This window comes from Pseudorca crassidens, unplaced genomic scaffold (assembly GCF_039906515.1).
Source record: "Pseudorca crassidens isolate mPseCra1 unplaced genomic scaffold, mPseCra1.hap1 Scaffold_265, whole genome shotgun sequence".
Taxonomy (NCBI): domain Eukaryota; kingdom Metazoa; phylum Chordata; class Mammalia; order Artiodactyla; family Delphinidae; genus Pseudorca; species Pseudorca crassidens.
The window spans coordinates 8142-80230 of record NW_027136192.1 but is presented as its reverse complement, the minus strand read 5'-3'; the positions used below and the strand labels follow the sequence as shown (position 1 = coordinate 80230).

At 42.8% G+C, this 72089-nt stretch overlaps 3 long non-coding RNA genes and 2 pseudogenes across 3 annotated transcripts; 3 read left to right on the top strand and 2 right to left on the bottom strand.

Annotated features, from left to right (window-relative positions):
* The first annotated feature begins 19328 nt into the window (after positions 1–19328).
* On the top strand, positions 19329–21504 carry LOC137218174 (uncharacterized). The gene is made up of 2 exons (XR_010940508.1): positions 19329–19467; positions 21271–21504. It is a non-coding gene; the product is annotated as an uncharacterized lncRNA (long non-coding RNA).
* A 1165-nt stretch (positions 21505–22669) lies between these two features.
* Positions 22670–24621, bottom strand: LOC137218169 (metabotropic glutamate receptor 7 pseudogene; annotated as a pseudogene).
* Positions 24622–24757: 136 nt separating this feature from the next.
* On the top strand, positions 24758–32876 carry LOC137218170 (uncharacterized). Its single transcript, XR_010940506.1, has 3 exons — positions 24758–25369; positions 28692–28782; positions 32385–32876. It is a non-coding gene; the product is annotated as an uncharacterized lncRNA (long non-coding RNA).
* Positions 32877–47923: 15047 nt separating this feature from the next.
* On the top strand, positions 47924–49875 carry LOC137218168 (metabotropic glutamate receptor 7 pseudogene; annotated as a pseudogene).
* Positions 49876–51040: 1165 nt separating this feature from the next.
* On the bottom strand, positions 51041–53216 carry LOC137218172 (uncharacterized). Its single transcript, XR_010940507.1, has 2 exons — positions 53078–53216; positions 51041–51274 (listed from the first exon to the last, which is right to left on the bottom strand). It is a non-coding gene; the product is annotated as an uncharacterized lncRNA (long non-coding RNA).
* Positions 53217–72089: the final 18873 nt, after the last annotated feature.

Below are 72089 nucleotides of genomic sequence, written 5' to 3'. Positions count from 1 at the left end.
AACTACACTCTTAACCATTACAATATAGTATCCATCCATATGTTGTAACTGTAAAATGCTTAACACAAAGGAAACGTTAAATAAATGGTATTTATTCTAACTCTCATGCTTACTAGATATTAGTTATGTGGTATGCTTTACATCTAACTACAAGGGTATAAGGTGCGAATTCTTGCTACAGAACATAAAAGCCCCTGTGGTACCCTGTAGGATAAACACAGTACCTGTAAATCTCTCATCTCTCAACCCAGAGTCTCCTCAAGTTGGAGGTCTTTACCCCCTTTATAATGTGGGAATAATGCCTTTCCCACATTTGCACTGGGCATGAAAATCCATACTTCCAGGTGTATACTGAACCTCCACTTAGCTCCTCGTCACCTTGGAATCACCAGACCAAAGATCATTTATTCCATTAATATAAATGATGTAGGGATAGAAGTACAGAATATACAGAGAGTGTTGGAGGGATCCAAACAACAAGTCCTCCACTCTCAAAACAAATTTTAGAGTTCCAAAAGTAAAGAGCAATGTTTGGAAATAAAACTAAAAATGAAACTAACATCTACAATTAGCCAAGTATTTGTTATGGGCCAGGCTACTTACTAGGCACTTGATAAACATTACAGCTCATCTTCCTGCAGTCCTTCAAAGTATATAATATTGTTTCTATTTCATAGAGAAGAAAATTGTATCTAAGCAGGTTAGTGATTAGCCCAAGACCACAGGGCTAGGCTGTAAGAAAAGAAGGCCAAGTTTCAGTGGTCAAAATGGTGATGGATGTTATAACTAGAAGATAACGGCTAATCAAATAAAAATATTCAGAACGGTCCTAATGTATTATTAGGATTTCTTTAGAATAACTTGGGTGCCTTAGTGAATACAGTAGTGGTAGGCACTACAGTCTCTTTAATTTGCTAATCATACAAATCTACTTTAACATTCTTGGTGACAAGGAGCTAACTACCGATAAGACAGCTTCTTCAGTTTTGGCGCTACTCCAGGGTGAAATGCCGGAACGTCTTACTGCCTGCAATGTTACCTAGTTCTACCAGGGGGAATAAAGCAGAACAAGTAGCCACTGTTCTTGACAAATGGATACAGTTTCAGTTTTTCAAAATATGAGTGTCAGATTCATTCATTGTATCAGATAGATCTGTCAAATGGCTTTGCCCATTTACTAATGGATGGCACACTGCAGACACACGTTGGGTCAAAGGACTCAATGTCACCTCATTGATACTGTCATCAATATAATTTGTATTGGCATTTTGTCTCACCCTGACTTTAAGGACTATGTGAGGAGATCCAAGTCTCCAGACCATGGACTGATCACCTCTGCTTGACACAGTATTCTCTGCTCATTTCCAGAGGGGACCAAGGATGAGCTCTTGTACTTCTGAGTCTATTCACCCTACCTGGCAACACATACTACCTGGGCTGATTGGATCAAGCAGGAGCCCCAGAGTTTAAATTTCCAGCTGCATTGGAGGAAACAGAGGCTATGCCCCAATCCCATAACCCCTCACTTCTTACTGCTAGCCTATCCTAGGCTGTTCTTGCTGATAGGAGTACTTCATGCTAAAAATTAATTTTGCTTACCTGATGGCAGTCACACAACCTCAAATGCCATTTTTATAAATAAGGCAACCACCAATGGAGTGTGATTTAGGGTTTTTTCTTCTGTAGACCCTGCCTACCCTATAAAATCTCCCATTACTGCATCATGGAGACTATAATCCCTTTCCGAGGGAATAGATTCTTTCCAACCATAAGATGAAATAAGAACTTACATTTCTGTACTGTCCAAAAGGAAATAAATTGATTACAAAATGCAGGAGAATGACTGATTTTCCACATTTGTTGTGTTCATTAAAGGGTTTTTGAATAGACTTGACAGTATTAAAGAAGTTCAACACACACAAAATAAAAATTAATAAATGAAGAGAAAAAATTGCATTTACAACAAACAAAATAAACACATTGATATATAAAAGGCTGTTATACATCGATGAAAAATGGATGTCATAAAGTCACAAACTAAAAAGTATGAACAGCCAATAAAGATATGAAAATATGTTCAACCTTGCTATTATTAATCAAAGAAATACAAATAAAATAATTCAGGTGTCATATTTTACTGACTAGAATGACAAAGTTTTAAAAAACTTGATAATACCGGTATTGATATTGATAATACTGGTACTGATGAGTGTGTGTAAGAAACCACACTGGATGTTAAATTCTTGGTAGAAATAAAAAGCACGGTAACCTTTCTGGAAGACAATATGTCAGTATGTACCAGAACTGACAACCAGCCATTCAAGTTCTAGAAGTCCATTCTAAGGAAATAAACAAATGCTCAAAGACATGAACAAGGATGCTTGTCTCATTGCTTAGCAAAGCAAAACAGGAATAATCTAAATGTTGAACAGTAGGACTGGTTAAATAAATAATAGAATGCTGTTCAACCATTAAAAATGATGCTGCAGATTTTTATTAGGTGATGAGTAATCATACTTATATTACTAAATAAAAATGTTATAGAACTGTTTTGTAGTTTGATATAATAATTAAAGGTATTTTACACTTGCATTGTATTTATATGCACCCCGTCACAAAAAAGTTTCCAAAGATACCCTCAAAAATGTTACAGAGATGATTTATCAGAAATGGGATTTTGAGTTATTCTTCCTTTTTTCTTTAAATCCTTTCAATTTTGGAGTTTCTGCAATGAGCCTGTATTATTTTTACAATTAAAAATATTTAAATTTACAACAAAAGGATCTAAATTCCTCCACTTTTCCATTTATTTTCCACCCTGACTCAGGGCATTTGTGTAATAAAAAAAAATCAGCTTATTTTCTCTTTTGTATCAATCTAAATTTACTTTTCATAAGTTAACTATTTTAGTCTGGCAAAAGTTTCACACAGGAAAATTGTTAAGGTCTGAGTATTCTATTACCTTTAAAAGCACTGGAAACTTTGAAATTCTTTCTTTCAGAATTTTCATATAATACTGAAAGGCGGGGGGGAGGTAGCAAAATGAAGGGAAATAGATAGTAGTAGTCAACTTCAATTAAGAAAAAGCAACAAGAGGCAGTTTGTACTCTTTTGATACGGCAGAAGCCCCATGTGTCAACTCATGCTAAAAAATGTATATATACACACACATATATATGTTTGTGTGTATTATATGTATATGTGACACACACACATAATTAATCCACAGTCTTAGGCTAATCACTCATTGTGGCAGAAACAACGAGCTGTTGACTACACTTTAATTAGCTCCTCCAGCCTGTAGAGGCATCACTAGGACCAAGATAGGAACAACATTCTCCATCTCTGCTTGCATCTGGGTATGGTTCTATCCCAAAGAACGTGACCAGAGGTGACCTGAAGAGTTTATGTCTGAAGGATAACGAGTTGATAATTGTAGCTCGCAGCTTCCTCTCTCCTTTCCTTTTTAGGACAAACGTAGAGCCACTTGATGAAGGTGGTGGGTCCCTGAATAACTGAGCAGAAAACTGACCCTCAGACCACCAAAGCCCATACTACACTCCTGAGTGAGTGAGAAATGAACTGTCCATGTGTTGCTCCACTGAGGTTTAAGGTTTATTATTTAGTGTTTAACTAACGCATTTTTTCTTTAAACCTCAGTTGCCTTCTCTGTAAAATAAAGTCTTTGAAAAGGATCCACTGGAAGTTTTTTCCATTGCTTATGTTTTTATCTTAGTTTTTAATTCTCAGAAACATTGCGCGCATTTTACCTTTTAAGTTAGTAAGTCTACTTTTTTTCCCACAAAGACGGGTTCTTCAAGTGATGGAGAAGTCATAGCAGACTGTTGCTTCAGTTTAAGATACGCATTCACATATGAGATGAGAAGGGTGAGGACCCAGAGAAACGCCTTTGACAGAGGGGAGTGAGAGCATACTGAAGAATGTTTAGTAATAAAGAATTCAGATGGGAGAAACGGATGGGTTACATCTAACAGATTTGCTCAAAGGAATTCTGGAAAGGCATATATGTGAAAATGTATAGCAAAGACATGAAATGCCTTTTGGTCCCTAAATGGATTTCATTTCAAAGACGTGCATATTGCAAATACATGTACCATAACACTTCTCTGTCCACTTCTAGAATTTTCTAAAGCCTGACAGAACATCTGCAGAGAGAGGATGTCATTCCAAGATGATCGACTGCGAGTTACTAAATTAAGATAAAAATGTCCTTAACCTTGAACAGTTTTTAAAGAGATTTTAGAAGAAAGGAGCCCTCCAGGGGGTTGTATAACTATATAATTGTACCCTTTCTAAAAGGCTATTTACAGATACATAATGTTTCCCCTCCATTCTTTAAAGTAAAATATAGGATAAAAAAAAAATAGTTTGGGGATAATATTTGTTTGGGACAGCAGGCACTGCTAATCAGTACCACTCTCTCCTTATTCCTTACTATCAGAGCCCTGGTTTAGGAGACCCCATTATCCTTAAGGCTAAGGTGGCCAGTTTAAAATCCGAGCTGATGAGATCTAAGTGCAAGTCTGCTGACCATCTGTGGTAAAAAATTTGCTCTCTGAGTTAGACACTGCCTTTTTTTTCTTACTTAATTTCTTTTTTTTTTTCCTTTTCTTTCTTCCTGCCCAAATTGTTGGAACACTATTGGAGATTCTGGGGTCACTTTGAAGCTATGTGGACGTGCTAGAGATGTGGAAGCTGGAAGAGCGAAGCAACCCAGTCCCCTGGTGATGCCCTTCAGCAGCTGGACTAACGCTAGAGGGACTATCTCCAAACTTCCTGCTACCCGTGGAAAGTAAGGTAAATCACTCATTCACTTTCTGTTACCTACTAACTGATCCAGAACTCTAACCTCAGGGTTCTAGAACCCTTCTCAGTATCCCATAGTCATACTCATGTTCCGGACTCCTGATCATCAGACTTGCTTATAGCAGATGTATGGGGAGGGTGGGCTCTTCTTGAAGCCCTCATACTTCCTCCCCTACCCCCACCACACACAAATAATGATCTTTATGTCCACTCATCCTTCTATCTACACTCAGAGGCCAGGGCCCCCAGGAAGGCTTCACTGACAACCCTTTACTCCTCTCTACATGCAGAAAGGGTAGAGGTGTGGGCTCTGGAATCAGACTTCCTAGACCTGAATTCTTAATCTGTTACTTACCAGTTTAGGACATGGGCAAAGTGGTTACCTTCTCTGGACACCCCTGTAAAAGAGGAACACTAAGTAGCACCTATGTACCTTACTGAAAGGATTAAATGAGCAAATGCAGGTAAAGTTCTTGTAATTTTTTCTTGGGTCAATCAATTCTAGCTGCTATTGTTACCTTTGACTAATTTAGGGCAGAGTCCCTTTGCCCTCCTTTGGTTCTCTGGGCCCGTCTCATTCACAACACACACAACCGCATACTGCAGAGTTTTGAAAGGTGGTTCTCAAAATGTGGTCCCTGGGCCAGCAATATCAGCCACACCTGGGAACTGGTTAGAACCCTGGCACTGGAGCCCAGCAATCTGTGTTTTAACAATATTCTCAGGCAAATCTGATGCACACTAAAGGTTGACGACAACTGAGAACATCTGTCTCAGACTCTCCTGGAGGCATTCACCAAAAATAGTGTTACAGGACCTTACACCTGACCAGCTGGAGAAGGGGTCTAGTAATTGCCCTGGTTATCATGCTTGTCATGATTTTTCGGCACATAAATGTTTGAGAATCACTGCCATTTTGAATGTGTGTTTCACTTGTCTGTTTTTCCAGTGGACTTTACTTCCTTACAAGGAAGGTTTGTGAAGATTTGTTGCTGTTGTTTGCATTATTAGTTTTATTATGCTAATTCTAGAATCTCTGGTGCATAGTGCAATCTCAGGCAGGAAGTAGTGGCTCATTAAAACAGGTATCCCAAAAGTCTTAGTAGAACTTCAAGATTAATTCCTTCAGGAAGAGGTAAAATTGTCATTAGATGCAGATGATATGATACTATATATAGAAAACCCTAAAGACTCTACATGAAAACTACTACAACTGATAAACGAATTCAGCAAGGTAGCAGAATACAAGATTAACATACAGAAATTGGTTGCATTTCTTTATACCAACAATGAAATATCAGAAAGGGAATGTAAAAAAACAATGCCTTTTAAAATCACAACCCCAAAAATAAAATACTTAGGAATAAACCTCACCAAGAAGGCAAAAGACTTATACGCTGAGAACTGTAAGACATTAATAAAGGAAAGTGAAGATGATTCAAAGAAATGGAAAGACATCTCATGTTCTTGGGTTGGAGGAATTAACATTGTTAAAATGCTCATACTACCCAAAGCAATCTACAGATTTAATGCGATCCCTATCAAATTATCCATGACATTTTTCACGCAATTAGAACAAATAATCCTAAAATTCATACAGAACCATAAAAGACCCAGAATTGCCAAAGCAATCCTGAAGAAAAAGAACAACGTTGGAGGCATAGCCACCCCAGACTCAGACAGTACTCCAAAGTCACATAATCAAAACAGCATGGTATTGGCACAAAAACAGACATATGGATCAATGGAACAGAACACAGAGCCCAGAAATAAACCCACACACCTCAGTTAATCTTTGACAATTAATCTTTGACAAAGGAGGCAAGAATATATAATGGGAAAGAGACAGGCTCTTCCGCAAGTGGTGTTGGTAAAGTTGGACAGCCTTATATAAACCAGTGAAGTTAGAACACATCCTTTCACCATACACAAAAATAAACTCAAAATGTCTTAAAGACTTAAACATAAGACATGACACCATAAAACGTCTAGAAGAGAACAGAGGCAAAATATTCTCTGACATAAATCATACCAATGTTTTCTTAGGTCAGTCTCTCAAGACAATAGAAATAAAAATGAAAATAAACAAAGGGAACCGAATCAAACTTACAAGCTTTTGCACAGCAAAAGAAACCATAAACAAAATGAAAAGACAACCTACAGAATGGGAGAAAATATTTGCAAATGATGCGACCAGCAAGGGCTTAATTTCCAAAATATACAAACAGCTCATACAACTTGATGACAATAAAAGCAAACAACCCAATCAAAAAAAAATAGGCAGAAGACTTAAAGAGACATTTCTCCAAAGAAGAAATACAGATGGCCAATAGGCACATGAAAAGATGCTCAACACTGCCAATTATTAAAGAAATGTAAATCAAAACTACCATGAGGTACCACCTCACACCAGTCAGAATGGCCATCATTAAAAAGTCTACAAATAACATATGCTGGAGAGGGTGTGGAGAAAAGGGAACCCTCCTACAACACTGTTGGTGGGAATGTAAGTTGGTGCAGCCACTGTGGAAAACAGTATGGAGGTTCCTCAGAAAACTAAAAATAGACCTACCATATGATCCAGCAATCCCACTCCTGGGCGTATATCCAGACCAAACTATAATTCAAAAAGACACATTCACCCTGATCTTCACAGCAGCAATATTCACAATAGCCAAGACATGGAAACAACCTAAATGTCCATCAACAGATGAATGGATAAAGACGAGGTGGTACATATATACAATGAAATACTACTCAGCCATAAAAAAGAATGAAATAATGCCATTTGCAGCAGCAACATGGATGCAACTAGAGATTATCATACTAAGCAAAGTAAGTCAGAAAGAGAAAGACAAATACCATGATACCACTTATATGTGGAATCTAAAATATGACACAAATGAACCTATCTATGAAACAGAAACAGAATCAGAGACATAGAGAATAGACTGGTGGCTGCCAAGGGGGAAGCAGGTGGGAGAGGGATGAACTGGGAGTTTGGGATTAGCAGATGCAAACTGGTATATATAGATTGGCTAAACAACAAGGTCCTACTATATAGCACAGGGAACTACATTCAATATCCTGTGATAAACCATAATGGAAAAGAATATGAAAAAGAATGTATATACATATGTATAACAGAGTCACTTTGCTGTACAGCAGTAATTAACACAACGCTGTAAACCAAGTATACTTCAATAAAAAATAAGTTAATTAAATTTTTAAAGAGATTACTTCCTTCAGAAGAACAAGTACTACACATTCACAAAAAAAGTACCCTTTGAAAGTTTAAATTTTTGAATTTCTTTGCCACTTCCTTAGTTTTGATCATCTTGGACAATATATTTTTAATATTGACTTTTAAAAAGAATTGTGTTTCAGTGTTTGCTATCCCTTAGAGAGACAGAAACAGATAAGTACAACTAAATACTTATTTTTCAAAAGTCTCAAAAGTATAAGGGAAATGAAAGTAATTATATCTTCAAATGATTTTGGGGTATGTTTCTAATCTCATACTTCTGATGCGATTAAAGATTAAAACTGTATTAAGACATTTGAGACATGCCGCATTGGTATTAAATGAATTTAATTTTGTGTAAAGTGGTAGAAATATTTTCTTCAGCAAACATACCTGCAGATATAAAATCACAACCATAAATCTACAAAAAAGCAAGCTATTGAATGAAATCTGATTGGTTATTTCCCTGCAGTATGGATCTGCTAATAATTTAATTTACTACTTGCTAACAGAAGCCAAAATTTAAATATACATATATATGTGTGTGTGTGTATATATATATCTTCAATTTTAAATCATTCATATATATGAACAAGGATACATACACATATATAACAATTGTTTATATATATATACACACACAATTTAAATTAAAGAAAGTACATCCGGTGGCCTATTTTTTCCCCCCGATTTCTAAAGAACACCATATTCTATTCTAGGCAGTGGAATGTCAATCCACCTTAAGGGTTGTTCAATGAGCATATCTGAGAAACCACTGGTTTAGCCAATGATGTACTTATTGAGGGAGGCCCTAGTGCCACTGTCAAGAGCTTATCCACAGGAGAGATAAGAAGGTACTTGTTTGGTTTGTGAAAAGAAGGAGTAGTGAGGAATGGCAGGTAGCTGCAGGTTGATGACACGTGATGTCCATATATATGTAGAACCAACACACCCATAATTGCACCCATTTTCCATACCCAAATCCAAATCCTTTATATCATTAATCCCAGGCAAAAATGGTAAGATTCATGTGTGTTACTATCCCACGGCTTCAGGATGCCTATAAACTCATATGAGTATGTCTTAGTTTTATCAGTGGAGGACAAACCAGGCTTCTATCACCAAGCCCCATTCCATAACAGGCAAACCAGTCCAAGACTTCTCTGAGTGTTGCAGGAGAGTCTATGGAAGGGGCGCTCACTCCACTGTGATGCCTAAAATGCCTTTGCACAGAGCAAACATTCAATACATGCTGAGTGAATGAATGAGTGAGCTGGTGTCATAAAACAGGCTTATTTCAGGGAAATTCCATTCAACAGGCTGGCATTCCTTCCTACCCATCTTAACTGTTAAGCTTGCCATCAGACAAAAATTTAATTATAAAACGTTAGAGCTGAGGAAATTTTAGAAACTATCTACTCTCCAGAGGTATACAACTTTAATTTAGTGGTAAAAATCACTAGGAGTGATTTAGGAGTCTATCAGACCTGAGTCCAAATTCCACATCTACCATATTTTCGTGAGCAAATAACTACTTCTGAGGCTCTGTTCCATGTATGCATTATGGGATATCATAATAATACATACATTAATTGTATGACTATCAGGGGATGAAATGACACAATCCATTTGCCATGGTCGGCTAAGTAATTTGCACCAAGTAAGCACTCAAGACATTAGCCAATATTAATAGCGGAGAGATGAAAACAAAACTCTGGGACTGATGCCTACCCTAGTGGCCCCAGTGGTCATAATGACTTTCTTCCATTCAGCCTGCTCTCTTCTCACTACGACTAAGGAAGAGAAGATGAACACATTAGGAATAACAATTTGAAAATGGTTTTATACTCCCTGAATGAATGGAATTATAATAAAATGATTCATGAGTTCTGCAGAAATATGATGAGACTTTAGATCTTTATGTTAGTTCTCTACAAAACCAATTTATGGCCCTAAGATGTACCTTCCCACCCAGCCCCATCCTTACCAGGATCAAATATCATTGTAAATGGAAAAGTCAACAACACATAATCAACAAGCTAAGTTACAAGCCAGTGAAGTCTCGGAGGTTTGATAGAGAAAATTCAGATTTATCATTATATGTAAAAATAAGATGATATGAAGAACTCAATCTAAAAAGTATTACCTGGAGATCTATAATCTCTACAATAGTGCTATAAAAAGTAAAGAGCTAGAAATCTATTTAGATGGTTTTCCTTATAAGAAAGCACTTTCTGTATAACTTTTAATGTACTATTGATGAGAACAATTCAACAAAATTCAAATAAATACCTGCAGATGTCCTACAAGAAGAAAAGAACAGAGTTAGATGTGACAGGGGATAACTGGACTTCAGGATGAGTAAGACCCTATACTTGACCTCAATAAATTAACGTGAAATACAGTGGATGAGCCATGCACAGAATGTCAGAATTCTAAAAGGCCAAGCTAAGTACCAAAAGGAACATGTGGGAACTCTTAAGAAGGAAATAAAATATTGGTTAGTTGATTCCGAAAAGGCAGAAGGGAGTAGGTTCCCTTTGGCTGCTCTTTGAAGAGATCACTTCCTTTCCCCCCTAGTCCTGAGGCTAGGGTGGCATGGGCAATAGAGGAATGTGGGGACTGAGAATCATTTCTACTCTCACCAGAGTGGCTGGAAGCAGATTTTCTTACCAGGATGTAGTAGTATGCTAATATTTAAGGGTTCTTGAGGTCAGAGAGAAGGGTTTGAATACTCCGGCTCCATCTCTTGCTGTGGGTCAAGTTTCTTACCTTTCCAACACCTTGGCGTCTTTATCTGAAAATTGGGGATGATGATAATGTCTCCCACCTGAGTGTGAGAACTATATGCTATAGTGCATACGCAGGGCTAAATTTGGTGCCTGGCAAACAGAAAGTGCTCAGTACGGCAGGCCAGTGTAGTGACAATAAGGCAAAGATGATGGGGGTAGTGCCGGTGTTGCTTCTGCCCCCAGAACAGGCTCTGACTGGGAGAGAGTTAAAGCACCTTTGGGTTCATGGGGGTTTATATATAAGCAACGGTTGATCAATGTGAGCTGGTTGTCCAAATGATTATGTGCAATCTAAGAAAAAAATGGGCCTCGGATCTGCTCAGCTACTTAATAATATTAGCAGCGGTAGTAGTCAAAGAAGCTAAATTTTATTAAGTGTTTATATGCCAAACAACGTGCTGAACGTTTTAAAAGGATTTACTCACTTATTACAACGAGGCTATACGCTAGGTCCTGATAATGTTATTCGTCTCTTTCAGATGTTGACTGAGCCTCAGACGGGTTACAAAAGCACCTAAGATCCCGTTGTCAGTACATGACGGAAATGAGTTCAAATCCAGCCTGTCTGACTTGTTCTTAATCACTAAGGTATGAAATTAAGCATGTTGCCCTTTGCCTGATTCTCCTTCTGAGGGCTGAATATTTCACTTAGCTCTCTGAGTGCAGAAGAGAGAAAATTCTCTCTCCTTGACCCAACTTGGCATCAATATCCAACTCCCCTTCTCAAAATGGGTTGCTTCAATGAGCAGCAATGAATGCCGGGTCGTGGACCAGTCACCTTGATGACTAAGAGTCAGACACTAGGGAAAGAAAATGCTCTGTGACAAACCTACCCTTGTAGGTTTGTCACAAGACAGAAATGGGGGGACAGGGCAGAAGATAATGGAATAAGGCATAGGAAAAATAGCACCTGGCATCGTGATAGTAATAATAATAATAGTAGTAGTAGTAGTAATAGTAATAATAATAGACTTTACTATGCTCTAGGCATTGTATTAAGTGCTTGGTGTAAGTGACTTCATTTTAACATTGAAAACAAGTCTATGGGGATGAAATATTATTAACATCATTTTATAGGCAGGAGTATTGAGGTTCAGGTAATCAGGTAAATTGCCCAAGCTCATATGGTTAGCAAGTGGAAAGCAGAGATTTGAACCAGCACCTACACTCCTAACCATTATGCTATAACCATTATGCTGAAGACATAAGAATTCCAATGGTCTTTCCCCATAACCCACTCCTGCACTCCAGACTTAAATAGTCCAAGATCAAGAGAGAGCAAGCTTGGAGTTGCCACTCTTCAGTGAGTGTCAATCATTTCAAAACAGTGTATTTGCTAACAAGATGCAGGTCCTGTGATAATCTTCTCAACCAGGTATCAAGAAACAGGAAGCAAAGATTCAAGTAACAGTACGTTCCTACTTACGAGGAAGGTGGGACAGCATAGTTGACACTGGGCTTAACTGTTCTGGAAAACGTGGTCCCAGTAGGCATACACGCTGGTACATTTTCCCCACCTACCAAATACAAAAGAAGTATTTCATTTCCATGTTGCTCTTCAAAGTTCCACCTCATTCGTGCCTGTCATTCATCCTCTGGCCTCTTCCTGTCTCCATTTCTGTACAGAAAGGTGCTGAGTCTCTGCTCTCGGATACGAAAAGGGTGTGTTAGGAGAGGGAGCCATGGTACCTCAATGTCTTTTTTTTTTTCATCTTAATTCTATTATGCCAACTCCACTGAACTTAATTAGAGTGAATACAGAATTACACAATTACCCTCTGTTCTATTCTTCAGATGTTATATTTTGATAACATTTACGAGATGCTGCTCTCCCCCTGAACACCAGATGAACACTAGAAATGGATGTGTGTTGACATAAACTCTGTTATAATTACAATTAAAGTATAGCTTACATAATGATAGTGTTAACATAAAATTATAGATGTGTAGAGACAACGTGGTCATGCATTTTTTAGTATAAGTACATGCTTAGACCAATATCTGTTAGCGGAATGAAGATGGAAGAGAATTTTGGTTAAGCCACAAAGGCTGTTTAAGGACTTGCAGATAGCTAAGGGGAACTCAAAGACCAGTAAGATAATATTTCCCCTGCCATGTTTTCGATTGCAAAGTGAAGGGAAGATGTGAAAGTAAGTACCCCTATGGAAATTACAAGGCAAGTACATTTTTTTCCTTGAATACCTGGGTAAATGCTTAAATTCTAATGTATATCAGTGATGCAAATTTTCAACTGAGTTTGATAAATCATAAAATAATAATTATACATATATGTATATAAAACTGCATGGAACTAGACAGTTCAGAATTACTTCTAATTAAAGAAGTACCCTATGACAACTAACTTAAACCTTACAAAATATGGTTCCAAGTACCCTATCAGAGTGAAAAGTAGGAGACTGAAAGGTTTATTGTAAATGTTTGTAGTCATGGTGTCTTAACTAAAACTACTGTGTCACAAATACTACTAAAATAATTGTGACATTTTATTCACTTTTACTGCAAACAACAAAACAAACTATAGGTATTTTTTCATTTCAGGTAATTATTTTAGCTAACAGTTATTAAATGTTTTGAGAAGACAGAGTGCTAATTGCATTACTTCATTTTATCTTTAAAATAGCGCTTCCATGTAATTATTCTTAATATCTCCATTGTATTAAAGTGTATCTCTAGTTTAGACCTTTCTTCAGAACTGCAGACTTGTGTATCCAACTGTGTACTCAGCATCTCTACTTGGACGTCACGAAAACATCTCAAATCTTATACCTCCAAAACTGGTCTTTAATCCCCCAAACATGCTCTACCCCAAACTTTTTCCATCTTAGGTGACAGTAACCACACCTTTCCAGTTCCCCAGACCCTAAATCTCGAATTCACCCTTGACCCCCTCTTCCTTTCCATTCTGGCATTCAATCTACCACGAAATGCTGTCACAACCTTCCCAATGTGCCACTTCTGAGAATTACCAGCCGCTAGCAGCCTGGTGCAGGCCACCAACATAGACCCCGAGGATCCGGTAGTCGCCTCCCGAGATTCTCCCTGACTCCACTCTCTCCCCACATCCTCAAGGCCACAGATAGAGTTGTGCTTTTCAAACAAGAGACAGTTCATGCCACACCTCGGCTAAAATCCTGCCCCTGGCTGCCTACATTTAGAGTAAAAGACACAATGCATGTGATGGCCTCCCAGGACTTACCCAATCCATCCCATCACATATCCGACCTCCAGCCCTCCTGCTGTCTCTTCCTCCCCACTGACTAAGTCAGCCAGGGTGGCCTCCTTGATATTCCTCCAAGCTGCCCGGCATATTTCTGCCTTAGAGTTTTGGCAGAAAACTCTGGCAGAGATGGAGGATTCTGGTTATTCTTGCTCCCAGCGAGTGGTCTCCCCATCATACATTCTGACAACTCCCTCACTTCAAGTCTTTGCTCAAATGTCAACTTATAAAATCCACCCTGACTACCCTATTTAAAATCAGAACCTACCTGTACACTCCTCCAGCACTCCCAACCCAAGCCTCTTCAGTGAGCTTCACATCCTTTTCCTTATCCCGTAGCGTCCATCAACTTGTGACAAAGCATAGAATTTATTTATAACATCCGTTTCCACACGAGAGTGTAAGGAGGGAGAAAGCGTGCAAGAAGGAGCAAGCAGGCAAAGGCTCTTGTCTGATTTATTCATTGATACGTCCAAGCATAGAGAACAGGAAGATCCTTGATAAATAGTCCTGAAAAAGATACAGATGAGGAAACTAGTAGTAAAGCTCAGAAAGTTTAAGTAACTTCCTCAAGGTTCTAGAGCTAGAAGAGGGTCACAGTAGAATTCACACTTGGGGATGTCTAACTTCAAATCTCTTAGCCTCTCTGCTATCTTTTTTTCCTTCTTTGCGGTACGCGGGCCTCTCACTATTGCAGCCTCTCCCGTTGCGGAGCACAGGCTCCGGATGCGCAGGCTCCGCAGCATGTGGGATCTTCCCGGATCGGGTCACGAACTCGCAACCACTGCGCCACCAGGGAAGCCCCTCTCTGCTATCTTAAGTCCATGCAATTCAGGATTTGTTTTAATCAGGGCCATGGAAATTCTCACTCCACTGAATAGGATCACCAAAGTGTTCTCTGTCTAGATTTATATATATATTTTCCATTTAAACAAAGGAAACAGAAGAGGGCAATTCATCATGGGTTATTGCGGTAGTTTTACAGCAATTTTAGCAATAATGACATTTAAGTAATAGTGATATTTAATGATAGCATAATAATAATAAAATAATAGCTCTTAAATGTATTGAAGACGAATCGCATGCTAAACTCGGTGCTAAAATATTTCCATGTATATTTTGTGCAAAATCCTTATGAATATTCTATCAGATGAGCTTTATGTGTAACTCCACCAGGCATACTTCTCTTATTCCGCTTTCAAAGATAAGGAAATTGATGAGAAGTGTGGTAACCATTTAATCAAGATGAGACTGGTAATAAGTTGTGAGTATGAATTTAAATTCAGGTCTAACTCCAGAATTTGATTCTCAATCCATACATGAAAATTCTGATAATTCCTTTGATAAGGGTATGGTCTATGTTCTCTCCTGGAAAACATCCCCCATTATGTCTGCCTGTGCTCATACCTTCAGAACACAGTCAAGTTTGAAACATGATAAAAATGTTTAAATAGTGTGCTTTAATAAATGGAAATAGCTTCATCTAAACAATAACACAAAAAGGCAGGCTGAGCCCTTTGAAGTGGCTTCGTTGCTATCTTCCATCCAGAACAAGAGAAAGAATCAACAGCTGCAGAGTAAAGAAAGCATGAAACCCAGAGATGGAGGATTCTGTAAATGACCAATTACAAGGCTATTAAGCCACACTTTCATAGCAAGAGGCAAAATATTCCATTAAACTGAAAATTCTTCTACCCCTCACTCCAAGGCCCACACAAACATTAATGTTGCATTTATTAGGATGTATTTCCTGTGCTCTATCAACTTGACTTTCAGCAACTGTATTAATACAGTCCTTTCGCTCTGCACATGTATCTGAATGATGGATTCCATTACTGGAGTTTTGTAGAAAGAGTGGAGTGAATGAAGTAAAGTTTGGGAAGAGCCATCATAATCCATAATGATGGGCACTGAATCAGGACAAGAAGAAACCTCTCTTCTCATTTATTTGAATGAAAATTCTACTATATATTTATTGCCTCTGTACAGGGCCATCTGTTGAATAGTGGAAAACAAGCATCTTTCATTTGGAGGTAGGATTTGTGTGCTCAAGTTTCTATGGGCCTGCAGAATTAATCTTGTTTGAGAAATGAAATAAAATGTAATTTCTTACTGTAAGTAGATGTGGTTAAGCAACTGGCAACTTTGATGTCTTTAAATCACTGCAGTTTCAGGGTAGGCAAATCTATAATTATTTCAAGCACTTCTTTATTGGTGCAACAATTGAGCAGTGTACATAGTGGTCAACAACCTGGGCATTGTCAGACGACTCCAAGTTTGAATCTAGACTTTGCCACTCACCAGCTATGTGACTTTCAGCTATGAGAATCACTTTCTTCAGCTTTACAGTGTGGATTATTATATGCCCTTTGCAGAACTACGGTAAGAACTAAATGTATATGGGCACAGTGGCTCATAGTAAGGGCTCAAATTAGTACTGTGGTCACTACTAGTAGCATTGAAAAGAAATTAGAACTTCTATTCTCATAAAGTGGGATATGTGTCCCTTTTCATTGTAATTTCATATCATTTTACTTTTGACCTTATAATTTAATAGCTCGATCCAAGAAACATTTAGCAGTAAATATAATTGAAAGAAGATTACCTGTCAAACATGAAATACTGTAGCATCAAGTGTGCTGGCACAATACTCTTCTCAGATAATTAACCTGTAAAAATATGTTATTGTCTTCTTTTTAATTAAGCACATTGAACATATATATTTACTGTGCCAATTGGCGAAAGGTCCATTAATTAATCAGTCTAACTATATGCTGCATAAACGTCTTCTAAACATAATCGTATATGTATTTTATTTGTTGGGAAAATGTGTTTGAGATTGTTCTTTTCTGCCTATTTAAAGTAAAAGAGGGTGAGAAGTAGAGTTAGGCTTAATGTACTTTGTACTCCATTATGCCATGAAAATGCTTCTGTGCCCTGGAGACAACAACAAAAGATTTGCTTTAATGACAAGAATCAAGTATGTTCTAAAGCTTCCAGGTAGGAGGCATATAGGTTGCAGTTTGTATCAGAAGTCTTTGCTCTCTCTCTCAACTGCGTCTAGATGGGAAAGATGTGGTCACAAATGCTTCAAGGTGACATAGTAAATGTTGGAAAAGAGGGGGGTAGGAGGCAGAGTTTTGAATATCTCAAACCTGAGCTAGAAGGATTTTATTTAAAGAAAATAGCGGATATTATTTTTCACTTAAGGAATGCCACTCAGCAAACCTGACATTAATGTAGGAAATTAGCTCTTTTAGCTACGATGCTTTCAAATGCACATGGCTGAAAACAAATTCAAAATAGTCAAAGGAAATTTAAAAACAAAAACCAAACAACGACAACAACCTCAACAAACAAGTACTAGAAATTCAGGGATGCAGCCATATTCAGATACAGTTGGATCTGGAAGTTCCAGAGTATCAGCAGGGTTCCAGCTCTCTCTCCATCGCTCAGCCCTGCTTACCTCTGCAAGACTTTATTTTACAGAAAGTCTCTTCTTGTGCTGGATGGTAACTGGGAGTCCCAGAGTCATATCTCCCCAGCTTAGAAATTCCAGAGAGAAAAGACAATTCTTCCACGTTTCTCTGAGAGAAAAGTCCTGGGGAGGAGTCTGATAGACTTAGCCGAGGTCAGATGCCTACCCATGAGCCAATCACCTGCTTTACTGGAGTTCAGTCCCTGGGCGACTCATCCCCGGGGCCCGTGAGGAGGCAGGATGGCATTATCTGGCAGTTCTCCAAGAAAAGCCTGCTGTTTTTGTAAGATGAAAGGGGAGAGGACATGGATAATGAAACCTGTATCTGCTTCTGTAAAATCCACAGAATCTTACTCCCTGCCCTGTGTCGATGACCATGCAGTAAGCTGACCCAGGAGGTCATTTTTCCCACAACAGTCTTTATATCTATGACTAAGGAACACACTGGTAAAAGAATATGGGAGAAAGTCTGAGTATGACAAGTCAGCTAGACTGATATTAACTAAAAAAGCTGTGTGAAAATATCCTTAAAAAGTTGCCCCCAACTCACTCAAAGTCCAAAGCTGGAGCTGGAAATACAATGTCATGGAGTTTGGATAAGAACAGGTTTTCTCCAAGCTGAACTATGACACAGAGATTAGAGGCTTCTAGAAACTATACTTTTTCAAAGAAAAAACATCACATGAGAAAAATGAGGCCTAGAAAAATTAAATGACTTAAAGTAACATAGCTAATTAATGGCAGGACTGAGACTAGAGTATACTTTGTGTAATTGGCTATGGTCTTTTTTGTTTGCTTTTGTTATCACTTCAAAACGAGACAAACTTAAAGAAAGGAAACACAACCAAGGCTCAGTGGTTGGAAAAGAGATGGATGTGAACGCCCACTTGTTTCTTACGTATAAAGTTACCCCTCGCAGTGTTTTGGAGGAGAAAACGCTGGCTCTTCCCAACGTTGGTTACATACACAAAGATTCCAAAGACAAGACAAGTGCTTTGCAAACAAAGTAACTAGAACCAGCTCAGGCTTCCCCGCGCCGGGTCCTACGTTCCACGGTCAGAACCACCAACTGTATCCCCCCCGGGTAACAAAGTGATTCAGAAAAGCTAGCGTCTTCAGAGAAGGGAGAAAACTTAGCCGGGAAGAGAGTCAGGAGAAAACTTGCTCAGCTTCTTGCTGGGGTCTGAAACGATCCCAACAGAGTCCTTAAACCCCTCAAGTTTCCCCAATCAAGCACCCTCACCTCCAACCTGGGCCACCCCAGATCTGACTATCAGAGGAAAGAAGTCTGCGGACGCACGGAGAGCTGACCACCCCACGAGAAGGACCTACGCGCGGCCGCACCCACTCACCCGCCGCTCCCCGGGAGACTGGAGACCAGCGCGGGGTCCAGGTCCTGGGCGTGGCAGACTCGTCCCTCTCCGGGCCCAGCTCCAGCTCACCTCGGCGCGGCCCGCCTGGGCGCCGCCATCTTGACCGGAAAGGGGGCCTCGCGCCGGAGGCCCCTGAGCGGGCGCCCTGAGCGGAGCCGGAGCGCCGGGGAACCCCAGGTCGGCGCCCTACGTCCCCCGCGCGCTCGCGCCCCGTCCACGAGCGACGAGAGTCCCGCACGCAGCGCCCTACCCAGGCTTCCGCGGAACCGACGCCCCGCGCAGCCCGCACCACGGCTCAGGCGGCGCCGAGGGCGGCCCGGGCGGAAGAGCGGGCGCGGGGCACGCGCTCGGTAACCGGGCAACGCGGAGCAACCCGGCGTCTCCGGCGAACCCCAGCCCTCCACCACGAGGAAGCACGGACCGCCGCACCCGCCGCCCAGCCCGCGCCGCCCCTCGGTCGTTCCGCCCGCCGCTGCCCGCTGGCTATGGTCTTTTAAATCCATGATACAACGTCTGTATGTAACAAATCTGTTAAACCCTAAATGTTTATGATATTCAAGTAATCCATTATCTGAATTATTCTTGAAGATAAAACATCCAAAGACTTCTTAATTGTATGGGTATACATACATAAAATACACGTGGAGGTAACTTCAAATATAGTATGTGCCTGTCTCTAATTCCTTCCCTCTCCGCTCTTGTAAAAAAATGCCCCTTTAAAAATTGCCCACTCACCATCTGTTAGGTAAATTTGCTGAAACACAGTAAATGTGGAGACAGAAATTGTTATAGAGACTATTCCAAATGGCACCGACACCTGTATTTATGAAATTTTTAAAAGGGTAAGTTAGAGTTGATTTAAAAAAAAAAAAAAAATCCCACTATAGTAACACCACATCATCCTAGGTGCCCAGTTCTATCCAATTACATAAGATGGAGAAAGAGAGAGAGAGAGAGAGAAAGAGAGAGAGAGAGAGAGAAACAGAGAGAGAGAGGAGAAAGAGAAAGAAGAAAGGAAGAAAACCAAGTACTTATGTATAAAATGTTGCTCCCAAAGTTTGAGATTATACTCAAGCATCAATGAACAGAAGGAAAACACTTACAAATTTACAAATGTATTTCATTTATGGTATGAGGGACACAGGTTTAGATTTGCAACACGCTCCCACAAGGGTCAAATTGACCACTTTTTTCTATCTAGTTGCTCTTGAGAGAACAAAACAATTGAAACAGATGCCATTCAATTCCAAGTCTATAGCTTAGACCATGTCACTGCACATGAAATATTGTTCATTCAGAGTCAGCACATAGCAAGAGTAATTTATACTCTCAGAGTGTTTGCTCTCAAGTCAATAGCAGAGAAGCCTTGACTAAAAACGTTCCCATTAATTTCCATTGTAATATATCTTACTTATAGCCCATGAAACAGTGGTCAGGGGAGATTTATTCTTTGGACACCATATTATATAATCTCTCCACTTTAAGCCATCCCCCACTCGGCGATTATTTTTTAAATATGTTACTCGTAGTCAATATTAATTTACATTTAATCTTTCTTAGCATTAGGAGAGTATTATTTTGTACAGGCTCAGAAACAAATCTCCCGAAATTCCTCCCTGATGCTCCCTTCAGGCTGAAAATGCATTGCAGGGTGGCTGCAGTGACTTACTTCTAGTTGGCAGAGCCCTGGCCACACACTAATTTCATTAGCCTCAAACTCCTGGATTTGAAAGATCCACTGAATATGATTCCTGTCCTCTGACATGTCACTTACTAACCAATTCAGTGTGCATACAGAGGAGAGAAAGGACTTGCTCAGCTCTGGCCCACCGGCAGGCAGATGAGAATTCCCAGTCAGAGACACTGTTTACATCTGAGTGGTCATTCTTGCCCGGGTCCTCATTTTCAGGAAGGAACTTCAATCCAGGCTTTGCTGGCAGCTGCAGCATTTGTTACATCCATTACTAGCTCCTTGTTCCTTCTTGCCCCTCAGTGCTTAGCATCCCCCATTTCAGTCACTAAGTCTTCCTTCCCCCAGCCTAGAAGCTTACCTCACCATAAATTTTTATCTCAAATGATAGGTTTGGCACATTCCCCACAGCAACCCACAGGGACTGGGGAAAAGAAAACTCAGATCTCTGGAGAGCTAAGAATTCAACCATTTAGAGGAGTTTCTTTTATACAGGACAGTCTTCATTGAGCTGAACCCTGCAATCCCAGAGAAGATTCACCTACCCGTTCTTTTCTTCTTTCCCTAAAGTGACTGTGTCTTTGAACAATGGGTCTGTGTTCCACTATTCTCTCTATTCATTTTGCAGGTTTACAGAGGCTGGGAAACTGGGGACTGGACTTACATGCCAGGAGCTTCTAAGATCACACGCAAAAATAAGGCTACGGGAAGAGATTGTTGGAATCTATCTCTGTATATTTGAACATGGGCAGTGGTTAACCAGGATGCTCACACCAAGCTTATATCCAGCTTGCAGCACAAGCTACAAGTTGGTGCATTCCCTCCTACTACCAGCCTCTTCTCAATAAATGCAGGTGAAAACTGGGGGCTCTTTTCCCTCAGCTGTTCAATCCAACATGAATAGCTGCAGTTTGCAAATTAGAGGAAAATGACAGTGTTTTCTCTGAATGGTTTTGGTCCCAACCCACACTGCTAATGTTGGCATTCAGTTCCTTTCCTTCCCAGCCCAGGGAACGGGGGAACTAAGCATAAGGCAAGCGTTCTCTTTTCTTGCAAGTGCCTCAGATCCACACACCAGAGAAGGAATCAGCTCCCCCTGGAATCTTTTTCAGCAAACACAATCCTTCAGCCTAGTCGGCAAGCTCTCTCTTGACTTTAAGATTTCACTCTTTTTTCGACAGGCAGGCCCATCTGCAGTACTGCCCAAGCTCCAAGTGAAGGCACCAAAATAATTTTAAAAATGTCAAACAGCAAATGTGCCTTCAACCCCCAGAGCTCCAGTAAAACTACTGTGAGTTGCCCCTGTGGTTCTCAGGTGACCTCTGGCCTCATCCTCCCTGCAGCGCTGCCTCCTCAGGTTCTCTAGTTTAAGCTCAGAGGTAAAGGAAGTGCTTCCGGGTTTTGCTTACAACAACCCAGGCTCTTCCTGAAAGCATTACCTCAAAGTGAAGGCTGCCCAGAAGCACTTTTGGCCTTGCAAACATCTAGAGATCTCCATGGTGGCATACTCAAGAGGTGCTAGAGATGCTCAGAGGCTCAGAGGGGCCATACCAGGCTGCAGCTTTAGACAGGCACCCCTCCTTCTGGCACAAACACAAGCTTCACACTCCTGGGTGCTGATGTAGTGACAGCTTGAATCACAAGGAGTCCCCTCCAGAAACCCAACATGCTTCAGGAAAGGCACTTGAGAGGGAGCCAACTTTTTAGCTACGGGGAGCATAAGGGTCAGCCAGAACATCTGGAGAAGGGACTAACTGAGCTTGGGTCCTACCAGGCAGGGAGAGAGCTATGCATTAGGAAAGGATCACTTCAAGACAGAGATGAACAAAAAACTTGGATATAGGGGTAGAGAAGGAAAAGAGAGGCAGAAATTGAAAGGGAGAACGTAAAAGCAGAGAGACAAAAAAAAAAAAAAAAAAAAAACAGCAGGGAGAAAGAGACACAAGGAGAGAGACACACAGGAAGAAAGACAGAGAAACAAAGAGAATCCATAGTCACGCAGACCCTGAAACTCAATTTCTTCATCCAGAAGCCATCCATCTATACCCAGGGCGGCACAGGAGCCGTGGGGCCGAGGCTGCGGGAGCAGGCGGTGAGAGAGCACTGCAGCACCGCCCACGGCTCAGCTGGCCCGATCCGCCGTCCTCGCATCTTCCGCCGTTGCCCGCCTGCACCCGGAGCTAGAGGACCGCCCGGCCTTGCTCAGCGCACCCTACTGCCTCCCTCCAGGCGCCTTCTTGTCTGGCTCTGAGAATCGTCCTCAAAACCCAGGACTGGGGTTGGGGGCTGCGTTAGGGAGGTCGTGGGAAAGGATGGGCACAGGGTGGGTGCAGAGAAAGCGATTGTGCTTCGCAGTTAGCAGGAGTAGAAAGCTGATCGCCCGGCTCCTGCCAGTGGCCAGATCGCAAAGGCAGTTTAGACGGTGCAAACAACTGCCCAGAGCAAATCACCTGGGGGCACGTCTGCGGGTGGCTTCTCCCCGCTTGAGGACAGTCCCCACGCCTTCCGCCCCATGCCCTCGCAGAGACAGGTTACAGGTCGGGAAATCCAACCCGAGCGAAATGGGCAATTCACGTCCAAATGTAGGTGAAGACCTAGCCTTCGGTTTAAGAACTGCCTCCCTAAGCTCTTCTCGAAATTTTCCAAGGCAGCTGCAGCTTGTCGGGCGGCTTGGGGCAGGGAAGCTGGGGAGTTGAGAAATGCCTAGTTTCTAGGCGTCTTCTCATCTTTCCTATTCCTTGCGCCTAGGTGGCTCTCACAGGAGCCCGGCACTTTTACAAGCCTGTTTTGGAACCATATTTCACTCGAATGCAAACCCATTTAAATCATCGCCTTGTTTTTCGGAGACTGTTTCTTCTAAATGGGGCCATAAATCCAGAATGTCAAGCCGGATGGAGTGGAGCGCGGACAGGGGAGAGATGGAAGGGAAATGAATCAAGCAGGGAAAGTACCTCCTCGGGTGAGGTGGGAGGGATTCGGCAGGATCTCCAGGGTGGAAATGAGCGAAGGCTGACCAGACCCCGCACCCCTGGAGTCCAAGCCAGCCTTCAGGATAAAGAGCGCGGGGAGCTACGGCGCGCTCTGCCCCGGAGGGAGCGCCCCCCTACCTGGAAAAGCCTCAGGATGTTGGCTACCATGCTGGAGACCGAACTCCCCGAAGCCCCAATCACTCCAACTACTTTCTCGGGCTTGACGAAAACCGGAGGCTCGCCGTTGGTGCAGCGCACTTCGGAGGTGTCCTTCTGGATGAGCGCCTGGACGAAAGTGAGCGACTGTTCGAGCGCATAAGTGTCCCTGGAACGAGTGTCCAGGATCCGCGCTCCCAGCGTCACGTTGGGCAGCAGGTTGGGATCGCTGTTGATCTGGTCCAGGGCGTAGAGCATCGCTTCCAGCCTGTGGATCCCGTTCTCCCTCTTGATGTCGCCGCAGGGCACTCCGCTGGGACCCTTCGCGTGCACCGGGAACAGCCCCCCGAGGGTGACGTCCCCCTCGATCCGAATGGAGTGCGGGGCGTACATCTCCTGGCCGCGCGCCGCCGCCGCCAGCGCGCACAGAAGCACCTCCAGCACGCAGCAGGGAAACTTCATCAAAGTCAGGGCGCGGAGCAGCTTCCCCAGCTGGACCGTGCTGCTCCCGCGGCTGCGGCGGTGGCGGCGGCACTGGAGGGGACGGTGGCGGGCCCGCGGGAGTCCTGGCCCCTTGGGGTGAGCTCCTCCGGTGAAGCCCAGGGTCTCCTGCGGGCGAGGAGGGTAGGGGCGCCCGGGGAAGGGCAGCCGGCGAGGGTGGGGGGTCCCGCGGCGCCTGCCAGCTTGGGGCGCCGTGCGCTCTCGGGTTCCCCGGCCAGCGCGCCGCGCTCGAGCTCGCGCTCGGTGGCTTGCAGCTCGAGCTCTCCAACAGCCCAGCACTGGGGAGAGAGCGAGGATGGCTATCGCTTTAAATGCGCGTTCGGCTCCCTCTCCTCCTCCGCCCACTCCCTCCCACCCTCGCTCGCTCTCAGGCTCTCCTCACCCTTCCCAGCGCCCACCCTCCCCACGGTTTTGCAACATCACGCAGGGAGGGGCTGCGTGCTGAGGTAAGGGGGGAGGGAATGGGTGGGCGGCTGTGGGGCGGGGGGAGTACCTCCGATTGGGAGTTTCGAGGTCCCCAGGGAATCTGGGGATTGCAGGTCGCAGGCGAAGGCTGAGCTCCTGCTTCGGTCTCACTGTAGAAGCCGCTCGCTCGCCCGCCTGCACCCACACGCACATTCTAGGCACAGGGTGGCATCAGCTCCGGACAGGGCGGTTCTAGCTGGGGCTGACTGCTTCCAACCCTGAGGTCCGGAGCCGGGGCTGTCAGCGCCGGGAGAATGCGAGGTAGTCGAAGGTGATGCCGCCAAGCATGAAGGGTAGTAGGGAGCCCCCAGTCTCTACTGCTAATTCGTCTGTGCCAGTTTTTCCTAAGAAAAACACACATACACACAGGAGCCTGATTTATGACCTAAAGAACCTTTACGCAGAGACTTCTCCGGGGCCAGGCACTGGGCTAGCCTGTAGGGAAAGACGCCAACAAGAAATGCTGGGAATGGAAATGCATCTTTGGTCTTCAGGGGTTACTGTGGCCGGAGCCGGATGAAGTAACCCTGGTCTCCAGTAAATCTGTGGCGGATTCGCTCCTCTTCTTCCTTTCATCGCAAGAGATGGAACAACTGAGAACTCTGCAGAGCGCACTTTCTTCTCTGGCGCTGACAGGTGTAAGGCTCCCTCCTACCCATTTCCAGAGATGCTTTTGGGCTGATGTCAGGTTTCCTCGGGCAGGAAATAGCAAGAAAGAGGTGACAGTAGGAGGAGCAGACAGAAATCTCCCCATCGATCCAGTGATCCAGTGATCCATTCTTTTTTTTTTTTTTTTTTTTTTCTGGCTGAAGATTTGGGGGGTTTGGGGAGTGGAATCAGGATGCCAGAGCAGGTAGTAGTGCAGTTAGGAAGCTGTTTTTCAAAGGTGTCCCATCCTGCAGGTCCAGCCCAAACTTGGCCCAGCAACAAGTGGCCCTAGTTCCTACACAAGGAAGGGCAATGTATCTGCCCTTGGTGCCCACGTGTACTGCTTATGGTGGTCTCTACTCTTGCTGAGCCTTTCCGTTGGAGGGCAGCGAAACTGTCTTATACAGAATTGAGGGCGCAGAGAAAACCAAAACAAGACTATACTTTCTGTTGTAATGTTAGTGTACTAAAGAAAAATGTCCTTGCACATAAACAAAACAACACACACACACACACACACACCTAAAAAGTCAGAAGTTGGGAAGTTGGTTGTCTCTTCCACCAACCACCTGTATGACCTTGGCACTTCTGTTCCTGTGCCTGAGTTTTACTTTGCCCATCTGTAAAATGATGAAATTGAATTGAATGTTTTACAGGTTAACTTTTAACTTTCAAATCCTCTGTTGAAATAGGCCATGCACCTTTGGCCATGGTGTTGTTTTTAGACCAATATCCTTTGTTGCTTTATGTGTAGGGCACCCGTTTTTTGATACCCAAACAACACTTCAAACATTTCCTGGTACAGAGGATATTTTTTTTCTTGTTGACCACCCATTTATCGTCCTTCTAGGGAGAGTCCAGTCCATCATTTTCTTTTCAGACATGCCCCTCCTCCAGGTTTCAATACTTAAGGTTTGAGGAGGAAAAAAAACCTTCTGGCTACAGTGTTCAAGGAAGGGAATAGAGGCTAACAAGAGCTATGCAGGGCTAATCCCTGGAGTTCTGCTGGAGTAACGAGGGTGATGACATAGGGTTACCACTGTCCAATAGACAATCCGTGCCGGAGTTAAAAGAAAAAGGAGCCTCCTTCCTCTAAATGCTTTATGTATATCTTTTGGACAATGTTACACTATTTGATTTTGTAAAAACATACCATTTTACTGCCATCTTCAAGAAAAGTGATGTAAAAGCTATGCGAAGCTACCCCTGTATACAATGTGATCATCCATCACTCATAGATGTGATGCCCTGCTATATAAGTGCACACCTTGTGCGACCTTATGCTGTGATGCGCCCGACCCTTCCAGCCAGCCCTGGAGCTGCGAGCGTATAAGCCCGCAGCTGTGCCAGAAGCTCCCACATAAACAGGGAAATATTTGAATCCCATAATGAGAGATACCAGAGAGGAGAAAAGGCAGAGAGAAGAAGGGGTGGGGAAGAGAGAAAGGGACCTGGTTAAAACATGTGAACTCCTGGATCCACATGTGCCTGAAAGATTGCCTCTTTTTTTTCAATTATATAGTATTTTATTTCTGTTGTTTGAAGTCAAAATATCCTCTTGTAACTCACCTATTCTGCTATTCAATACATTGGATCAAAAAGGCTGGAACAAGTGAAATAGATATCCTGTTAAGGCAGCATTAGCTAATTTGGAAAGGGGGAAAGAAGCAAAGCAATAGAAAGGCATCCTTGGGAACACAAATACTGTGATCCTAGTATTTAGGCATCAGTACCTCAGGCTATATTTGATAGAGACTGTATCCTTATTTAGTTTTTAATTTAAGGCTATTTAGTAGGCACTTGGTGCCAAAAAATATATTTGAAGAGCTGTGTTACAAGTAATAACACTTGATTTTTTACCTGCCCATGTGAGGATCTATGTTCTCCTCTTCCATTTCCAGGTCACAGCTTGCAACTGCTCAACAAATAGTTCTTGGCTGACTGTTGAATGTTGCCTTGTTCTGTGTTCTCTCTTTGCTCTACTCATTCTCCCCAAACATCTGGCAGCAATCATTATCTTCTTTTTGTTGCAGTCATCTGTGTGCATGTTTTATTTCCCTTGCTAAGCTGGAAGATCCTTGAGGGTAAGGGGCTAGGTATTATAAGGGGCTAGGTATTATTTTATCTTTTTACTTCGGACAATGTTCAGAATGGTGTTTTGTACCTAAGAAGCACTCATGTGTTGAATGAATCAGAATTGGTTAGCCATTCCCCACTGTCTTTATCTCACAATAACAGAAACATAAAGTGGGCAGAGCAGAAACGACGGCAAATAAATTGTCCTCTCAGTCACAGAATGCAGTTTCTAGAACTTAAAGAATAATTAGTAGATTTTGAAATAATTTTGTTTTACAAAAATTTCATAAGATTGAAATACTCTAACCTTAAAGCTCTCGATCAACTCTAAAGGAGGGCTTTAATTGGCTCTTCCTGAGTCAAGTGTTTATTCCTGGGCCGATAACTGGGGCCATTGTCACAATAGAAAGTGTGATTTGTTACCAGAGAAAGAGGAAAGTGACGCTGGGCTTGCAAGATATTTATATCTTCAGCCAGAGTGCATAGGATCTGGAACTTAATTGGTGACGCAGTTTTGTTTGAGATTATATGAATGAAAAATCTTTGTGTAAGGGTGATTAATCTAAAACTTGGCCAGTCATTGTCCTAGTGTCATATTAAATTGCAGGAGAATCTAGTTTTAGGCACAAAGATCATAAATATAAAATGTGTTCCCAGGCTTGGTTCTGTGTAGTCAGTAATCTATACTCACCGAGTCATTAATAAAAATGAAAGTTAAGGACTCAGTCCTAACTTATATGCTTAGCATTGTATTTTGCTAACAATCTCAGTTTTATTTTCTTTGTTCTCCCCTGCCCGTCATCTTCTGCAGAAAATAATGTCTCCACTTTCAATTCCCTGTCTATTTAAATCCGATTTGTAATTTATGAAGTTGTCCTCCTTAAGGGCTGCTGCTTCTGCCACAGTAATGTACTCTGGCCATTATTATACTCTTCCATCTTTCATGTAGGTCTCCATCCATAGGTTTTGTTTTCATAGCTTTTTTTTTTTTTGGCGGTACGCGGGCCTCTCACTGTTGTGGCCTCTCCCGACGCGGAGCACAGGCTCCGGACGCGCAGGCTCAGTGGCCATGGCTCACGGGCCCAGCCGCTCCGCGGCATGTGGCATCTTCCCGGACTGGGGCACGAACCCGTATCCCCTGCATCGGCAGGGGGACTTTCAACCACTGCGCCACCAGGGAAGCACTATACTTATGATTTTATATTTGCTTATTTACTTTTGTCTCCCCCCTCAGCTCAAGAGAGACTATATTCATCTGTGTTAATCACTGCTGTATTTCCTGAACATGCCTATAAATCATACTGAAGAATGGTGCCTGAAATTTGGTAAGGGATCAATCAATTTTCTTCGCTGGTTGAAGAAATGTGTTCATAAATTAATGAACAGATCTTCGGGGCTTCTGACTTGAGGACTAATGGGAAGAGGATGGCAAATGTTTGGGACAGGGTACTGCAAGAAGTAGTATTTGGAGTACTCTGATAGCTATCCTAACAGATAAGATTGTGTTCATTTAAGTAGTTTTAATGAGAGAGCTGGGAACTAGGGACACACAGCATTAAGGTTTTTATAATGCATTCTGTAGAGTTCTTTTTAAGTCTGTACAAATATCATTGAAAATATATGCATACATATACACCTCTGTTACTTTACTTAGTGCTTTACAAGAGCCCCTCAAGGAAGGGGTAGTAGCAACTCTCAGTATCCTTCCTTTATGATGAGCTTAATTTATTCAAAGTTACATCATAATTTATTTGTAACTGTGAAACTAGACTTAGTTATTGAATAGACCGTCCCTAGAAACGTATGACATTAATAAAACCAACAAAAATTTGTTCAGTTTCCAATGACAGACACACTACAGACTCAATTATGGGCCATCCAGTTTAATGAAGGGAAGAAGTGATTTAACAAATATAGAGCAAACAGAATATGAAGTTTTATCCTCCATTAATATTAGTAACGGATAGTGTGGGCTCCAACGCCTTCAAGATAGCTTGAGACCATCATCTCTGTGTCATGGGCAGGGGGATGTTCAGCCAGGATGTCTTTCACTGTCACTGAGAAAAATTTCCATAATATATAATGATACCTACGGAAACTGATATGGGGCATTCGGGTAATAAGGAATCCGTTAGCATATTTTTCCGGAAGCCTTGACTACAAAATGAAGACAGTAGATTTGGACACTTTCAGCCATGAAGAAGTTGTTTGGATATTCATCTTTATGCCTAATGAAATAAGCTTATTTCATCTCTGCAGCTTCCCATATACCATTTTCCCACCTCTGTTTTATGTTTGGAAAGACTTTTAGAAATTGAAAGTCAAGTTAAAAAGTGAGTGACAACTTAAATGATATATGGAATATTTTGCTGACTTACAAGAGCATGCAGAATTAAATATGACCCAGTTCCAATGTTTATTTTAACGTGTATGTTGAGGTGGAGTTTTCAAGGTGCCAGAAAATGAGAATTCACCTTCCAGTGTGTGTTACCAGCTCTGTTCATTGCACAGAATCATCTTCATAAAACATACTGTTTTCTATGTACCTGGTATATATCTCAATTAGTTGAAGAATTTCTCAGATACCTCTTAATATGTAATGCTCCAATTCCAATCTTGCCATGTCCTGTACCAGTGACACAGCACACAGGAGTATTATTTCTCTTTATTTCTCTGGGTTGTTCAGAACCCAATGAAAGAACAATGGAATGGGATCAAAGAGATCAGGGTTCTTGTCCCAGATTTACCATAAAATAATTGTGTCCTCTTGGGAAAATTATAGTCATTCTAGATCCCTTTTCTTTACTTTGACAGAGCTGCACTAGATGACCCCAAGTAATATAGCACTCTTTCAGTAGTAGCTTAGATGTTATTGGTATTCTGAAACAAATGAAGACAATGACACATGGAGCTGTGCAACATCTCTGTAACTCTGTTGTCTTAGAGTTGCCTCCATTTTACAGATGATAAGATGACTGTGCATAGAAGTAGATGTTTGGAACCAGCGGTTCCAAAGGAAGTGGAGGTAAACCGCAAATTTCCTTCCTTCCTGAAGCTCACTTAGCCAAAACATAGGCTTCTGAATATTAAGCTGTAAAGCATATTATCAGTACATTTTAAAAGAAGCTATTCTTCTAGGATTTCCAATTAATAGCAGGAGGTTTTGAAATTCTTAAAAGATCATCTAATTTTGTGAGATTTACAGCTCTATTTTCCTGTCAAGCAAGTTGTATTAGTGCCAGACAGTCATCTGAGCTTCTGGATGCTTCTCTGAACCTCTTGAAGTTTTCTTCTTGCTATCTGAAATGCATGCCAGATAAGCCTTTTTCTAGAGCGTATGTACAGACTTGTGTATTTTCATATAGGAAAGCGATGCAGTGAGTCAAGTCGTGGGTTAAGCCCTCATTCTCAGAGTGGTATTGAGCTCCTGGTGAAATATAATCATCATTTCCTCAGAATCGAAAAGCAGTTATCTCAGGTGTATAACCCCATTAACTATTTATACATTTACGTATGATACATGTATTTATTGTACCTACGAGGTGTGTTCTCTTTGGGAAGTACAAAGCTCTTAGAGACATAGGTTGTTCATTTTTTTGTTTTCCCACAAATACTGTGACCCTTTGAGCAGGAAGGTCTATATTTTACTAACATCTAGAACCAGCAGTTAACACGGTGTCTAAGATGTAGTCAATAATTATGAAATAGATAAATGAACACATTTTTATGTAAGGGCCAGGACATGGACAAATAGAAATTTTTCATTTTCAGTCACAAAGCAACAACAGACATAAAAATGATACCGACAACAAGTGCTACGGTCATTCAAAGAAGGCATAGAATAGATAGAAGGATCTCCTCTATGGCACAGGGAACTATACTCAATATTTTGTAATAACATCTGTATGGGGCACCTGCTCCACACCAGGCCCTATGACAGGTGCTTACATACTTTCCCTCTCCCCCATCCTATGGGGAAAGTACCTCTGCTATAGATTTAACATTTGCCTCCCCCATTAATAACTTTTTTAAACCTTATTCACATTGCATCAAAGGGATGCTTTGATGCACTGCTGAGGTCTTCTCAGCAAAGCTCATGGGAATTTGGTATATGAGGATCCACAATAGCAATCCATTTCATCGGTGTCAATCTTTCTGGACAGTTTGGGTGGAAAGGACAATTCCTGAAGGTGCGATACCTTCACCACATGTACTAGCATTGGGTCTTGCTTGTGTGTGTGTCACCGACTTCAGCCTTGCTGTAGCAATAATAGCTAAGATACTGTAGAGCTGAGAGGCTATTTAAGTATTTATAGATATATACATAAGATAAAAGCACCTAACTTTTTTCTACCTATTGCTTACTTTCCACAGCGGTGTACACACCACACTTTAGGAAACAGTGATGTTGTCCAATTTGTCTTCTCATTTGAAGATGAGAAATGAAGGTCTGGAGACCTTTCATTGCTCAAGGTCATTCGAGTGTTTAAGGGCAGGATGCTGGGGTTCCTGACTTCCAGGGAACCTAACTTTTCTCTGAAATTATACTGCCCCTTAATCTCTTAGCAGTACATAAAACAAATATTGGTGACCTCGTGACATGCCAGCCCTTGGGTGAAATGGAGATCTGTGACTGGCTCTCAAACTTTTAAGAAATGGGAGTCTAGAAAAAAAAACCCAAAACAGTCATGCAAAGACTCACTGGGCTGGAAGGGGAGCCCGTGGTCGTCTAGCTCAGTGCTGGGCTGAACCCTGGATCATCCAAGGAGGGTCTTGGAGGCCTCTCTGCAGGCCAAGTAGTCAAGGCATAAGGGGGAATCAGGCAGGTTTGCTTCTGTTTCTTCATGTTATTTTCATGTAAGATAGCACTGAAAACTTCAAAAGTAACACTGGAAATGTGCTGTGTTTGTCCATTTTCATCTTATAGGTAATGACATGAAGGCTCAAAGGGGGATCATGTTTTTCTAGTTAATAACAGACAACATTCCTCACCCAGCATTCCTATAGCTTAAAAAAGCAATAGAGGCAAGTGGGTTCATGAACGTGGGTTTTGTGGTCACGCAGATTTGAACTTGCATCCCAGCAGGGCTTGAATGGAGTTTTTCTCTCCAAATTAGGCAAATTGCTTCTCCAAGGCTCATGGGGTGGTCAGTGTTGTTATAGGGGAGTGAGGTAAAAGCATTTTCTTCACCATATCCTGCCCCAGACATGTTATCTGAAAGGAAGGAAGGAAAAATGGGAGGGATATATGGAGAAAGAGGGAGGAAACTAAGGTGGCAGAGAACATTCCTAAAAGTCCTCCATGTTACTTCTGCTGTGCTTCCACACGCTCCTTGGGACCTCGCTTGCCAACAGAAATGTTGATTAAGCACTCTGGTTCTTATGTACTTTCTGCATTGGGAACACCTATAGTTAGGTTTCAGGGCTCTGAACTCCCCAAACTGGGGAACTTGTCATTAAAAGGTCTTTTTAAAAAGCACAAGTGCCCCAAAGTTTAATGGCATTAGATTTTGGCAATGATTTCTTGAATATGACACTGAAGGCACAGGCAACAAAAGGAAAATAGAGAAATTGGACTTCATGAAAATTTTTAAAACTCTGTGCATCAAGACCCTATCAACAGAGGAAAAGGGCAATCACAGAATGAGAGGAGATGTTTGGAAATCATATATCTGATAAGGGATTAATATCTAGAGTGTACAGAGAACTCCTAAAACTCAACCACAAAGCAAACAACCTGGCTAAAGAATGGGCAAAGGACTTGATTAGACATTTCTGCTAAGAAGATGCATAAATGGCCCATAAACACATCAAAAGATGCTCAGCATCACTGATCATTAGGAAAATGCAAGTCAAGACTACAGTGAGACACCACCTTACACACATTAGGGTGGCTACTATGAAAACAAAAAATAAAGGGTTGATGAGGATGTAGGAAATTGGAACCCTGTGCACTACTGGTGAGAATGTAAAATGGTACAGCCATTGTGCAAAATATCATGGTGGTTCCTCAAAATTAAAAGTAGGATTACCATATGGTCCAGTTCCACTTCTGGGTATATACCCAACACAACTGAAAGCAGGTTTTCCAAGATACTTTGTATACCTATATTCATAGCAGCATTGTTCACAATAACTAAACTGTGGAAGCAACCCAACTGCCCACTGACAGATGAATAGATAAGCAAAACGGGGTGTATACACAACAGAATATTATTCAGCCTTAAAGAGGAAGTTCTGACACAGGCTACAACATGGATGAATCTTGAGGACATGATGCTAACCTACCAGTCATAGAAAGACAAATGCTCTCGATTCCATTTGTATGAGGCACCTAGAGTGGTCTAGTTCATACAGACAGAAATTCGAATGGTGGGTGCCAGGGGCTGGGGGTAGCAGTTGCTGGAGGGCAGAGAGTTCCAGTTTTTCCAGAAGAAAAGAGTTCTGGAGATTGGCTGCCGCACAACGTGAATCTCCTGAACGTTTCTAAACTCTACACTCATAAGTGATACGATGATACAATTTTATGTGCATTTCACTACAATTAAAAACCAAACATGGACTTCCCTGGTGGCGCAGTGGTTAAGAATCCGCCTGCCCATGCAGGAGACACGGGTTCGAGCCCTGGTCCGGGAAGATCCCACATGCCGCGGAACAACTAAGCCCGTGCGCCACAACTACTGAGCCTGCACTCTAGAGCCTGCGAGCCACAGCTACTGAAGCCCGTGTGCCACAACTACTGAAGTGCATGCACCTAGAGCCCGTGCTCCGCAGCAAGAGAAGCCACCACAGTGAGAAGCCCACACACCGCAACGAGGAGTAGCCCCTGCTCGCCGCAACTAGAGAAAGCCCACGCACAGCAACGAAGACCCAACGCAGCCAAAAATAAATTAATTAATTAATTTAAAAATTATTTTTAAAAACTATTAAAAAAATAAAACACCAAACACAAGTGACCCTCGGAGACACAGTAAATATTTTTGTCATTCACAGTTTAGCGCTGCCTCATTGTCAGGGTGCTAGTCTTCAGTCAACTAGCTGAGAACTGGTAGGGAGGGGATGGGAACTTCCATGAAAGAGCTTCTGAAGCTAAGTAGCCTGGTCTATTTCCTAATTTCTTCAACGAATATCTGAGTGCTTGCTGGAGCCAGTCACTGTACTTGGTCCTCGAGATAGACAGCTGTGAAAACATTATACAGAGAGCCTTGCAATCTGGGAGTGAGAGGTGGGGTAGGGAAGGACCCGCAAATGAAAGCATGGAAGTTTTTAGCATGTTACCAGATGATGCAGGTTACGGGAACAATAAAGCATCAAAGGGAAAGAGGGCTACCCTAATTAGAAGGGGACATGTGGACGGACTGGAGAGAGCAGCCCCTGTAGATATGGAGAGAAAGAACATTCTAGGCAGAGAGAATAGTAAGTGCAGGAGGCTATGGGGAGGGAGCTGCTAAGAACAGCCAGGGGCAGCGTGCCAGTGTGTCTGGAAGAGCTTGAGGGAAGGGGAGGGATGGTGTGTGTGTGTGTGTGTGTGTGTGTGTGTGTGTGAGAGAGAGAGAGAGAGAGAGAGAGAGAGAGAGAGAGACGGGGGGGGGGATGGGGAGGGGGAGAGAGGGAGAAGACTGCTTTTGTTCGAATCCAGATGGGAGCCTCTGAAGGGTTTTGAGCTCCGAGCAACACGATCTGACTTGGGACTTACCAGGATCACCGTGACCACTGTACCTAGAACGGATTGAATGGGAGGGGGCAAAGCAGAAAAACGCATTTGAAAGGGGTGCACAGAAGGGGAGAGCAGGGCTGGTGGGACCTGAGGGGAGAGGTTTTCTGTCTCTTGCAGGGTGCCAGCTAGGGTCTAGTCTGGGAGTGGTGCCCTGCTCCCCATCTGCAGCACTCTGCCCTCCTCACCTCCTGTAAACGGAGGCTAAGTGCATCCTTGAGGCTCTCCCAGAGAGTTGATGGCCTGCCTGGGACAGTCCTGAGTCACAGCCCCTTGGCTGTCACCAGCTCCAGGGATGCTCCTGTCCTGAGCGTTAACCTCTGTCAGGGGGACTCCTCATTCTCCAGGGAGGAAATGGATATCTCACTGCTGCGGGCTCTTAACTCCTGTAAAGCTGCAGGACAAATGACTTCGCTGAACATGCTTCATGCAGGGAAGAATGGGTAATCTCAGAGAAGGGAATAAAACTTCTCAAAACTCCGAACCAGGGGATTGCAGAGAAGCTCGCTGTCTTCTCTCTTGGGTGCGTGTGTGTGAATCGGGGAAGGAGAGGGCGGGCACCGACTTGGGTCTCGGTTCGCCCCCGCAGACCATCCTTCCAGGGCAAGTTTTTCTTAGCGTCACTCGATTTCCTGAAGTGGGAGAATGAATACCCAGTGTAGCAAAGGGGGAAGAAAAGCGTGTTAGTTAGCATGAAATACGGTCATCTGATGACTTGTCCATTATGTATTTGAGGAAGCGAAGATTCTGAAGACCTTCACCTACTCAAGGAGAGGAAATTGCCTCTGTCTACACCAGGACCTCTTACTTTTGCCACTGGTGACATTTTGTGTCCGATAATTCTTTGCTGTGGGCTGTCCTGGGCATTGTGGGATACTCCTACAGTATCCCTGGCCTCTGCCCAGCGGACGCCAGCAGTCCTTCCCCAGCTGTGACAGCAGAAATGGCTCCTGAACTTGTCAATTGTCCGGGGGGCGGGGAGCTGGGGGAGGGGGGCAGAGTTGCTCTGGGTTGAGAGCCCCTGACCCAGGCTCAGCAGGCACATGGGTGAAGTCAGGACTGTGTATGTCATGTCCTCTCTGGCTAACAATAATCGATGGAGTTAAAACTAATAGTGGCTTCTGCTTGGTCACTGGGACAGCAGAGCATTCACTGTTCTGCCTTGAGAGAACAATTTTCCTGTGTTTTAACTAACAAGGCCCTTGTGATGGCTGGATTCTGGGCACCCCAACTAATAAGCGTGCCTATAAGGCAAAGAAACCAAAATCAACGTCCTCCCTGATTGCCAGGGAAGGGGCATGTTTTCTTTCCCCTCCCTCTCCTGGATCCATGCAGTAATTAGCCAAAGTAAAATGAATATTAGCTCATGCTTAATTGCCTTTACAGTGTACTCGCCAGCACTGATGCAGTAGTGCTAAAGCAATGTTTTTTAATAAATTTTTTAAAATTTATTTTTATTTTTGGCTACATTAGGTCTTTGTTGCTGCGCGTGGGCTTTCTCTAGTTGTGGTGAGCAGGGGTTACTCTTCGTTGCGGTTCACGGGCTTCTCACTGGGTGACTTCTCTTGTTGCAGAGCACGGGCTTTAGGCGCGTGGGCTTCAGTAGTTGTGGCACGCAGGCTCCGTAGTTGTGGCACACGGGCTTAGTTGCTCCACGGCATGTGGGATCTTCCCGGACCAGCGCTCGAACCCGTGTTCCCTGCACTGGCAGGTGGATTCTTAACCACTGCACCACCAGGGAAGTCCCTAAAGCAATTATTTCTTTAACTTTATGGCTTTAAATAATCCTTGGCTCTGAAATTCCCTGTACCCCTCAGCTACGTAACCACAGGCCCCTCTGCCCTAAATCCTTTTCTTATACTTTGTAGCTTTTTAAGCAACGCCCCTCTTTAGGAAGACATAATCCCTTCTCTGTAGAAAACATGAAAGACCTGAACAAATCAAGATTTCTCCATGGAGAATTCAGCTAGTCCTGTGCTTAGCTCCGAACAAGGAAATCCATCTCTACACCAAGCACGCCATTACCCGGACTAATGCCTGACTTGAATAACAAGCAAATTATTGTGCTTTTAATTGTACCCTGCTCGGTCACAAAGCACGTGTGAGAGAGGAATGTGCCCAGCTTCTCCAGGAGAAACAGGTCAGGCCTCTAATCCTCCTGTTCTGTCACCTTCCCCTCCCCCTTTCCAATCCTTTCTCTTCTCAGCAGAGCAGAGAGAAAAAAAAGAGACAGCTAAATTATGTTTAAAATGGAAGAGTCTCAAAGAAGAAAAACGGCGGTCAGTACTGACTTGGGAGAGGATGCATTATCTATCCACAGCCTCTGCAGTGTGGGCCATTTGAGGACAATCAGTGTTCTAACCGGCTTGCTGGAGGGCGATATCTGCGAGCCTAAACCAGGCTTTCTCAGCCTCAGCACGACTGCTGGGTGGGGTTGGATGCTTCTTTGCTGTGGGCCTGTCCTGTGATGGAAGGACTTTTAGCCTCCCCTAAGCTGTGACCATCCAAAGTGTCCCAAGACACTTTCAAATGTCTCCTGGGTACAAAATTGCCCCTGGTTGAGAACCACGGCCCCAAGCCCTTCCATATTGGGATGTACTTGCTCTCTCTCCCATTCTCTCCCCCCCCCCCCCCCGCATACACAAAACCCAGGAAAATCATGGTTCCTGTGTTAAAACTGGGGAGATCAACGTGCTCTTCATGTAGGTAGAATGAGCGGAAAGGAAAAAGACACTGACTTGTGTGTAGTCAGGGGACAGAGTGGGAACCCCCTCAACGCCAAGACTGAAAAGAGTCTTAGGATGTGGATGTGTTTCTGGCTCCCTCTGGGAAGTGGCAATGCCCCTGGTTGAACAAGCCAACTTTCGAAAGCCTCTACCCTGTGCACTTTGGAATCGGGCTTGCTGTGGGCGAGATGAGGAGTGATGGCGATGCTGCAGAGATGAAGGCGTCTGTGAAGGTGCTGACTGTCTCCTCCCACACTACTTGGGACAGGGGAGAACTACCCAGCTTCGGAGAGATACCCATTGCTCAGACAATGACGATCCTGTCTTGGACCTAAACATCGGGATGAAAGAGGGCTACTGACAAGACAGACGTTGTGCAAGCACGGGGTTGCACTTTCATTGCAGACATTGAGGCAAACATTTCACTCCTTGTGATATAAGACCTCCCCTATTTTTAGGAACTTACAAGAAGCATTATTGCTTGTTCTTACCGGCCAGAAGGAAAGGCGGGAGAACGAGCACACTGCAGTGAGCCCCCATCTCCACTAGATGGCGGTGTACATCTTCCTCAGAAGCCAGGCGGGCAGCGCTCCGGGCAGCTCGTTGGCCTAAGCAAGACAAGGGCCACTCTTCTTTCGGGAGACAGGCGTCTCCTGTCATTGTCGGCACAAACAGCCCCAAACAATTGCACTGACCACACAGCTCTATGCCACGTTCCAGGGCACTGCCGTCTGTTCAGGAGTGAATGCTGGGAAAATGAACCACGCTGCTAATTTGCTTGATTGGGGGGAAAATAAGATCTCAAGTGACAGTGGGTGTAATTTATTTTTCCAACAGGAATAGGGGCAAAGCCATTTCATCCCCCCCATCCCAACTGCTACCATAAATGAAAGCAATCACCTAATTAGTCCTGAATTACTAACTGGCAGGGTAAAGATCTGCTGGAAGTCAAGCTGAAGTGGGGAGTCTGGAGGAAGGGATGTGATTTCTGCAGGGGAGGAGGGGAGGGGTAGGGCGGGGTGGGAGGGGCGGAAGGGGAGGGGAAGGCCTGAAGCCCATTGTGAGGCCCTGCGCTCCTGTGGTCTGGGGGCCGTGCTGGCCCTGACCCTGGGAGAAAAAGAGGCTCAGTGATGTCTTCAGGCCGTTCATTTTGTGCAGGAGAATGACTTTATAAACTGAAGGAAAAAGAACCTGTTGGAGAAAACCTATCCGAGAGTTTCTCTGAAAATGCTACAGATGAAGATGAACTGGCTTGGGAAGGGGAGCACAGCCCTGTGGCGCCTGGCCACCCCGCTGCTGGTGGACCCCCCAGGAAGGTTCTGTCACGGAAACGACAGGCAGATCTGAAACCAAGTTGGGCTTTACGTCATTAAGAAATCCCCCAAAGGAATGGAATAAAGGCCTCCTTTCACACTTTGGGTTTTGCAGGTGTCCTGAGGAAGTGCCTCTTCCCCAGCTGAGACAGCGCGCTGTCCCCGCGACCCGGTGAGCGGCCCTCGTCCTGCGGGGAAAGCAAAACAGCAGCGGGGTGGGTGCGCGCCCAGAGCTGCCCCTCTCGCAATTGATTTGTTCAGGGATGATTTCTTGCGTTCTAGTTAGATGTGACTTTAATCGAAGTGCTTTCCTAAGGCGATTTATCACAACTGTGAACCGTCAGTTTGCACAGCTGCTGCTCTTTTAGGGAAACGCACAGGCTCGGGAGGCGGAGGGGCCGGCGCGGGCTCCCCTCTTTCCCACGGACCGGCCCGCGTGCCCGTCGCCCACCAGAAATATGTGCGCCTCGTCCTCAGAGGCCGCCGCTTCTGTGCTCGGGCTCCTCTGCTGTTTCTGGCTGCTGAACAGCCATCTCCTCTCTCCTGGGAGGGGCAGCTGGTTTCCTTTTGGGGCGCTCCCCTTCTCCCCGTCTCAGCTCCTGCAGCGGAGACGAGGCTGCCCCTCTCTCCCTGCACGCTGTGGGCTGGGTGTGCAACCCGGCTCGGGCCACAGTCCCCCACCGTCCCCGCCGACCCCGCTCGGCGCCCACCACAGCCGGCAAAGCCCACACGGGGCGCCCAGTTAAAGCTGAACCGCAGATGAAAACCACGACTTTTTAGGGTGTCTTCAACATTGCATGCAACATACTTTTACTAAAAAAATTACTGTTTATCTGAAGTTCAGCTTTAACGAGGCGGGCATCCTGTATTTTGTCTGGCAGCCTTCTTGGTTCTAAAGAAAATGTTTGTCCAGAGCAGTTCAAATTGGAATCAGCCTAGGACTTTTTACTGGAGCTTTGGGGAAAAAATACTTAAAAGGTATCTGTTGGGACTGCTAGGCTGGTAGGATTCATGCTTGCAACTGCTGGGAGCCAGCTTTGCTATTATGTGGGGAGAGCTGCTTGAACTAGAAGCCAACACCACAGAGAGCAGACCTGTTTCATTTGAACAGGTGGATCCAGCTGTTCTTGAAGCTGGCCCGGTGGGTGGTAGAGGTCAGGGTGCTGATGGCCAGGAGGGATAATAATTTCCTACCCCTCAAATCTGGGAAGTGAAAACAGCAGGGCTGAATGTGCCCACGGGGCATGGCTTCTGTTCAACTGGAAGAGTGGTGAATGGCTATTGGGTGACAAAAACAGTCGGTCTACTATATTCTTACTTTGTTTGCTAATTGTTTTGCTCCATGTAAACTCTTTGTTGCATTAGCTCTTGTTCATGACATCATGTCTGGAGACAGGGTCTGATAGACTTACATGTGGAATTGGAGATTTAAATTTCAAATCTGCCTCTGCCTGCTTGAGTGGCTTTAGGGTCCTCGTAACCTCTACAAAGTTGAGGTTCTGGGTCTGAAACCTAAGAACAGAGGTTATCGTAATCCATCTGGGCTGCTATAACAAAATACCAGAGCCTGGGTAGCTTATGAACAACAGAAATTTATTTCTCATAGTTCTGGAGGTTGGCAGTCTAAGATCAGGGTGCGAGCAAATTCACAGTCCGGTGAGTATCCACTTCCTGGGTCACAGTTGGCGTGTTTTCTCTGTAACCTCCCAAGGCAGAAAGGTCGAGGGACCTCTGCGGGGTCTCCTTTATGAGGGCACTAATTTTGTTCATGAGGGCTCTACTCTCATGACCTTTTCACCTCCCAAATGCCACACCTCCTGATACCATCACTTTGGGGGTTAGGATTTCAACGTATGAATTTTGGGGGAGGCAAATGTTAAATCTATAGCAGAGGTACTTTCCCCATAGGATGGGGGAGAGGGAAAGTATGTAAGCACCTGTCATAGGGCCTGGTGTGGAGCAGGTGCCCCATACAGATGTTATTACAAAATATTGAGTATAGTTCCCTGTGCCATAGAGGAGATCCTTCTATCTATTCTATGCCTTCTTTGAATGACCGTAGCACTTGTTGTCGGTATCATTTTTATGTCTGTTGTTGCTTTGTGACTGAAAATGAAAAATTTCTATTTGTCCATGTCCTGGCCCTTACATAAAAATGTGTTCATTTATCTATTTCATAATTATTGACTACATCTTAGACACCGTGTTAACTGCTGGTTCTAGATGTTAGTAAAATATAGACCTTCCTGCTCAAAGGGTCACAGTATTTGTGGGAAAACAAAAAAATGAACAACCTATGTCTCTAAGAGCTTTGTACTTCCCAAAGAGAACACACCTCGTAGGTACAATAAATACATGTATCATACGTAAATGTATAAATAGTTAATGGGGTTATACACCTGAGATAACTGCTTTTCGATTCTGAGGAAATGATGATTATATTTCACCAGGAGCTCAATACCACTCTGAGAATGAGGGCTTAACCCACGACTTGACTCACTGCATCGCTTTCCTATATGAAAATACACAAGTCTGTACATACGCTCTAGAAAAAGGCTTATCTGGCATGCATTTCAGATAGCAAGAAGAAAACTTCAAGAGGTTCAGAGAAGCATCCAGAAGCTCAGATGACTGTCTGGCACTAATACAACTTGCTTGACAGGAAAATAGAGCTGTAAATCTCACAAAATTAGATGATCTTTTAAGAATTTCAAAACCTCCTGCTATTAATTGGAAATCCTAGAAGAATAGCTTCTTTTAAAATGTACTGATAATATGCTTTACAGCTTAATATTCAGAAGCCTATGTTTTGGCTAAGTGAGCTTCAGGAAGGAAGGAAATTTGCGGTTTACCTCCACTTCCTTTGGAACCGCTGGTTCCAAACATCTACTTCTATGCACAGTCATCTTATCATCTGTAAAATGGAGGCAACTCTAAGACAACAGAGTTACAGAGATGTTGCACAGCTCCATGTGTCATTGTCTTCATTTGTTTCAGAATACCAATAACATCTAAGCTACTACTGAAAGAGTGCTATATTACTTGGGGTCATCTAGTGCAGCTCTGTCAAAGTAAAGAAAAGGGATCTAGAATGACTATAATTTTCCCAAGAGGACACAATTATTTTATGGTAAATCTGGGACAAGAACCCTGATCTCTTTGATCCCATTCCATTGTTCTTTCATTGGGTTCTGAACAACCCAGAGAAATAAAGAGAAATAATACTCCTGTGTGCTGTGTCACTGGTACAGGACATGGCAAGATTGGAATTGGAGCATTACATATTAAGAGGTATCTGAGAAATTCTTCAACTAATTGAGATATATACCAGGTACATAGAAAACAGTATGTTTTATGAAGATGATTCTGTGCAATGAACAGAGCTGGTAACACACACTGGAAGGTGAATTCTCATTTTCTGGCACCTTGAAAACTCCACCTCAACATACACGTTAAAATAAACATTGGAACTGGGTCATATTTAATTCTGCATGCTCTTGTAAGTCAGCAAAATATTCCATATATCATTTAAGTTGTCACTCACTTTTTAACTTGACTTTCAATTTCTAAAAGTCTTTCCAAACATAAAACAGAGGTGGGAAAATGGTATATGGGAAGCTGCAGAGATGAAATAAGCTTATTTCATTAGGCATAAAGATGAATATCCAAACAACTTCTTCATGGCTGAAAGTGTCCAAATCTACTGTCTTCATTTTGTAGTCAAGGCTTCCGGAAAAATATGCTAACGGATTCCTTATTACCCGAATGCCCCATATCAGTTTCCGTAGGTATCATTATATATTATGGAAATTTTTCTCAGTGACAGTGAAAGACATCCTGGCTGAACATCCCCCTGCCCATGACACAGAGATGATGGTCTCAAGCTATCTTGAAGGCGTTGGAGCCCACACTATCCGTTACTAATATTAATGGAGGATAAAACTTCATATTCTGTTTGCTCTATATTTGTTAAATCACTTCTTCCCTTCATTAAACTGGATGGCCCATAATTGAGTCTGTAGTGTGTCTGTCATTGGAAACTGAACAAATTTTTGTTGGTTTTATTAATGTCATACGTTTCTAGGGACGGTCTATTCAATAACTAAGTCTAGTTTCACAGTTACAAATAAATTATGATGTAACTTTGAATAAATTAAGCTCATCATAAAGGAAGGATACTGAGAGTTGCTACTACCCCTTCCTTGAGGGGCTCTTGTAAAGCACTAAGTAAAGTAACAGAGGTGTATATGTATGCATATATTTTCAATGATATTTGTACAGACTTAAAAAGAACTCTACAGAATGCATTATAAAAACCTTAATGCTGTGTGTCCCTAGTTCCCAGCTCTCTCATTAAAACTACTTAAATGAACACAATCTTATCTGTTAGGATAGCTATCAGAGTACTCCAAATACTACTTCTTGCAGTACCCTGTCCCAAACATTTGCCATCCTCTTCCCATTAGTCCTCAAGTCAGAAGCCCCGAAGATCTGTTCATTAATTTATGAACACATTTCTTCATCCAGCGAAGAAAATTGATTGATCCCTTACCAAATTTCAGGCACCATTCTTCAGTATGATTTATAGGCATGTTCAGGAAATACAGCAGTGATTAACACAGATGAATATAGTCTCTCTTGAGCTGAGGGGGGAGACAAAAGTAAATAAGCAAATATAAAATCATAAGTATAGTGCTTCCCTGGTGGCGCAGTGGTTGAAAGTCCCCCTGCCGATGCAGGGGATACGGGTTCGTGCCCCAGTCCGGGAAGATGCCACATGCCGCGGAGCGGCTGGGCCCGTGAGCCATGGCCACTGAGCCTGCGCGTCCGGAGCCTGTGCTCCGCGTCGGAAGAGGCCACAACAGTGAGAGGCCCGCGTACCGCCAAAAAAAAAAAAAGCTATGAAAACAAAACCTATGGATGGAGACCTACATGAAAGATGGAAGAGTATAATAATGGCCAGAGTACATTACTGTGGCAGAAGCAGCAGCCCTTAAGGAGGACAACTTCATAAATTACAAATCGGATTTAAATAGACAGGGAATTGAAAGTGGAGACATTATTTTCTGCAGAAGATGACGGGCAGGGGAGAACAAAGAAAATAAAACTGAGATTGTTAGCAAAATACAATGCTAAGCATATAAGTTAGGACTGAGTCCTTAACTTTCATTTTTATTAATGACTCGGTGAGTATAGATTACTGACTACACAGAACCAAGCCTGGGAACACATTTTATATTTATGATCTTTGTGCCTAAAACTAGATTCTCCTGCAATTTAATATGACACTAGGACAATGACTGGCCAAGTTTTAGATTAATCACCCTTACACAAAGATTTTTCATTCATATAATCTCAAACAAAACTGCGTCACCAATTAAGTTCCAGATCCTATGCACTCTGGCTGAAGATATAAATATCTTGCAAGCCCAGCGTCACTTTCCTCTTTCTCTGGTAACAAATCACACTTTCTATTGTGACAATGGCCCCAGTTATCGGCCCAGGAATAAACACTTGACTCAGGAAGAGCCAATTAAAGCCCTCCTTTAGAGTTGATCGAGAGCTTTAAGGTTAGAGTATTTCAATCTTATGAAATTTTTGTAAAACAAAATTATTTCAAAATCTACTAATTATTCTTTAAGTTCTAGAAACTGCATTCTGTGACTGAGAGGACAATTTATTTGCCGTCGTTTCTGCTCTGCCCACTTTATGTTTCTGTTATTGTGAGATAAAGACAGTGGGGAATGGCTAACCAATTCTGATTCATTCAACACATGAGTGCTTCTTAGGTACAAAACACCATTCTGAACATTGTCCGAAGTAAAAAGATAAAATAATACCTAGCCCCTTATAATACCTAGCCCCTTACCCTCAAGGATCTTCCAGCTTAGCAAGGGAAATAAAACATGCACACAGATGACTGCAACAAAAAGAAGATAATGATTGCTGCCAGATGTTTGGGGAGAATGAGTAGAGCAAAGAGAGAACACAGAACAAGGCAACATTCAACAGTCAGCCAAGAACTATTTGTTGAGCAGTTGCAAGCTGTGACCTGGAAATGGAAGAGGAGAACATAGATCCTCACATGGGCAGGTAAAAAATCAAGTGTTATTACTTGTAACACAGCTCTTCAAATATATTTTTTGGCACCAAGTGCCTACTAAATAGCCTTAAATTAAAAACTAAATAAGGATACAGTCTCTATCAAATATAGCCTGAGGTACTGATGCCTAAATACTAGGATCACAGTATTTGTGTTCCCAAGGATGCCTTTCTATTGCTTTGCTTCTTTCCCCCTTTCCAAATTAGCTAATGCTGCCTTAACAGGATATCTATTTCACTTGTTCCAGCCTTTTTGATCCAATGTATTGAATAGCAGAATAGGTGAGTTACAAGAGGATATTTTGACTTCAAACAACAGAAATAAAATACTATATAATTGAAAAAAAAGAGGCAATCTTTCAGGCACATGTGGATCCAGGAGTTCACATGTTTTAACCAGGTCCCTTTCTCTCTTCCCCACCCCTTCTTCTCTCTGCCTTTTCTCCTCTCTGGTATCTCTCATTATGGGATTCAAATATTTCCCTGTTTATGTGGGAGCTTCTGGCACAGCTGCGGGCTTATACGCTCGCAGCTCCAGGGCTGGCTGGAAGGGTCGGGCGCATCACAGCATAAGGTCGCACAAGGTGTGCACTTATATAGCAGGGCATCACATCTATGAGTGATGGATGATCACATTGTATACAGGGGTAGCTTCGCATAGCTTTTACATCACTTTTCTTGAAGATGGCAGTAAAATGGTATGTTTTTACAAAATCAAATAGTGTAACATTGTCCAAAAGATATACATAAAGCATTTAGAGGAAGGAGGCTCCTTTTTCTTTTAACTCCGGCACGGATTGTCTATTGGACAGTGGTAACCCTATGTCATCACCCTCGTTACTCCAGCAGAACTCCAGGGATTAGCCCTGCATAGCTCTTGTTAGCCTCTATTCCCTTCCTTGAACACTGTAGCCAGAAGGTTTTTTTTCCTCCTCAAACCTTAAGTATTGAAACCTGGAGGAGGGGCATGTCTGAAAAGAAAATGATGGACTGGACTCTCCCTAGAAGGACGATAAATGGGTGGTCAACAAGAAAAAAAATATCCTCTGTACCAGGAAATGTTTGAAGTGTTGTTTGGGTATCAAAAAACGGGTGCCCTACACATAAAGCAACAAAGGATATTGGTCTAAAAACAACACCATGGCCAAAGGTGCATGGCCTATTTCAACAGAGGATTTGAAAGTTAAAAGTTAACCTGTAAAACATTCAATTCAATTTCATCATTTTACAGATGGGCAAAGTAAAACTCAGGCACAGGAACAGAAGTGCCAAGGTCATACAGGTGGTTGGTGGAAGAGACAACCAACTTCCCAACTTCTGACTTTTTAGGTGTGTGTGTGTGTGTGTGTGTTGTTTTGTTTATGTGCAAGGACATTTTTCTTTAGTACACTAACATTACAACAGAAAGTATAGTCTTGTTTTGGTTTTCTCTGCGCCCTCAATTCTGTATAAGACAGTTTCGCTGCCCTCCAACGGAAAGGCTCAGCAAGAGTAGAGACCACCATAAGCAGTACACGTGGGCACCAAGGGCAGATACATTGCCCTTCCTTGTGTAGGAACTAGGGCCACTTGTTGCTGGGCCAAGTTTGGGCTGGACCTGCAGGATGGGACACCTTTGAAAAACAGCTTCCTAACTGCACTACTACCTGCTCTGGCATCCTGATTCCACTCCCCAAACCCCCCAAATCTTCAGCCAGAAAAAAAAAAAAAAAAAAAAAAGAATGGATCACTGGATCACTGGATCGATGGGGAGATTTCTGTCTGCTCCTCCTACTGTCACCTCTTTCTTGCTATTTCCTGCCCGAGGAAACCTGACATCAGCCCAAAAGCATCTCTGGAAATGGGTAGGAGGGAGCCTTACACCTGTCAGCGCCAGAGAAGAAAGTGCGCTCTGCAGAGTTCTCAGTTGTTCCATCTCTTGCGATGAAAGGAAGAAGAGGAGCGAATCCGCCACAGATTTACTGGAGACCAGGGTTACTTCATCCGGCTCCGGCCACAGTAACCCCTGAAGACCAAAGATGCATTTCCATTCCCAGCATTTCTTGTTGGCGTCTTTCCCTACAGGCTAGCCCAGTGCCTGGCCCCGGAGAAGTCTCTGCGTAAAGGTTCTTTAGGTCATAAATCAGGCTCCTGTGTGTATGTGTGTTTTTCTTAGGAAAAACTGGCACAGACGAATTAGCAGTAGAGACTGGGGGCTCCCTACTACCCTTCATGCTTGGCGGCATCACCTTCGACTACCTCGCATTCTCCCGGCGCTGACAGCCCCGGCTCCGGACCTCAGGGTTGGAAGCAGTCAGCCCCAGCTAGAACCGCCCTGTCCGGAGCTGATGCCACCCTGTGCCTAGAATGTGCGTGTGGGTGCAGGCGGGCGAGCGAGCGGCTTCTACAGTGAGACCGAAGCAGGAGCTCAGCCTTCGCCTGCGACCTGCAATCCCCAGATTCCCTGGGGACCTCGAAACTCCCAATCGGAGGTACTCCCCCCGCCCCACAGCCGCCCACCCATTCCCTCCCCCCTTACCTCAGCACGCAGCCCCTCCCTGCGTGATGTTGCAAAACCGTGGGGAGGGTGGGCGCTGGGAAGGGTGAGGAGAGCCTGAGAGCGAGCGAGGGTGGGAGGGAGTGGGCGGAGGAGGAGAGGGAGCCGAACGCGCATTTAAAGCGATAGCCATCCTCGCTCTCTCCCCAGTGCTGGGCTGTTGGAGAGCTCGAGCTGCAAGCCACCGAGCGCGAGCTCGAGCGCGGCGCGCTGGCCGGGGAACCCGAGAGCGCACGGCGCCCCAAGCTGGCAGGCGCCGCGGGACCCCCCACCCTCGCCGGCTGCCCTTCCCCGGGCGCCCCTACCCTCCTCGCCCGCAGGAGACCCTGGGCTTCACCGGAGGAGCTCACCCCAAGGGGCCAGGACTCCCGCGGGCCCGCCACCGTCCCCTCCAGTGCCGCCGCCACCGCCGCAGCCGCGGGAGCAGCACGGTCCAGCTGGGGAAGCTGCTCCGCGCCCTGACTTTGATGAAGTTTCCCTGCTGCGTGCTGGAGGTGCTTCTGTGCGCGCTGGCGGCGGCGGCGCGCGGCCAGGAGATGTACGCCCCGCACTCCATTCGGATCGAGGGGGACGTCACCCTCGGGGGGCTGTTCCCGGTGCACGCGAAGGGTCCCAGCGGAGTGCCCTGCGGCGACATCAAGAGGGAGAACGGGATCCACAGGCTGGAAGCGATGCTCTACGCCCTGGACCAGATCAACAGCGATCCCAACCTGCTGCCCAACGTGACGCTGGGAGCGCGGATCCTGGACACTCGTTCCAGGGACACTTATGCGCTCGAACAGTCGCTCACTTTCGTCCAGGCGCTCATCCAGAAGGACACCTCCGAAGTGCGCTGCACCAACGGCGAGCCTCCGGTTTTCGTCAAGCCCGAGAAAGTAGTTGGAGTGATTGGGGCTTCGGGGAGTTCGGTCTCCAGCATGGTAGCCAACATCCTGAGGCTTTTCCAGGTAGGGGGGCGCTCCCTCCGGGGCAGAGCGCGCCGTAGCTCCCCGCGCTCTTTATCCTGAAGGCTGGCTTGGACTCCAGGGGTGCGGGGTCTGGTCAGCCTTCGCTCATTTCCACCCTGGAGATCCTGCCGAATCCCTCCCACCTCACCCGAGGAGGTACTTTCCCTGCTTGATTCATTTCCCTTCCATCTCTCCCCTGTCCGCGCTCCACTCCATCCGGCTTGACATTCTGGATTTATGGCCCCATTTAGAAGAAACAGTCTCCGAAAAACAAGGCGATGATTTAAATGGGTTTGCATTCGAGTGAAATATGGTTCCAAAACAGGCTTGTAAAAGTGCCGGGCTCCTGTGAGAGCCACCTAGGCGCAAGGAATAGGAAAGATGAGAAGACGCCTAGAAACTAGGCATTTCTCAACTCCCCAGCTTCCCTGCCCCAAGCCGCCCGACAAGCTGCAGCTGCCTTGGAAAATTTCGAGAAGAGCTTAGGGAGGCAGTTCTTAAACCGAAGGCTAGGTCTTCACCTACATTTGGACGTGAATTGCCCATTTCGCTCGGGTTGGATTTCCCGACCTGTAACCTGTCTCTGCGAGGGCATGGGGCGGAAGGCGTGGGGACTGTCCTCAAGCGGGGAGAAGCCACCCGCAGACGTGCCCCCAGGTGATTTGCTCTGGGCAGTTGTTTGCACCGTCTAAACTGCCTTTGCGATCTGGCCACTGGCAGGAGCCGGGCGATCAGCTTTCTACTCCTGCTAACTGCGAAGCACAATCGCTTTCTCTGCACCCACCCTGTGCCCATCCTTTCCCACGACCTCCCTAACGCAGCCCCCAACCCCAGTCCTGGGTTTTGAGGACGATTCTCAGAGCCAGACAAGAAGGCGCCTGGAGGGAGGCAGTAGGGTGCGCTGAGCAAGGCCGGGCGGTCCTCTAGCTCCGGGTGCAGGCGGGCAACGGCGGAAGATGCGAGGACGGCGGATCGGGCCAGCTGAGCCGTGGGCGGTGCTGCAGTGCTCTCTCACCGCCTGCTCCCGCAGCCTCGGCCCCACGGCTCCTGTGCCGCCCTGGGTATAGATGGATGGCTTCTGGATGAAGAAATTGAGTTTCAGGGTCTGCGTGACTATGGATTCTCTTTGTTTCTCTGTCTTTCTTCCTGTGTGTCTCTCTCCTTGTGTCTCTTTCTCCCTGCTGTTTTTTTTTTTTTTTTTTTTTTGTCTCTCTGCTTTTACGTTCTCCCTTTCAATTTCTGCCTCTCTTTTCCTTCTCTACCCCTATATCCAAGTTTTTTGTTCATCTCTGTCTTGAAGTGATCCTTTCCTAATGCATAGCTCTCTCCCTGCCTGGTAGGACCCAAGCTCAGTTAGTCCCTTCTCCAGATGTTCTGGCTGACCCTTATGCTCCCCGTAGCTAAAAAGTTGGCTCCCTCTCAAGTGCCTTTCCTGAAGCATGTTGGGTTTCTGGAGGGGACTCCTTGTGATTCAAGCTGTCACTACATCAGCACCCAGGAGTGTGAAGCTTGTGTTTGTGCCAGAAGGAGGGGTGCCTGTCTAAAGCTGCAGCCTGGTATGGCCCCTCTGAGCCTCTGAGCATCTCTAGCACCTCTTGAGTATGCCACCATGGAGATCTCTAGATGTTTGCAAGGCCAAAAGTGCTTCTGGGCAGCCTTCACTTTGAGGTAATGCTTTCAGGAAGAGCCTGGGTTGTTGTAAGCAAAACCCGGAAGCACTTCCTTTACCTCTGAGCTTAAACTAGAGAACCTGAGGAGGCAGCGCTGCAGGGAGGATGAGGCCAGAGGTCACCTGAGAACCACAGGGGCAACTCACAGTAGTTTTACTGGAGCTCTGGGGGTTGAAGGCACATTTGCTGTTTGACATTTTTAAAATTATTTTGGTGCCTTCACTTGGAGCTTGGGCAGTACTGCAGATGGGCCTGCCTGTCGAAAAAAGAGTGAAATCTTAAAGTCAAGAGAGAGCTTGCCGACTAGGCTGAAGGATTGTGTTTGCTGAAAAAGATTCCAGGGGGAGCTGATTCCTTCTCTGGTGTGTGGATCTGAGGCACTTGCAAGAAAAGAGAACGCTTGCCTTATGCTTAGTTCCCCCGTTCCCTGGGCTGGGAAGGAAAGGAACTGAATGCCAACATTAGCAGTGTGGGTTGGGACCAAAACCATTCAGAGAAAACACTGTCATTTTCCTCTAATTTGCAAACTGCAGCTATTCATGTTGGATTGAACAGCTGAGGGAAAAGAGCCCCCAGTTTTCACCTGCATTTATTGAGAAGAGGCTGGTAGTAGGAGGGAATGCACCAACTTGTAGCTTGTGCTGCAAGCTGGATATAAGCTTGGTGTGAGCATCCTGGTTAACCACTGCCCATGTTCAAATATACAGAGATAGATTCCAACAATCTCTTCCCGTAGCCTTATTTTTGCGTGTGATCTTAGAAGCTCCTGGCATGTAAGTCCAGTCCCCAGTTTCCCAGCCTCTGTAAACCTGCAAAATGAATAGAGAGAATAGTGGAACACAGACCCATTGTTCAAAGACACAGTCACTTTAGGGAAAGAAGAAAAGAACGGGTAGGTGAATCTTCTCTGGGATTGCAGGGTTCAGCTCAATGAAGACTGTCCTGTATAAAAGAAACTCCTCTAAATGGTTGAATTCTTAGCTCTCCAGAGATCTGAGTTTTCTTTTCCCCAGTCCCTGTGGGTTGCTGTGGGGAATGTGCCAAACCTATCATTTGAGATAAAAATTTATGGTGAGGTAAGCTTCTAGGCTGGGGGAAGGAAGACTTAGTGACTGAAATGGGGGATGCTAAGCACTGAGGGGCAAGAAGGAACAAGGAGCTAGTAATGGATGTAACAAATGCTGCAGCTGCCAGCAAAGCCTGGATTGAAGTTCCTTCCTGAAAATGAGGACCCGGGCAAGAATGACCACTCAGATGTAAACAGTGTCTCTGACTGGGAATTCTCATCTGCCTGCCGGTGGGCCAGAGCTGAGCAAGTCCTTTCTCTCCTCTGTATGCACACTGAATTGGTTAGTAAGTGACATGTCAGAGGACAGGAATCATATTCAGTGGATCTTTCAAATCCAGGAGTTTGAGGCTAATGAAATTAGTGTGTGGCCAGGGCTCTGCCAACTAGAAGTAAGTCACTGCAGCCACCCTGCAATGCATTTTCAGCCTGAAGGGAGCATCAGGGAGGAATTTCGGGAGATTTGTTTCTGAGCCTGTACAAAATAATACTCTCCTAATGCTAAGAAAGATTAAATGTAAATTAATATTGACTACGAGTAACATATTTAAAAAATAATCGCCGAGTGGGGGATGGCTTAAAGTGGAGAGATTATATAATATGGTGTCCAAAGAATAAATCTCCCCTGACCACTGTTTCATGGGCTATAAGTAAGATATATTACAATGGAAATTAATGGGAACGTTTTTAGTCAAGGCTTCTCTGCTATTGACTTGAGAGCAAACACTCTGAGAGTATAAATTACTCTTGCTATGTGCTGACTCTGAATGAACAATATTTCATGTGCAGTGACATGGTCTAAGCTATAGACTTGGAATTGAATGGCATCTGTTTCAATTGTTTTGTTCTCTCAAGAGCAACTAGATAGAAAAAAGTGGTCAATTTGACCCTTGTGGGAGCGTGTTGCAAATCTAAACCTGTGTCCCTCATACCATAAATGAAATACATTTGTAAATTTGTAAGTGTTTTCCTTCTGTTCATTGATGCTTGAGTATAATCTCAAACTTTGGGAGCAACATTTTATACATAAGTACTTGGTTTTCTTCCTTTCTTCTTTCTCTTTCTCCTCTCTCTCTCTGTTTCTCTCTCTCTCTCTCTCTTTCTCTCTCTCTCTCTCTCTTTCTCCATCTTATGTAATTGGATAGAACTGGGCACCTAGGATGATGTGGTGTTACTATAGTGGGATTTTTTTTTTTTTTTTAAATCAACTCTAACTTACCCTTTTAAAAATTTCATAAATACAGGTGTCGGTGCCATTTGGAATAGTCTCTATAACAATTTCTGTCTCCACATTTACTGTGTTTCAGCAAATTTACCTAACAGATGGTGAGTGGGCAATTTTTAAAGGGGCATTTTTTTACAAGAGCGGAGAGGGAAGGAATTAGAGACAGGCACATACTATATTTGAAGTTACCTCCACGTGTATTTTATGTATGTATACCCATACAATTAAGAAGTCTTTGGATGTTTTATCTTCAAGAATAATTCAGATAATGGATTACTTGAATATCATAAACATTTAGGGTTTAACAGATTTGTTACATACAGACGTTGTATCATGGATTTAAAAGACCATAGCCAGCGGGCAGCGGCGGGCGGAACGACCGAGGGGCGGCGCGGGCTGGGCGGCGGGTGCGGCGGTCCGTGCTTCCTCGTGGTGGAGGGCTGGGGTTCGCCGGAGACGCCGGGTTGCTCCGCGTTGCCCGGTTACCGAGCGCGTGCCCCGCGCCCGCTCTTCCGCCCGGGCCGCCCTCGGCGCCGCCTGAGCCGTGGTGCGGGCTGCGCGGGGCGTCGGTTCCGCGGAAGCCTGGGTAGGGCGCTGCGTGCGGGACTCTCGTCGCTCGTGGACGGGGCGCGAGCGCGCGGGGGACGTAGGGCGCCGACCTGGGGTTCCCCGGCGCTCCGGCTCCGCTCAGGGCGCCCGCTCAGGGGCCTCCGGCGCGAGGCCCCCTTTCCGGTCAAGATGGCGGCGCCCAGGCGGGCCGCGCCGAGGTGAGCTGGAGCTGGGCCCGGAGAGGGACGAGTCTGCCACGCCCAGGACCTGGACCCCGCGCTGGTCTCCAGTCTCCCGGGGAGCGGCGGGTGAGTGGGTGCGGCCGCGCGTAGGTCCTTCTCGTGGGGTGGTCAGCTCTCCGTGCGTCCGCAGACTTCTTTCCTCTGATAGTCAGATCTGGGGTGGCCCAGGTTGGAGGTGAGGGTGCTTGATTGGGGAAACTTGAGGGGTTTAAGGACTCTGTTGGGATCGTTTCAGACCCCAGCAAGAAGCTGAGCAAGTTTTCTCCTGACTCTCTTCCCGGCTAAGTTTTCTCCCTTCTCTGAAGACGCTAGCTTTTCTGAATCACTTTGTTACCCGGGGGGGATACAGTTGGTGGTTCTGACCGTGGAACGTAGGACCCGGCGCGGGGAAGCCTGAGCTGGTTCTAGTTACTTTGTTTGCAAAGCACTTGTCTTGTCTTTGGAATCTTTGTGTATGTAACCAACGTTGGGAAGAGCCAGCGTTTTCTCCTCCAAAACACTGCGAGGGGTAACTTTATACGTAAGAAACAAGTGGGCGTTCACATCCATCTCTTTTCCAACCACTGAGCCTTGGTTGTGTTTCCTTTCTTTAAGTTTGTCTCGTTTTGAAGTGATAACAAAAGCAAACAAAAAAGACCATAGCCAATTACACAAAGTATACTCTAGTCTCAGTCCTGCCATTAATTAGCTATGTTACTTTAAGTCATTTAATTTTTCTAGGCCTCATTTTTCTCATGTGATGTTTTTTCTTTGAAAAAGTATAGTTTCTAGAAGCCTCTAATCTCTGTGTCATAGTTCAGCTTGGAGAAAACCTGTTCTTATCCAAACTCCATGACATTGTATTTCCAGCTCCAGCTTTGGACTTTGAGTGAGTTGGGGGCAACTTTTTAAGGATATTTTCACACAGCTTTTTTAGTTAATATCAGTCTAGCTGACTTGTCATACTCAGACTTTCTCCCATATTCTTTTACCAGTGTGTTCCTTAGTCATAGATATAAAGACTGTTGTGGGAAAAATGACCTCCTGGGTCAGCTTACTGCATGGTCATCGACACAGGGCAGGGAGTAAGATTCTGTGGATTTTACAGAAGCAGATACAGGTTTCATTATCCATGTCCTCTCCCCTTTCATCTTACAAAAACAGCAGGCTTTTCTTGGAGAACTGCCAGATAATGCCATCCTGCCTCCTCACGGGCCCCGGGGATGAGTCGCCCAGGGACTGAACTCCAGTAAAGCAGGTGATTGGCTCATGGGTAGGCATCTGACCTCGGCTAAGTCTATCAGACTCCTCCCCAGGACTTTTCTCTCAGAGAAACGTGGAAGAATTGTCTTTTCTCTCTGGAATTTCTAAGCTGGGGAGATATGACTCTGGGACTCCCAGTTACCATCCAGCACAAGAAGAGACTTTCTGTAAAATAAAGTCTTGCAGAGGTAAGCAGGGCTGAGCGATGGAGAGAGAGCTGGAACCCTGCTGATACTCTGGAACTTCCAGATCCAACTGTATCTGAATATGGCTGCATCCCTGAATTTCTAGTACTTGTTTGTTGAGGTTGTTGTCGTTGTTTGGTTTTTGTTTTTAAATTTCCTTTGACTATTTTGAATTTGTTTTCAGCCATGTGCATTTGAAAGCATCGTAGCTAAAAGAGCTAATTTCCTACATTAATGTCAGGTTTGCTGAGTGGCATTCCTTAAGTGAAAAATAATATCCGCTATTTTCTTTAAATAAAATCCTTCTAGCTCAGGTTTGAGATATTCAAAACTCTGCCTCCTACCCCCCTCTTTTCCAACATTTACTATGTCACCTTGAAGCATTTGTGACCACATCTTTCCCATCTAGACGCAGTTGAGAGAGAGAGCAAAGACTTCTGATACAAACTGCAACCTATATGCCTCCTACCTGGAAGCTTTAGAACATACTTGATTCTTGTCATTAAAGCAAATCTTTTGTTGTTGTCTCCAGGGCACAGAAGCATTTTCATGGCATAATGGAGTACAAAGTACATTAAGCCTAACTCTACTTCTCACCCTCTTTTACTTTAAATAGGCAGAAAAGAACAATCTCAAACACATTTTCCCAACAAATAAAATACATATACGATTATGTTTAGAAGACGTTTATGCAGCATATAGTTAGACTGATTAATTAATGGACCTTTCGCCAATTGGCACAGTAAATATATATGTTCAATGTGCTTAATTAAAAAGAAGACAATAACATATTTTTACAGGTTAATTATCTGAGAAGAGTATTGTGCCAGCACACTTGATGCTACAGTATTTCATGTTTGACAGGTAATCTTCTTTCAATTATATTTACTGCTAAATGTTTCTTGGATCGAGCTATTAAATTATAAGGTCAAAAGTAAAATGATATGAAATTACAATGAAAAGGGACACATATCCCACTTTATGAGAATAGAAGTTCTAATTTCTTTTCAATGCTACTAGTAGTGACCACAGTACTAATTTGAGCCCTTACTATGAGCCACTGTGCCCATATACATTTAGTTCTTACCGTAGTTCTGCAAAGGGCATATAATAATCCACACTGTATAGCTGAAGAAAGTGATTCTCATAGCTGAAAGTCACATAGCTGGTGAGTGGCAAAGTCTAGATTCAAACTTGGAGTCGTCTGACAATGCCCAGGTTGTTGACCACTATGTACACTGCTCAATTGTTGCACCAATAAAGAAGTGCTTGAAATAATTATAGATTTGCCTACCCTGAAACTGCAGTGATTTAAAGACATCAAAGTTGCCAGTTGCTTAACCACATCTACTTACAGTAAGAAATTACATTTTATTTCATTTCTCAAACAAGATTAATTCTGCAGGCCCATAGAAACTTGAGCACACAAATCCTACCTCCAAATGAAAGATGCTTGTTTTCCACTATTCAACAGATGGCCCTGTACAGAGGCAATAAATATATAGTAGAATTTTCATTCAAATAAATGAGAAGAGAGGTTTCTTCTTGTCCTGATTCAGTGCCCATCATTATGGATTATGATGGCTCTTCCCAAACTTTACTTCATTCACTCCACTCTTTCTACAAAACTCCAGTAATGGAATCCATCATTCAGATATATGTGCAGAGCGAAAGGACTGTATTAATACAGTTGCTGAAAGTCAAGTTGATAGAGCACAGGAAATACATCCTAATAAATGCAACATTAATGTTTGTGTGGGCCTTGGAGTGAGGGGTAGAAGAATTTTCAGTTTAATGGAATATTTTGCCTCTTGCTATGAAAGTGTGGCTTAATAGCCTTGTAATTGGTCATTTACAGAATCCTCCATCTCTGGGTTTCATGCTTTCTTTACTCTGCAGCTGTTGATTCCTTCTCTTGTTCTGGATGGAAGATAGCAACGAAGCCACTTCAAAGGGCTCAGCCTGCCTTTTTGTGTTATTGTTTAGATGAAGCTATTTCCATTTATTAAAGCACACTATTTAAACATTTTTATCATGTTTCAAACTTGACTGTGTTCTGAAGGTATGAGCACAGGCAGACATAATGGGGGATGTTTTCCAGGAGAGAACATAGACCATACCCTTATCAAAGGAATTATCAGAATTTTCATGTATGGATTGAGAATCAAATTCTGGAGTTAGACCTGAATTTAAATTCATACTCACAACTTATTACCAGTCTCATCTTGATTAAATGGTTACCACACTTCTCATCAATTTCCTTATCTTTGAAAGCGGAATAAGAGAAGTATGCCTGGTGGAGTTACACATAAAGCTCATCTGATAGAATATTCATAAGGATTTTGCACAAAATATACATGGAAATATTTTAGCACCGAGTTTAGCATGCGATTCGTCTTCAATACATTTAAGAGCTATTATTTTATTATTATTATGCTATCATTAAATATCACTATTACTTAAATGTCATTATTGCTAAAATTGCTGTAAAACTACCGCAATAACCCATGATGAATTGCCCTCTTCTGTTTCCTTTGTTTAAATGGAAAATATATATATAAATCTAGACAGAGAACACTTTGGTGATCCTATTCAGTGGAGTGAGAATTTCCATGGCCCTGATTAAAACAAATCCTGAATTGCATGGACTTAAGATAGCAGAGAGGGGCTTCCCTGGTGGCGCAGTGGTTGCGAGTTCGTGACCCGATCCGGGAAGATCCCACATGCTGCGGAGCCTGCGCATCCGGAGCCTGTGCTCCGCAACGGGAGAGGCTGCAATAGTGAGAGGCCCGCGTACCGCAAAGAAGGAAAAAAAGATAGCAGAGAGGCTAAGAGATTTGAAGTTAGACATCCCCAAGTGTGAATTCTACTGTGACCCTCTTCTAGCTCTAGAACCTTGAGGAAGTTACTTAAACTTTCTGAGCTTTACTACTAGTTTCCTCATCTGTATCTTTTTCAGGACTATTTATCAAGGATCTTCCTGTTCTCTATGCTTGGACGTATCAATGAATAAATCAGACAAGAGCCTTTGCCTGCTTGCTCCTTCTTGCACGCTTTCTCCCTCCTTACACTCTCGTGTGGAAACGGATGTTATAAATAAATTCTATGCTTTGTCACAAGTTGATGGACGCTACGGGATAAGGAAAAGGATGTGAAGCTCACTGAAGAGGCTTGGGTTGGGAGTGCTGGAGGAGTGTACAGGTAGGTTCTGATTTTAAATAGGGTAGTCAGGGTGGATTTTATAAGTTGACATTTGAGCAAAGACTTGAAGTGAGGGAGTTGTCAGAATGTATGATGGGGAGACCACTCGCTGGGAGCAAGAATAACCAGAATCCTCCATCTCTGCCAGAGTTTTCTGCCAAAACTCTAAGGCAGAAATATGCCGGGCAGCTTGGAGGAATATCAAGGAGGCCACCCTGGCTGACTTAGTCAGTGGGGAGGAAGAGACAGCAGGAGGGCTGGAGGTCGGATATGTGATGGGATGGATTGGGTAAGTCCTGGGAGGCCATCACATGCATTGTGTCTTTTACTCTAAATGTAGGCAGCCAGGGGCAGGATTTTAGCCGAGGTGTGGCATGAACTGTCTCTTGTTTGAAAAGCACAACTCTATCTGTGGCCTTGAGGATGTGGGGAGAGAGTGGAGTCAGGGAGAATCTCGGGAGGCGACTACCGGATCCTCGGGGTCTATGTTGGTGGCCTGCACCAGGCTGCTAGCGGCTGGTAATTCTCAGAAGTGGCACATTGGGAAGGTTGTGACAGCATTTCGTGGTAGATTGAATGCCAGAATGGAAAGGAAGAGGGGGTCAAGGGTGAATTCGAGATTTAGGGTCTGGGGAACTGGAAAGGTGTGGTTACTGTCACCTAAGATGGAAAAAGTTTGGGGTAGAGCATGTTTGGGGGATTAAAGACCAGTTTTGGAGGTATAAGATTTGAGATGTTTTCGTGACGTCCAAGTAGAGATGCTGAGTACACAGTTGGATACACAAGTCTGCAGTTCTGAAGAAAGGTCTAAACTAGAGATACACTTTAATACAATGGAGATATTAAGAATAATTACATGGAAGCGCTATTTTAAAGATAAAATGAAGTAATGCAATTAGCACTCTGTCTTCTCAAAACATTTAATAACTGTTAGCTAAAATAATTACCTGAAATGAAAAAATACCTATAGTTTGTTTTGTTGTTTGCAGTAAAAGTGAATAAAATGTCACAATTATTTTAGTAGTATTTGTGACACAGTAGTTTTAGTTAAGACACCATGACTACAAACATTTACAATAAACCTTTCAGTCTCCTACTTTTCACTCTGATAGGGTACTTGGAACCATATTTTGTAAGGTTTAAGTTAGTTGTCATAGGGTACTTCTTTAATTAGAAGTAATTCTGAACTGTCTAGTTCCATGCAGTTTTATATACATATATGTATAATTATTATTTTATGATTTATCAAACTCAGTTGAAAATTTGCATCACTGATATACATTAGAATTTAAGCATTTACCCAGGTATTCAAGGAAAAAAATGTACTTGCCTTGTAATTTCCATAGGGGTACTTACTTTCACATCTTCCCTTCACTTTGCAATCGAAAACATGGCAGGGGAAATATTATCTTACTGGTCTTTGAGTTCCCCTTAGCTATCTGCAAGTCCTTAAACAGCCTTTGTGGCTTAACCAAAATTCTCTTCCATCTTCATTCCGCTAACAGATATTGGTCTAAGCATGTACTTATACTAAAAAATGCATGACCACGTTGTCTCTACACATCTATAATTTTATGTTAACACTATCATTATGTAAGCTATACTTTAATTGTAATTATAACAGAGTTTATGTCAACACACATCCATTTCTAGTGTTCATCTGGTGTTCAGGGGGAGAGCAGCATCTCGTAAATGTTATCAAAATATAACATCTGAAGAATAGAACAGAGGGTAATTGTGTAATTCTGTATTCACTCTAATTAAGTTCAGTGGAGTTGGCATAATAGAATTAAGATGAAAAAAAAAAAGACATTGAGGTACCATGGCTCCCTCTCCTAACACACCCTTTTCGTATCCGAGAGCAGAGACTCAGCACCTTTCTGTACAGAAATGGAGACAGGAAGAGGCCAGAGGATGAATGACAGGCACGAATGAGGTGGAACTTTGAAGAGCAACATGGAAATGAAATACTTCTTTTGTATTTGGTAGGTGGGGAAAATGTACCAGCGTGTATGCCTACTGGGACCACGTTTTCCAGAACAGTTAAGCCCAGTGTCAACTATGCTGTCCCACCTTCCTCGTAAGTAGGAACGTACTGTTACTTGAATCTTTGCTTCCTGTTTCTTGATACCTGGTTGAGAAGATTATCACAGGACCTGCATCTTGTTAGCAAATACACTGTTTTGAAATGATTGACACTCACTGAAGAGTGGCAACTCCAAGCTTGCTCTCTCTTGATCTTGGACTATTTAAGTCTGGAGTGCAGGAGTGGGTTATGGGGAAAGACCATTGGAATTCTTATGTCTTCAGCATAATGGTTATAGCATAATGGTTAGGAGTGTAGGTGCTGGTTCAAATCTCTGCTTTCCACTTGCTAACCATATGAGCTTGGGCAATTTACCTGATTACCTGAACCTCAATACTCCTGCCTATAAAATGATGTTAATAATATTTCATCCCCATAGACTTGTTTTCAATGTTAAAATGAAGTCACTTACACCAAGCACTTAATACAATGCCTAGAGCATAGTAAAGTCTATTATTATTACTATTACTACTACTACTACTATTATTATTATTACTATCACGATGCCAGGTGCTATTTTTCCTATGCCTTATTCCATTATCTTCTGCCCTGTCCCCCCATTTCTGTCTTGTGACAAACCTACAAGGGTAGGTTTGTCACAGAGCATTTTCTTTCCCTAGTGTCTGACTCTTAGTCATCAAGGTGACTGGTCCACGACCCGGCATTCATTGCTGCTCATTGAAGCAACCCATTTTGAGAAGGGGAGTTGGATATTGATGCCAAGTTGGGTCAAGGAGAGAGAATTTTCTCTCTTCTGCACTCAGAGAGCTAAGTGAAATATTCAGCCCTCAGAAGGAGAATCAGGCAAAGGGCAACATGCTTAATTTCATACCTTAGTGATTAAGAACAAGTCAGACAGGCTGGATTTGAACTCATTTCCGTCATGTACTGACAACGGGATCTTAGGTGCTTTTGTAACCCGTCTGAGGCTCAGTCAACATCTGAAAGAGACGAATAACATTATCAGGACCTAGCGTATAGCCTCGTTGTAATAAGTGAGTAAATCCTTTTAAAACGTTCAGCACGTTGTTTGGCATATAAACACTTAATAAAATTTAGCTTCTTTGACTACTACCGCTGCTAATATTATTAAGTAGCTGAGCAGATCCGAGGCCCATTTTTTTCTTAGATTGCACATAATCATTTGGACAACCAGCTCACATTGATCAACCGTTGCTTATATATAAACCCCCATGAACCCAAAGGTGCTTTAACTCTCTCCCAGTCAGAGCCTGTTCTGGGGGCAGAAGCAACACCGGCACTACCCCCATCATCTTTGCCTTATTGTCACTACACTGGCCTGCCGTACTGAGCACTTTCTGTTTGCCAGGCACCAAATTTAGCCCTGCGTATGCACTATAGCATATAGTTCTCACACTCAGGTGGGAGACATTATCATCATCCCCAATTTTCAGATAAAGACGCCAAGGTGTTGGAAAGGTAAGAAACTTGACCCACAGCAAGAGATGGAGCCGGAGTATTCAAACCCTTCTCTCTGACCTCAAGAACCCTTAAATATTAGCATACTACTACATCCTGGTAAGAAAATCTGCTTCCAGCCACTCTGGTGAGAGTAGAAATGATTCTCAGTCCCCACATTCCTCTATTGCCCATGCCACCCTAGCCTCAGGACTAGGGGGGAAAGGAAGTGATCTCTTCAAAGAGCAGCCAAAGGGAACCTACTCCCTTCTGCCTTTTCGGAATCAACTAACCAATATTTTATTTCCTTCTTAAGAGTTCCCACATGTTCCTTTTGGTACTTAGCTTGGCCTTTTAGAATTCTGACATTCTGTGCATGGCTCATCCACTGTATTTCACGTTAATTTATTGAGGTCAAGTATAGGGTCTTACTCATCCTGAAGTCCAGTTATCCCCTGTCACATCTAACTCTGTTCTTTTCTTCTTGTAGGACATCTGCAGGTATTTATTTGAATTTTGTTGAATTGTTCTCATCAATAGTACATTAAAAGTTATACAGAAAGTGCTTTCTTATAAGGAAAACCATCTAAATAGATTTCTAGCTCTTTACTTTTTATAGCACTATTGTAGAGATTATAGATCTCCAGGTAATACTTTTTAGATTGAGTTCTTCATATCATCTTATTTTTACATATAATGATAAATCTGAATTTTCTCTATCAAACCTCCGAGACTTCACTGGCTTGTAACTTAGCTTGTTGATTATGTGTTGTTGACTTTTCCATTTACAATGATATTTGATCCTGGTAAGGATGGGGCTGGGTGGGAAGGTACATCTTAGGGCCATAAATTGGTTTTGTAGAGAACTAACATAAAGATCTAAAGTCTCATCATATTTCTGCAGAACTCATGAATCATTTTATTATAATTCCATTCATTCAGGGAGTATAAAACCATTTTCAAATTGTTATTCCTAATGTGTTCATCTTCTCTTCCTTAGTCGTAGTGAGAAGAGAGCAGGCTGAATGGAAGAAAGTCATTATGACCACTGGGGCCACTAGGGTAGGCATCAGTCCCAGAGTTTTGTTTTCATCTCTCCGCTATTAATATTGGCTAATGTCTTGAGTGCTTACTTGGTGCAAATTACTTAGCCGACCATGGCAAATGGATTGTGTCATTTCATCCCCTGATAGTCATACAATTAATGTATGTATTATTATGATATCCCATAATGCATACATGGAACAGAGCCTCAGAAGTAGTTATTTGCTCACGAAAATATGGTAGATGTGGAATTTGGACTCAGGTCTGATAGACTCCTAAATCACTCCTAGTGATTTTTACCACTAAATTAAAGTTGTATACCTCTGGAGAGTAGATAGTTTCTAAAATTTCCTCAGCTCTAACGTTTTATAATTAAATTTTTGTCTGATGGCAAGCTTAACAGTTAAGATGGGTAGGAAGGAATGCCAGCCTGTTGAATGGAATTTCCCTGAAATAAGCCTGTTTTATGACACCAGCTCACTCATTCATTCACTCAGCATGTATTGAATGTTTGCTCTGTGCAAAGGCATTTTAGGCATCACAGTGGAGTGAGCGCCCCTTCCATAGACTCTCCTGCAACACTCAGAGAAGTCTTGGACTGGTTTGCCTGTTATGGAATGGGGCTTGGTGATAGAAGCCTGGTTTGTCCTCCACTGATAAAACTAAGACATACTCATATGAGTTTATAGGCATCCTGAAGCCGTGGGATAGTAACACACATGAATCTTACCATTTTTGCCTGGGATTAATGATATAAAGGATTTGGATTTGGGTATGGAAAATGGGTGCAATTATGGGTGTGTTGGTTCTACATATATATGGACATCACGTGTCATCAACCTGCAGCTACCTGCCATTCCTCACTACTCCTTCTTTTCACAAACCAAACAAGTACCTTCTTATCTCTCCTGTGGATAAGCTCTTGACAGTGGCACTAGGGCCTCCCTCAATAAGTACATCATTGGCTAAACCAGTGGTTTCTCAGATATGCTCATTGAACAACCCTTAAGGTGGATTGACATTCCACTGCCTAGAATAGAATATGGTGTTCTTTAGAAATCGGGGGGAAAAAATAGGCCACCGGATGTACTTTCTTTAATTTAAATTGTGTGTGTATATATATATAAACAATTGTTATATATGTGTATGTATCCTTGTTCATATATATGAATGATTTAAAATTGAAGATATATATATACACACACACACATATATATGTATATTTAAATTTTGGCTTCTGTTAGCAAGTAGTAAATTAAATTATTAGCAGATCCATACTGCAGGGAAATAACCAATCAGATTTCATTCAATAGCTTGCTTTTTTGTAGATTTATGGTTGTGATTTTATATCTGCAGGTATGTTTGCTGAAGAAAATATTTCTACCACTTTACACAAAATTAAATTCATTTAATACCAATGCGGCATGTCTCAAATGTCTTAATACAGTTTTAATCTTTAATCGCATCAGAAGTATGAGATTAGAAACATACCCCAAAATCATTTGAAGATATAATTACTTTCATTTCCCTTATACTTTTGAGACTTTTGAAAAATAAGTATTTAGTTGTACTTATCTGTTTCTGTCTCTCTAAGGGATAGCAAACACTGAAACACAATTCTTTTTAAAAGTCAATATTAAAAATATATTGTCCAAGATGATCAAAACTAAGGAAGTGGCAAAGAAATTCAAAAATTTAAACTTTCAAAGGGTACTTTTTTTGTGAATGTGTAGTACTTGTTCTTCTGAAGGAAGTAATCTCTTTAAAAATTTAATTAACTTATTTTTTATTGAAGTATACTTGGTTTACAGCGTTGTGTTAATTACTGCTGTACAGCAAAGTGACTCTGTTATACATATGTATATACATTCTTTTTCATATTCTTTTCCATTATGGTTTATCACAGGATATTGAATGTAGTTCCCTGTGCTATATAGTAGGACCTTGTTGTTTAGCCAATCTATATATACCAGTTTGCATCTGCTAATCCCAAACTCCCAGTTCATCCCTCTCCCACCTGCTTCCCCCTTGGCAGCCACCAGTCTATTCTCTATGTCTCTGATTCTGTTTCTGTTTCATAGATAGGTTCATTTGTGTCATATTTTAGATTCCACATATAAGTGGTATCATGGTATTTGTCTTTCTCTTTCTGACTTACTTTGCTTAGTATGATAATCTCTAGTTGCATCCATGTTGCTGCTGCAAATGGCATTATTTCATTCTTTTTTATGGCTGAGTAGTATTTCATTGTATATATGTACCACCTCGTCTTTATCCATTCATCTGTTGATGGACATTTAGGTTGTTTCCATGTCTTGGCTATTGTGAATATTGCTGCTGTGAAGATCAGGGTGAATGTGTCTTTTTGAATTATAGTTTGGTCTGGATATACGCCCAGGAGTGGGATTGCTGGATCATATGGTAGGTCTATTTTTAGTTTTCTGAGGAACCTCCATACTGTTTTCCACAGTGGCTGCACCAACTTACATTCCCACCAACAGTGTTGTAGGAGGGTTCCCTTTTCTCCACACCCTCTCCAGCATATGTTATTTGTAGACTTTTTAATGATGGCCATTCTGACTGGTGTGAGGTGGTACCTCATGGTAGTTTTGATTTACATTTCTTTAATAATTGGCAGTGTTGAGCATCTTTTCATGTGCCTATTGGCCATCTGTATTTCTTCTTTGGAGAAATGTCTCTTTAAGTCTTCTGCCTATTTTTTTTTGATTGGGTTGTTTGCTTTTATTGTCATCAAGTTGTATGAGCTGTTTGTATATTTTGGAAATTAAGCCCTTGCTGGTCGCATCATTTGCAAATATTTTCTCCCATTCTGTAGGTTGTCTTTTCATTTTGTTTATGGTTTCTTTTGCTGTGCAAAAGCTTGTAAGTTTGATTCGGTTCCCTTTGTTTATTTTCATTTTTATTTCTATTGTCTTGAGAGACTGACCTAAGAAAACATTGGTATGATTTATGTCAGAGAATATTTTGCCTCTGTTCTCTTCTAGACGTTTTATGGTGTCATGTCTTATGTTTAAGTCTTTAAGACATTTTGAGTTTATTTTTGTGTATGGTGAAAGGATGTGTTCTAACTTCACTGGTTTATATAAGGCTGTCCAACTTTACCAACACCACTTGCGGAAGAGCCTGTCTCTTTCCCATTATATATTCTTGCCTCCTTTGTCAAAGATTAATTGTCAAAGATTAACTGAGGTGTGTGGGTTTATTTCTGGGCTCTGTGTTCTGTTCCATTGATCCATATGTCTGTTTTTGTGCCAATACCATGCTGTTTTGATTATGTGACTTTGGAGTACTGTCTGAGTCTGGGGTGGCTATGCCTCCAACGTTGTTCTTTTTCTTCAGGATTGCTTTGGCAATTCTGGGTCTTTTATGGTTCTGTATGAATTTTAGGATTATTTGTTCTAATTGCGTGAAAAATGTCATGGATAATTTGATAGGGATCGCATTAAATCTGTAGATTGCTTTGGGTAGTATGAGCATTTTAACAATGTTAATTCCTCCAACCCAAGAACATGAGATGTCTTTCCATTTCTTTGAATCATCTTCACTTTCCTTTATTAATGTCTTACAGTTCTCAGCGTATAAGTCTTTTGCCTTCTTGGTGAGGTTTATTCCTAAGTATTTTATTTTTGGGGTTGTGATTTTAAAAGGCATTGTTTTTTTACATTCCCTTTCTGATATTTCATTGTTGGTATAAAGAAATGCAACCAATTTCTGTATGTTAATCTTGTATTCTGCTACCTTGCTGAATTCGTTTATCAGTTGTAGTAGTTTTCATGTAGAGTCTTTAGGGTTTTCTATATATAGTATCATATCATCTGCATCTAATGACAATTTTACCTCTTCCTGAAGGAATTAATCTTGAAGTTCTACTAAGACTTTTGGGATACCTGTTTTAATGAGCCACTACTTCCTGCCTGAGATTGCACTATGCACCAGAGATTCTAGAATTAGCATAATAAAACTAATAATGCAAACAACAGCAACAAATCTTCACAAACCTTCCTTGTAAGGAAGTAAAGTCCACTGGAAAAACAGACAAGTGAAACACACATTCAAAATGGCAGTGATTCTCAAACATTTATGTGCCGAAAAATCATGACAAGCATGATAACCAGGGCAATTACTAGACCCCTTCTCCAGCTGGTCAGGTGTAAGGTCCTGTAACACTATTTTTGGTGAATGCCTCCAGGAGAGTCTGAGACAGATGTTCTCAGTTGTCGTCAACCTTTAGTGTGCATCAGATTTGCCTGAGAATATTGTTAAAACACAGATTGCTGGGCTCCAGTGCCAGGGTTCTAACCAGTTCCCAGGTGTGGCTGATATTGCTGGCCCAGGGACCACATTTTGAGAACCACCTTTCAAAACTCTGCAGTATGCGGTTGTGTGTGTTGTGAATGAGACGGGCCCAGAGAACCAAAGGAGGGCAAAGGGACTCTGCCCTAAATTAGTCAAAGGTAACAATAGCAGCTAGAATTGATTGACCCAAGAAAAAATTACAAGAACTTTACCTGCATTTGCTCATTTAATCCTTTCAGTAAGGTACATAGGTGCTACTTAGTGTTCCTCTTTTACAGGGGTGTCCAGAGAAGGTAACCACTTTGCCCATGTCCTAAACTGGTAAGTAACAGATTAAGAATTCAGGTCTAGGAAGTCTGATTCCAGAGCCCACACCTCTACCCTTTCTGCATGTAGAGAGGAGTAAAGGGTTGTCAGTGAAGCCTTCCTGGGGGCCCTGGCCTCTGAGTGTAGATAGAAGGATGAGTGGACATAAAGATCATTATTTGTGTGTGGTGGGGGTAGGGGAGGAAGTATGAGGGCTTCAAGAAGAGCCCACCCTCCCCATACATCTGCTATAAGCAAGTCTGATGATCAGGAGTCCGGAACATGAGTATGACTATGGGATACTGAGAAGGGTTCTAGAACCCTGAGGTTAGAGTTCTGGATCAGTTAGTAGGTAACAGAAAGTGAATGAGTGATTTACCTTACTTTCCACGGGTAGCAGGAAGTTTGGAGATAGTCCCTCTAGCGTTAGTCCAGCTGCTGAAGGGCATCACCAGGGGACTGGGTTGCTTCGCTCTTCCAGCTTCCACATCTCTAGCACGTCCACATAGCTTCAAAGTGACCCCAGAATCTCCAATAGTGTTCCAACAATTTGGGCAGGAAGAAAGAAAAGGAAAAAAAAAAAGAAATTAAGTAAGAAAAAAAAGGCAGTGTCTAACTCAGAGAGCAAATTTTTTACCACAGATGGTCAGCAGACTTGCACTTAGATCTCATCAGCTCGGATTTTAAACTGGCCACCTTAGCCTTAAGGATAATGGGGTCTCCTAAACCAGGGCTCTGATAGTAAGGAATAAGGAGAGAGTGGTACTGATTAGCAGTGCCTGCTGTCCCAAACAAATATTATCCCCAAACTATTTTTTTTTTATCCTATATTTTACTTTAAAGAATGGAGGGGAAACATTATGTATCTGTAAATAGCCTTTTAGAAAGGGTACAATTATATAGTTATACAACCCCCTGGAGGGCTCCTTTCTTCTAAAATCTCTTTAAAAACTGTTCAAGGTTAAGGACATTTTTATCTTAATTTAGTAACTCGCAGTCGATCATCTTGGAATGACATCCTCTCTCTGCAGATGTTCTGTCAGGCTTTAGAAAATTCTAGAAGTGGACAGAGAAGTGTTATGGTACATGTATTTGCAATATGCACGTCTTTGAAATGAAATCCATTTAGGGACCAAAAGGCATTTCATGTCTTTGCTATACATTTTCACATATATGCCTTTCCAGAATTCCTTTGAGCAAATCTGTTAGATGTAACCCATCCGTTTCTCCCATCTGAATTCTTTATTACTAAACATTCTTCAGTATGCTCTCACTCCCCTCTGTCAAAGGCGTTTCTCTGGGTCCTCACCCTTCTCATCTCATATGTGAATGCGTATCTTAAACTGAAGCAACAGTCTGCTATGACTTCTCCATCACTTGAAGAACCCGTCTTTGTGGGAAAAAAAGTAGACTTACTAACTTAAAAGGTAAAATGCGCGCAATGTTTCTGAGAATTAAAAACTAAGATAAAAACATAAGCAATGGAAAAAACTTCCAGTGGATCCTTTTCAAAGACTTTATTTTACAGAGAAGGCAACTGAGGTTTAAAGAAAAAATGCGTTAGTTAAACACTAAATAATAAACCTTAAACCTCAGTGGAGCAACACATGGACAGTTCATTTCTCACTCACTCAGGAGTGTAGTATGGGCTTTGGTGGTCTGAGGGTCAGTTTTCTGCTCAGTTATTCAGGGACCCACCACCTTCATCAAGTGGCTCTACGTTTGTCCTAAAAAGGAAAGGAGAGAGGAAGCTGCGAGCTACAATTATCAACTCGTTATCCTTCAGACATAAACTCTTCAGGTCACCTCTGGTCACGTTCTTTGGGATAGAACCATACCCAGATGCAAGCAGAGATGGAGAATGTTGTTCCTATCTTGGTCCTAGTGATGCCTCTACAGGCTGGAGGAGCTAATTAAAGTGTAGTCAACAGCTCGTTGTTTCTGCCACAATGAGTGATTAGCCTAAGACTGTGGATTAATTATGTGTGTGTGTCACATATACATATAATACACACAAACATATATATGTGTGTGTATATATACATTTTTTAGCATGAGTTGACACATGGGGCTTCTGCCGTATCAAAAGAGTACAAACTGCCTCTTGTTGCTTTTTCTTAATTGAAGTTGACTACTACTATCTATTTCCCTTCATTTTGCTACCTCCCCCCCGCCTTTCAGTATTATATGAAAATTCTGAAAGAAAGAATTTCAAAGTTTCCAGTGCTTTTAAAGGTAATAGAATACTCAGACCTTAACAATTTTCCTGTGTGAAACTTTTGCCAGACTAAAATAGTTAACTTATGAAAAGTAAATTTAGATTGATACAAAAGAGAAAATAAGCTGATTTTTTTTTATTACACAAATGCCCTGAGTCAGGGTGGAAAATAAATGGAAAAGTGGAGGAATTTAGATCCTTTTGTTGTAAATTTAAATATTTTTAATTGTAAAAATAATACAGGCTCATTGCAGAAACTCCAAAATTGAAAGGATTTAAAGAAAAAAGGAAGAATAACTCAAAATCCCATTTCTGATAAATCATCTCTGTAACATTTTTGAGGGTATCTTTGGAAACTTTTTTGTGACGGGGTGCATATAAATACAATGCAAGTGTAAAATACCTTTAATTATTATATCAAACTACAAAACAGTTCTATAACATTTTTATTTAGTAATATAAGTATGATTACTCATCACCTAATAAAAATCTGCAGCATCATTTTTAATGGTTGAACAGCATTCTATTATTTATTTAACCAGTCCTACTGTTCAACATTTAGATTATTCCTGTTTTGCTTTGCTAAGCAATGAGACAAGCATCCTTGTTCATGTCTTTGAGCATTTGTTTATTTCCTTAGAATGGACTTCTAGAACTTGAATGGCTGGTTGTCAGTTCTGGTACATACTGACATATTGTCTTCCAGAAAGGTTACCGTGCTTTTTATTTCTACCAAGAATTTAACATCCAGTGTGGTTTCTTACACACACTCATCAGTACCAGTATTATCAATATCAATACCGGTATTATCAAGTTTTTTAAAACTTTGTCATTCTAGTCAGTAAAATATGACACCTGAATTATTTTATTTGTATTTCTTTGATTAATAATAGCAAGGTTGAACATATTTTCATATCTTTATTGGCTGTTCATACTTTTTAGTTTGTGACTTTATGACATCCATTTTTCATCGATGTATAACAGCCTTTTATATATCAATGTGTTTATTTTGTTTGTTGTAAATGCAATTTTTTCTCTTCATTTATTAATTTTTATTTTGTGTGTGTTGAACTTCTTTAATACTGTCAAGTCTATTCAAAAACCCTTTAATGAACACAACAAATGTGGAAAATCAGTCATTCTCCTGCATTTTGTAATCAATTTATTTCCTTTTGGACAGTACAGAAATGTAAGTTCTTATTTCATCTTATGGTTGGAAAGAATCTATTCCCTCGGAAAGGGATTATAGTCTCCATGATGCAGTAATGGGAGATTTTATAGGGTAGGCAGGGTCTACAGAAGAAAAAACCCTAAATCACACTCCATTGGTGGTTGCCTTATTTATAAAAATGGCATTTGAGGTTGTGTGACTGCCATCAGGTAAGCAAAATTAATTTTTAGCATGAAGTACTCCTATCAGCAAGAACAGCCTAGGATAGGCTAGCAGTAAGAAGTGAGGGGTTATGGGATTGGGGCATAGCCTCTGTTTCCTCCAATGCAGCTGGAAATTTAAACTCTGGGGCTCCTGCTTGATCCAATCAGCCCAGGTAGTATGTGTTGCCAGGTAGGGTGAATAGACTCAGAAGTACAAGAGCTCATCCTTGGTCCCCTCTGGAAATGAGCAGAGAATACTGTGTCAAGCAGAGGTGATCAGTCCATGGTCTGGAGACTTGGATCTCCTCACATAGTCCTTAAAGTCAGGGTGAGACAAAATGCCAATACAAATTATATTGATGACAGTATCAATGAGGTGACATTGAGTCCTTTGACCCAACGTGTGTCTGCAGTGTGCCATCCATTAGTAAATGGGCAAAGCCATTTGACAGATCTATCTGATACAATGAATGAATCTGACACTCATATTTTGAAAAACTGAAACTGTATCCATTTGTCAAGAACAGTGGCTACTTGTTCTGCTTTATTCCCCCTGGTAGAACTAGGTAACATTGCAGGCAGTAAGACGTTCCGGCATTTCACCCTGGAGTAGCGCCAAAACTGAAGAAGCTGTCTTATCGGTAGTTAGCTCCTTGTCACCAAGAATGTTAAAGTAGATTTGTATGATTAGCAAATTAAAGAGACTGTAGTGCCTACCACTACTGTATTCACTAAGGCACCCAAGTTATTCTAAAGAAATCCTAATAATACATTAGGACCGTTCTGAATATTTTTATTTGATTAGCCGTTATCTTCTAGTTATAACATCCATCACCATTTTGACCACTGAAACTTGGCCTTCTTTTCTTACAGCCTAGCCCTGTGGTCTTGGGCTAATCACTAACCTGCTTAGATACAATTTTCTTCTCTATGAAATAGAAACAATATTATATACTTTGAAGGACTGCAGGAAGATGAGCTGTAATGTTTATCAAGTGCCTAGTAAGTAGCCTGGCCCATAACAAATACTTGGCTAATTGTAGATGTTAGTTTCATTTTTAGTTTTATTTCCAAACATTGCTCTTTACTTTTGGAACTCTAAAATTTGTTTTGAGAGTGGAGGACTTGTTGTTTGGATCCCTCCAACACT